This window comes from Vicia villosa, linkage group LG3 (genome assembly GCF_029867415.1).
Source record: "Vicia villosa cultivar HV-30 ecotype Madison, WI linkage group LG3, Vvil1.0, whole genome shotgun sequence".
Classification (NCBI taxonomy): Eukaryota; Viridiplantae; Streptophyta; class Magnoliopsida; order Fabales; family Fabaceae; genus Vicia; species Vicia villosa.
Genome location: NC_081182.1, coordinates 51,435,617 through 51,503,939, shown reverse-complemented (window position 1 = coordinate 51,503,939; position 68,323 = coordinate 51,435,617). Strand labels below are relative to the sequence as shown.

At 37.3% G+C, this 68,323-nt stretch overlaps 2 protein-coding genes across 2 annotated transcripts; both read right to left on the bottom strand.

Moving 5' to 3' along the window:
• Window positions 1-14,080: 14,080 nt before the first annotated feature.
• Window positions 14,081-17,263, bottom strand: LOC131658035 (uncharacterized). The gene is made up of 2 exons (XM_058927370.1): window positions 16,536-17,263; window positions 14,081-16,430 (listed from the first exon to the last, which is right to left on the bottom strand). Exons 1-2 carry the CDS (start codon window positions 17,261-17,263, stop codon window positions 14,081-14,083), a joined length of 3,078 nt encoding a protein of 1,025 aa, XP_058783353.1.
• Window positions 17,264-17,580: 317 nt separating this feature from the next.
• Window positions 17,581-18,816, bottom strand: LOC131658034 (uncharacterized). Its single transcript, XM_058927369.1, has one exon. It carries the CDS (start codon window positions 18,814-18,816, stop codon window positions 17,581-17,583), a length of 1,236 nt encoding a protein of 411 aa, XP_058783352.1.
• Window positions 18,817-68,323: the final 49,507 nt, after the last annotated feature.

The following is a 68,323-nucleotide window of genomic DNA, read 5'->3' as shown; positions in this document are numbered from 1 at the left end:
TTTGTCATAATAATAGGAATTCCTTATATGCCAAACCTCGTATAATGACTCAGCAAAAACACATTTCATGATAGTTGCCCTAGCACCTTTTGTAACACCCTTCTAAACCCCGCGGCAATTTTAAACAATTATACCAGAGTAAAACATAAACACAAGGGTGCCACAATTATTTAAAATAAATAAACCAACCATGGTCAAGTCATGCTTCATTAGGAAACGATTTAACAAAAATACAATTATGTTTATCACAGCGGAATAAGAAACATCATCAACATAATCCAATGGAAATATAATCCAACACCGATTAAAATAGAGAATTCTCATAAATCTCTATAACTATCGTCCCCCAGTGTTACAAGATCAGAGCATGACCGACACGACCCAACATAAACGGATAAACTCTACGAGTCATCCTCACCGAGCACTAATGCCGCTACTTCTCAATCTGAAAATGACAACATGTAAGGGTGAGTCTCATTCTCAATTAGTAAATATTATGCAATTCATAAGCAACAAGCATCATAATATACCGTTCACCCAATTATACATATTCAGATTCACATATATTATTCATCAATTCACACAATAATAGATTACAACACAAAACACAGAAACCCATACAATCATATTATGACAAAATGCATATGACACAACTGACACTATGCATGTGGTACCAAAATTCGTGAATCACATTCACAAGACTTCTCTCTACGATACTGCCCTTCAATGTCGCTCACACCCCACATGGGCACACGACTAACCTCATCGCTCACACCCCCATGGGCACACGATGACTGCTTACTAATCTCCGCACAATGGGAATTAGCCACCAACGATCCACTCATCAACGGGATCCATCATCAACTGCATATGAATGAATGAAACACACATAACATACTTATAAACATCACCGAATCACTATGAACAACTCATCTCAACACCACATCACCAATAAGTATGTACATGTTTTCAACCTCATTCAAATAGTCATGCATTCATCACAATCATAATAACAATCACAACCAATTCATCATCACATCAAACACATTGTCACACCTATCTCATATGCACACAATGTTCAATTCTCATCAAGTAATTAAATCGAGTTTTAAAGAAATAAAGTCGGCCACCGCCCATATTCATCATTCATCATATAAAAACATTCAATTACTTACACAACACCCAAAACGGAACTAAGAAAAGAATCACGGATCAAAAGATACGTCATTTTTAAGTTTTAGAAAAATTCTCGTTCAGCAAGGTTCGCTCAGCGATGCAAGGCAGAAGCGAATTCCTCCAGACCTCCGCTCAGCAGACCTCTAGCGACATCAAACAAAAGCGAACTACGTTGGGACCTCCGCTCAGCGGACCCCCTCCGCTCAGCGAACCTGCGATTTCAGCAAATCCCAAGTCTGCGACAGACCCTGCGATTTCACATCTTTTTCACCCAAAAATGATTCCAGACATCTCATACAGGCATATAATCATCATACATTCAATTATACACCACAAAACATCATTTAAACTCATTATTAACCAAATAGTTCACACAATTATCATCAATTCAATCCAAATTAGAACACCCTAACCTAACAATCCCAATGTCTAATTGAATCAAACCATACATCAATCTACCTATTACCTAAGACCACATAAGAGATACTAAAAGGAAGAGTCCCCCCTTACCTTAGGTTTGATCTTCGGTCTTCCCCTTTCCAAAGCTCTTCAGTTATTTTCACGTTCTTTCTCTTCTCCCAATTGCTGTAACCCTCCTCTTCCACAATTTCCTTCTATTTTATGAGAAATATAATAACTTTGGTTAATGGGCCTAACAAGTTAACACCTCCCTTTCTCACTAACCACAACACAGCCCAATGACTATTTTCCAATATTTCTCAATATTCCTCATAAAATCAATTATTCCAATTAAATAATTTTCCTACTTAAATTAAATAATTAGAATTAATTTTCGGGGTGTTACACCTTTGCCTTTAGTTTGATCCAACATCCAGTTCAACTCATCATTCTAGCCTCCTTGTTTGTGGCTGACTTGAAGCCATTGCAAAACCTGCGGCTAAACAAATTTAACCTCCTAACATTAAAAACACAAGTGTTGTAAAGTTTCTACTTGCCCACAAAAGCTACAAATATTATCAATTAGCCCAACATGTTGTAGCATGTCTTTTGTTGATAGTCTGTCATGGCATGTCATCCAAAGTGTAAAAAGAGCCCTTGGTCTAACCGTGTTGCCATAAAGCATTTTTCTCCAAGGCACCTCCTGTTGCTGCTCAATCATGTCAATATACATCTGTATAGTACTTAATTTGTCCTGTTGAAGCATATTTTTCCTGGTCGTACTTTGGCTGATGTACACTTTTGTTTTAAAATAGACTTTAGTATCCAAGAACAAGAGTTATTCACAGGAATAGTCATTGTATTGGTGCCTATAGTATAGTAACAATGAACCTATCTTACCCAAAGGTTATCAGCCTTACCCGCAAGATTCCAGAGGAGTTTCATAAGGTCAGCATTATTCCACTCTTTGCGAGAGATGATGTTTAAGCCACCTTGCCTTTTGGGAGAACTTATCTTATGCCAAGTTATAGGAGATTTCCTAGAGACATTCTCAAATCCATACTAGAGAAAAGTTCTGCAAACTGCTTGATGCTTCCCCTGCCTTTATCACTTTCTAGGGTATAGGGATGTGTTATACCCCAAAATTTGCCCGCATCTTTTTTCAAGAAAACTCCAATCTGAAAATTAAGAGTCTCATATAATCATGGATTTTTATTTCAACAAATATCCTGACATATGAAATACTTAGTTTTTAGAATTTTTCTTATACAGTAATTTGGCTTGCAGTTGAATTTATTCTTACGCAAACGCCAAATACTGTTTATTACTTCACACATGCTATTTATTTATTTACAGATAAATAGTACTGACACAATTGGTACAGAGTTAAATCTTTTTGCAGGCGCAGAATCAGGAAACTCAGACTGTACTGGTAACAAGTAGATTATTATTATCTTTTGTTTCCCACTAATTTTTGTACTATATTCCATTATTTTCAAAAATCTTTTCAAATATCTTTTTTCAAAAATTAAATCCTAACTTTATTCTCTACATCTCTCTTTTTCCCAACACTATCATACACTTTCTTTCAAATCTTATTTCCACTCAAATTTTCCTTTTGTACGGAATCACATCATTCCCCAACGTCTCTATCCTTCTTTCCACTCTATAAATACCTCTCTTTTTTTCATAAAAATCTCACATCAAATTCTAATTCATCTCTCAAATTTCTACTTCATAATCCATCCTTTCTTCTTCCCCGACAAAATGGCAAAGCGGTGGGAAACGTGTTTTCTTATGGTCATCACCATTGCTACGGTGATCATGTCTTTCTTCTGTCTACATAGCCCGGAACACTGTGGACTTGGGATGCTTATGCTCCCAATCATCTACATGTTACTATTTGTAGCATGGGTTATCAATCGTCATTCTTAAAATTTGCCGTATTTCTTATTTCTTAAGTGTACCGTTTATTCGTACTGTTCAATATAGTATGTAATATTTGTACTGTCAGTATTAAATGTTGTACTATTTGTCATAATATTGCTTAATTACTCAGATAATATTTTGTGTGTTTTCTGCCAGTCAAATATTCATTTTTCTGTGCATTAAATGATTTTCAGGGTTATTATCGGTAATTTTGCCCGCATACAGTAAATATTAGTTATTTATTATGTCTGTGTTTTTTTTAACAAGTCATGTAAATAAACTTTCATTTTTCACATAAAACAAAAACAAAAACAACAAAAAAAAAGAAAATTAACTTTGACTGTTGATTTTTCACTCTAACTGCTACGTCAATACCTGAACAGTCAGTCGACAGTCAAACTGCTGGCAGTACAATTCTCAGTGTTTTGTACCATCAATCAAATCAATCTTTTACAATTCAAAATTCCAAGATTTTTGTTCTAGAAGTCTTCTGAATATCACGCGATTAGCAGAGACTCAACACTGCACAAAAATCAGGTACGCTTAACTGTCTCCTACACAAACAGTCCCTGACTAGGGTTTTCTTGTTTTTACAGGAGAAACAAGTTTTTGAGACCTCAAATGGATTTCATGCACATCCATATATCTCAAAGTACCATCATACAAATTTTCAAACTTCAATTCACTCAGACGCACCGTCAGCAGCTCAAACAGTCAACAGACGACCCGTTTGACCAAAAAGTCAACAGACAGTCAAAAATGAAATTTTTTGTCAAAGTCTATATTTTGTCAAAGGATTCATCATTTGATCATTGGATGATCATAATTCATCAAGGAAAGATCAAAAATCAACAAAACCCTAAGATTCAAAATTAGGGTTTTTGCCTGAAAAGTCAACTCAACTTTGACTGGTCATAACTCTCTCATCCTTCATCCAAAAAATTCAAACCAAAGCTCATTTTGAAGGAAATTCAATTATCTTTCAAATGCAATTGATCCCATGGTCATTGCATTCACCATTTGAAAAATATGACCAAAGACATTACAGGTCATTTTCAAAGTCAACAAAAAGACACTTTTTTCAAAAGGACACACAAGGAGCATCAAAAATCATTTTGACATGAGACAAAAGACATTGGTTAGAGGACTCTTTGAGGTTTCCAAAAAGTGCAAGAACTCCTTCATATGACAAAAATTGAGGGATTTACACCTTGTTGAAGTTGGCTAAATTTTGGGAAAATGCATATTGCTCAAAAATGTATTTTTTCCAAATGGGGCCAAGTTTTCATGGTTCAAACATCATTTCCATAATATTATGGGCCTCCCACGACCAATACTAAGCCCATACCATTTTTATCCATTTTTGGCTTAATTTTATCTTATTTTAAGATTAAATTAAAAGGAAAAATGAATGGATAATGGATAGCTTACAATCTAAGCATGAGTCATCCAAAAATCTTCAATTTTCTGCAGAGGATTGAGGTACAAGGCAAGAGCATTGAAGGGAAGCAAGACTTGGTCAACAATTCAAAGGTTTTAATATAAAAAATCAAGAATTCAACAAAGGCAACAAGATGCTTCTTAGCTTCAATTCTAAGCACAACATAGTCTATATAAAGGCTATAACACTTCACAATCAAAGGAGGACGAATTCAGAAGCATTCATAAGCATATATCACTCTTGTAACAACTTGTAATATTTGTAATCTCGGTGAACTGACTTTTATTTTTTAATGCAACAATGTTGCGGTGAGCACGAGTCGCCACCGACTTTTATTTTGTCCAATGTTAGGAAAGGTAAAAAGTACAGAAAAAGACCTTTTTTGAAAGAAAACGGGCTCGGGGGGTAAGTTATGAAAAGGGAAGGTGCAAGCACCCTTTTCATCCGTAGTTATCTACGGGCTCTTAACTTGCTTAGCTCATGTTTGTTTGTTTGTTTTGAAAGGAGCATAAGGACTTTAGCGTAAATGCGTAGCCTTAGTTTTTTTTGAAATAGTATTGAAAAAATATTTTTATTGAGCTAGGCAGTTTAAGAGCACTACCCTAATTGATTGGTCTTTTTCTGTAATTTTTAAAGTTCCTAGGACTATCCATACTATATAGGAGCAGGTAGTCCTTGTTTATATTGGACGTGCGGGTCATCGAAGGGTCATCGAGGTCATTGAAGGCAACAGGTAAAGGTACCCTTAGCAATATTCGAAGGGACAATCATTGTTTCGTAGGCAACCATTCGAGGGACTAGATCATATTATCGAGGTAACATCGTGGGTCATCGAGGGACTTATGATCTTTGCAATGATTTTTAGTCGAGGGACTTTGCTAATGGATACCTCTACATTTCGAGGGACACGACCTTTTAATCGAAGGCAACCAAGAGGGGCGTACCCTAAGGGTGAGTGCGTGCAAGTGTGTCGTATTCGATTATATTTTATCTTGTTTTAATGTGATCTAACGTTTAATTCGTTCTTACCATACATGCCCTAATTTAAACATACATCTAACACAATATATAAAATACAGGAATTTAAAAGTGCAGAAACATAAAGATATTCACTATGATATTTACATTTTTTCACCTATGTACATTCTAATATCTTAAATAAAATAAATCAATCATGCGCCATACACGGGATTTTGAGATGAGAGAAGAAATCGGGAGAAAGTAAAAAAAAACTGGTGCTAAACTAAATTAAATTAAAAAAAACTACTTGATCAATTCCTAAATTTAAAAATTAATTAGTAAGTTATTTAATTAATTAACTAACCTAGATCTATTAAAATAAATTATAAAGAAAATAAAAATCTATGTTTTAAAATTATCAAATCCTAATTTACTAATTTGTTTTAAATTCTAGATATTAATTAAATTCTTTTTTTTGATTTTGGTTAGTGAATTAAAAATCAAACAGCAAAGGAAAAAAACAAAAAAAAATAACAAACAAAGATGAAACAGGGCGCCTGATCCCACGCATTGTCAATGGCCATTGCCTCATTACCAACCCTGTCATGAGGTTATCTTGTTTAATAACTGAATACAAAGTAATAAATAAATAAAAGGTGAATCAATGGGATCCCACGCGCGGCCAATCAGATTTCAGATTCGTGGATGACTTTTTGACCGACCAACTGCACAGTGACACGCGTGTCTTCTTCAACCTCTTCACCTTTAAAACCTGCACATAATTTAGCAACAAAAGAAACTCGAATTTGCTACGGTTTCTGCATATATATTCCGTAGCAAACATCAATAATTTTCCAGCCTGCGAAATTCAATTAATAAAATCAAAAGGGCAACCCAGGACTAATAAACAAGGGCCGATAAACGCAATGGTGGGGTTATTTTGGCATAGCATGGACTCTATCACGAAGAACGAACGTGAATGGTGGTCATGCCCTAACCATGGCACTTTCGTGTTCTTGCGGCCATGCTTGGTTTTAAGGGTTCCACTTCCTCTTAAACATCACAGCAAACTCATATAAAACATTATAATTGATTAATATTCATAAAAACATGATAAACGAAAGTAACATGCATGGAAGTAAAATGAATATGAAACCAACACTCTACACATCATGGGGCTGTATTAATCATCCATTAGCAACCTATGTTACCTGCTGAAGAGATTGTGATGGTTATTTGGACCTGAGAGAGGCTGCCACGAAGAACACGATTTGCACTTTTTCTTTTTTTTTCGTGAGGTTTTGGTAGTCACTTGGAGGCCAGGGTTCGTGAGTGATGAGGCTGCAATGTTGTGTTTATATAGTAGATAAAATTAGGGTTGAAAAGGAATGGAAAGAATCAAGTTTTAAATGAAAGAAATATTTGATTTTTAAGAAAAATATGAAACTTTCCAATTCAATCTCCCATCTATTTTCCACACTTTTTCTCACGTTCAAATTGGCTTTGTTGAGTGAACTTGGACATATTTTCATAAATGGAAAGTTTGGTATGATTTTATTTTATTTTATTTTGATTTTATTTGATTTATTTTGATTTAATGTGAATAAAACCAAAAATAAATGAAATAATATCATAAAATAAATAAAACTTAGATCTTGGGCCCTTTATGAGTTTAAAATTTCGTGGATGATTCAAGAATTATGGCCCATTACCCAAAAATATAAATTTCATCACTTAGGTTTTTGCGCCTTTCTTAAAAATCGCCCACCTTGTACCAATCATATCTCCCTCATTTTTTTATCACATGAAGGTGTTTTTGTACATTTTGGAAAGCTCAAAGAGTCTTCTAAAAGATGCTTTTGGTTTCACCTTTATTGAACTTACCATGCTCATTTACCATCCTTTGAGAAAAAACGTCTTTTTGTTGACTTTCAAAGGGACCTATAATGTATTAGCCTGTATCTTTCAACTGGTGCATTTCTTAACCTTGGGCCTAACATAAAAGTTGTAGAGAATTGAATTTCCTTGAGAATAGGCTTTGGTTGGGCAATTTTTGATGAACTATGCGAGAGTTATGATCGGTCAAAGTTTGGTTGACTTTCCCTTTAAAACCCTAATTTAGTAACTTCTTCCTTTGATGGTTTTGGACCTTTTTCTTGATGAATCATGATCAAATTTTGATCAAATGATGAATATAACATAGAATTGTTGATGTTGCCCAAAAATCGGGAGTTTTGACTGTATTTTGACCATAATTGACTTCTAGTTCAAAGATAGTCGACTGTTGATCGTTTGAGCGTTTAGATGAACAATCCTGTGGATCAAGGCTTGAAATTTGTCATGAGGGTCCTTTGAGGTACATGAGAGGCCATGGTGCCCATTTGGGGTCTCAGCCTTTGATTATCTCTAAGAAAGAATCAAACCCTAGTTGGAGGATAGTTGATTAGGAGAGGGTGTCTTTGAACATTGTACCTTGATTTGACTTATGAATAGGAGAAATAGTATGGGCAAATTTTGGGGTATAACAGCTGCCCCTGTTCAATTTTCTTAAACCTGAAGATGTAGAGTAGTTTGTATGCCAGTCGGAATCTGAAGGTAGAAGAGGATTGAACACTAGAATACCCAGGAATTTGCCCTAGCTGAAGTAGGGACTTTTGTCGGAGATGGGCTTGAAGATGCCATCCAGGTGTATGATGGGGATGAGCTTAAAGACGCCATCCAGTAAGTTATGGGGATGGGCTTAAAGACGCCATCCAGTAAGTTATGCACAGTAGTTGTTTGAGTGTTGATCGTGTCATTATTGTTCGTAGTAAATGAATTAGATCTTTGAGAATTTGATCGTGTCAGTACCGTTCGTAGTAACTGAATTAGACTTAGGAAATAGTTGATCGTATCCACATTGTTCGTGATGATGGAATTAGATCTCTTTAAAGGTCGATCGTGTCAGCACCGTTCGTAGTAATCGGATTAGATCTTAGAGAGATAATCGTGTCTACATCGTTCGTGATGATAGAATTAGATTCTCTTGTCGTGTCAGTACCGTTCGTAGTAACTGAATTAGACTGGGAAGGTCAGTGATCGTGTCTACACCGTTCGTGATGATAGAATTAGATCTCTGGGAGTTGACCGTGTCAGTACCGTTTGTAGTAACTGAATTAGATCTTTGAAAATGATCGTGTCATTATCGTTCGTGGTAAATGAATTAGATCTTTGAGCGTGGACCGTGTCAGTACCGTTCGTAGTAACTGAATTAGATCTTGGAAAGTTGGAGATTTTGTTCATTTGTCTGTACCTGTATTCTGAAAAAGGGTAAGGTTAATCTTTATGCAATGTCATGATGCAAGGGTTATATAATGAGTCCCTCAAAATAAATGAGAAACTTTGCATGTTATGTATGAGTTCATTATGAGGTAATGCATGCAGTGAATGAATATGTTTATGACATATGATATGTGAATATGATTTATGTTGTCTTGATTTGAGAAAATAAATCTCTATGTCCTTGTAATTTTGATGTCTGATCTTGTTTTGAAGATGCTCAGCTGGGGGTTTATCATTTCTGCTTGGGGATGATCAGTAACTTGATGTTCCCCGATTGGGGATTAGAGATATTAATAAACCATGTTGGAGAAGAGCAAAGTGTTGGAGAACCGGTAGTGTTGAAGATGCAAACTCTGTTGGGGAGCCACGTCCTTGTCGGGACGAGAGTATTTGAAGGTACCTTCTTAGTGATTACTCTGTGGGGATACTTCCATACTATTGACTATGGGAGGACACCTGGATGATTTAGATGTTATTCTATTGTTTTTCTTGTTTCCTGTGAATGTAGGAATACTTTGGCAAGCACTAGTCATATTCAAAATGCATATGTTCATTCATAATTATCATTGGACGCTCGCACACTCAAAACAGAGAAAGTAAAAAAGTAAACTTGAAGTAATTTTGTATTGATTTGGAAAAGGGCCATAACAGGCGAATTAGTACAAGGAGACGGAATTCCTAGTAAGAGGAAATCGTTGTGCAATTTTTTGAAAGGAAGTACAAAGAAAATAAAGAAAAACAACTATGTGGAAGTGATCTCATTGGGTTTCGACTCAGCTATTGCCATTATGCCTTCGAATATCTCATCCCTTGCTTGTTTGGAAAAGACGATTGCATTGATTAGTGCCTTTTGAACTCGATCTTGGTAACAGAGTTAATTGGAGATTGATGAGTGATGATCCAATGGGACATAGTCGTACGCTTTAATCCCTAACTTTTGCCTAGACCGCCTTTTCAGGTTTTCAGCCTACCGGGATACCCTTTTTTGCCCAAGCCGCCTTTTCAGGTTTTCGACTTGCCGGGTGTATATTTTTTATATTTATATCCCTAATTTTTGCCCGAACCCTTTTGGTTCGTCAGGATGCCCTTATTTTTGCCTAGGTATGTCAACCTAGCGGGTCTATTTTATGCGTAGTATTTTTTGACTATGTCTGCATTTACGGGGTGCGGGAAGTCCTCGCTATCCATTGTGGTGAGCATCATGGCTCCGCCGAAGAATATTTTCTTAATCACAAATGGTCCTTCATACGTAGGAGTCCACTTGCCCCTGGGATCACCTTGTGGAAGGATGATACGCTTTATTACCAAGTCACCAGTCTGGTATGCCTGGTGCCTGACCTTTTTGTTAAATGCTTTGATCATACGTTTCTGATATAATTGTCCATGACATACAGCCGCGAGCCTCTTCTCATCAATCAAGTTTATCTGATCTAGTCGAGTCTGGATCCACTCGTCTTCGCCCAAGTCTGCATCTTTCATAATTCTCAGGGAAGGAATCTGAACTTCGATAGGCAAGACTGCCTCCATACCATAAACCAATGAGAAAGGAGTTTTCCCAGTTGAGGTACGTGCAGAAGTGCGATAACCATGAAGAGCAAATGGTAACATCTCATGCCAATCTTTGTATGTCACCGTCATCTTCTGTACAATCTTCTTTATATTTTTGTTGGCGGCTTCCACTGCGCCACTCATCTTTGGTCTGTATGGAGAAGAATTGTGGTGTTTGATCTTGAACTGCATGCAGAGCTCAGTGATCATCTTATTGTTCAGATTAGTACCATTATCTGTAATAATCCTTTCAGGGATACCATACCGACATATGAGATTATGCTTGATGAATCGAGCCACAACATTCTTGGTTACTGAAGCAAATGAGACCACTTCCACCCACTTTGTAAAATAATCAATAGCCACGAGGATAAAGCGATGCCCATTGGAAGCGGTAGGCTTGATTTCTCCGATCATATCAATGCCCCACATTGCAAAAGGCCAAGGAGCAGTCAAGACATTTAGTGGAACTGGAGGTACGTGCACTTTATCAGCATAGATCTGACACTTATGGCAAGTCCTGGAATGATGGTGGCAATCCGTCTCCATGGTGGACCAGTAATAGCCTGCTCTCAAAATCTTTTTAGCCATAGTATGCCCGCTGGAATGAGTTCCAAAAATTCCGTCGTGCATGTCTTCCATTATTTCTTCTGCTTCCTTCTTGCTCACACAACGAAGCAAGGTCGAGTCATGATTACGCTTGTACAAGATTCCATTACTCAGGAAGAACTTGGCAGAGAACCTTCTTAAAAATTTCCTATCATTGATGGACGCCCCTTCAGGATATTCCTGAGCTTCAAGATATCTTTTTACTTCATAGAACCAAGGTTTCTCATCTGCTTCTTCTGTAACAATCTCGCAACAATGTGCCGGTTCATCCAATCTTTCAATAATGATCAGGGGTGCCTCATTGTCCCACCTGACTTTGAACATAGATGACATGGTAGCCAGCGCGTCTGCCAATTGATTCTCTTCCCGTGGAATATGCTCAAAAGTAATCTCTTCAAAATAAGGGATCAAAGTTAACACATGTTCCTTGTAAGGGATGAGATTAGGATGCTTCGTGTCCCATTCTCCTTTGACCTGACTGATTACCAAGGCTGAGTCTCCATACACTTCTAGAAATTTGATTCTCAAGTCGATTGCGGCTTTGAGACCCATGATGCATGCTTCATATTCGGCCATATTGTTGGTGCAGTCGAAGCATAGTCTAGCAGTGAATGGTGTATGTCCGCCTTCAGGAGAAATAATTACAGCACCGATACCATTGCCAAGTGCATTTGAAGCTCCGTCAAAAACCATAGTCCATCGGGATCCTGGTTCAGGTCCTACATCCGGACCAGGCTCTTCATAGTCAGTAACAAGCATGATATCTTCATCTGGAAATTCAAAGTTCATGGACTGATAGTCATCTACCGCTTGATGAGCCAAATGATCAGCTAGTACACTTCCTTTAATTGCCTTCTGTGTGGTATACTGGATGTCGTACTCTATCAATATCATTTGCCATCTTGCTATTCGTCCGGAGAGAGCAGGCTTCTCGAAGACATACTTGATAGGATCCATTTTAGAGATCAATAAAGTAGTATGGTTCAACATATACTGTCTTAGTCGGCGAGCAGCCCATGCCAAAGCACAGCAAGTTTTCTCGAGCAGTGAGTATCTTGTTTCACAGTCGGTAAACTTTTTGCTAAGGTAGTATATTGCATGCTCTTTTCGACCAGACTCTTCATGTTGCCCCAGTACACACCCCATTGAGTTCTCTAACACTGTCAGGTACATTATCAAAGGTCTTCCATCAACTGGTGGCATCAGAACTGGAGGTTCTTGAAGGTACTCCTTGATTTTGTCAAAAGCTAACTGACACTCGTCATTCCATCTTACCACTTGATCTTTCCTCAACAGTTTGAAGATTGGTACACAAGTAGTTGTCAGGTGGGAAATAAACCTTGCAATATAATTCAAACGTCCCAGGAAACCCCGGACTTCCTTCTCAGTACGTGGTGCAGGCATCTCTTGAATAGCTTTAACTTTGGCCGGGTCGACTTCAATACCTTTACTGCTGACGATGAACCCTAGGAGCTTATCGGATCTTGCCCCAAAAGTGCACTTGTTCGGATTCAATCTCAATTTGTACTTCTTTAACCTGTCAAAAAGCTTTTGTAAATGGATGAGGTGTTCCTCTTCAGTGTCAGATTTTGCGATCATATCATCCACATACACTTCTATTTCTTAATGAATCATATCATGGAACAAGGCTACCATTGCACGCTGATATGTTGCCCCTGCATTCTTCAAACCGAAAGGCATTACCTTGTAACAAAAAGTCCCCCAAGGTGTTGTGAATGTTGTCTTCTCCATGTCTTCTGGTGCCATCTTGATCTGATTGTAACCAGAGAAGCCGTCCATGAAAGAAAACACTTTGCATTGTGCAGTACTGTCCACCAGTGTATCAATGTGAGGCAGCGGAAAATCATCTTTTGGACTTGCTCGATTCAGATCTCTATAGTCAACACACATTCTGACTTTCCCATCCTTCTTAGGCACTGGTACAATATTGGCAATCCAGGGTGGATAACTCACTACCTTTAGAAACCCAGCATTGAACTGTTTCTCAACTTCGTCTTTGATCTTTTTGGCCATATCAGGTCTACTTCTTCGTAGTTTCTGCTTCACCGGAGGGTTGTCTTCCTTGATTGGTAAGCGGTGCACCACAATATCAGTATCAAGACCGGGCATATCTTCGTAGGACCAAGCGAAAATCTCAACATATTCTCGTAGCATATGGATTAGTCTCTGCTTGACACTGTCTTCTAACCCAGCGCCTACCTTGACTTCTTTCTTTTCTTCGTTAGTACCAAGATTCACAACTTCAATCGGCTCTTCGTGCGGCTGTATAGTTCTTTCTTCTTGCTCTAACAGTCTGGCAATTTCTCTAGGCACTTCACAATCTTCCTCGCCCTCATCCTCAGCTTGGTAGATCGGATTATCAAAGTCATAATTGGCAGTAGCAGAGTCGTTATCAATGGGATCCAAAGTGGATGTGAATCTGCAGTGTATTATGTGGGTGTGTGTAAGAACACATAGCTTTTTAATAATATGACAAAAAACAAAAACATAGAGCGCAATATTTGAATATGAAACGTCCAATGATTTATTTGAATGAAAATATGATTATGACATGACAAGCCCTCACAAATGGACCAACTATGCCCCGGGCAAGGCATATGGCTTTGAAGTTTATTGTTTGAATTACATAACCAAAACTTGGAACAGAAAACAATAAAAAAACAGGAAAAATTGCAATTACTCCTGGTTGAAGGAGATAGAGATAACATCTTCGGTCTTCCAGTTGTTTAGCCCATGATCAGGTGTCGGGAAGATCCACTTGTCTAGATTGCAGTTGCTCTCCCCATCTTCCAAGGCATTGACTCCTTTGCTGACGAAATGAGACATTAATCCTCCAAGACGGGTGTGATGATTATTCTTCTGAGTTCCAGCAGTACAACCTAAACCAAGCTTGTCAGATTTATACGGGACATCAATGAGTTGGCCCCAAACAGTACAACCACCTTCTTCAACTACAGCCTTAGCATCTTTCAGAGAAGCCATGGTTGGAGGGATCCGGGTAACTTTAGGAACAGTAGGAGTGTGCTTGGCAGAAGAGACAACCTGAGGAACCAATTCAAAAGTCTGGCAAGGAGTCTCGATGAATTCGCCATTCACTTCGATATACTTGTACTCATTCACATGGCTAACCACATACTCCTCTTCTCCATGCACAGTGACGATCTTGCCATTTGCAAGGTACTTCAGCTTCTGATGCAAAGTAGATGTCACAGCACCTGCCCCATGTATCCACGGACGCCCGAGCAAGCAAGAATAGGCGGGGTGGATATCCATCACATAGAACAAGGAGTTGAAAGCTTGAGAACCCACTCTGATTGGGAGCTCAACCTCTCCATAGACTGTACTCTTCGTACCATCGAAAGCCTTCACCACCACATTACTGGGTTTTAGTACCATCCCCTCAGAATCAAGTCTATCCAGCACCATTTTAGGCAATACATTCAGCGAGGAGCCATTATCCACCAGCACATGGGACAAAGTAGTACCCTTACACTCAATGGAGATGTGCAAGGCTTTGTTATGACTCTTTCCAGCAGGAGTCAGATCAGCATCAGAAAACCCCAGGTAGTTGTTCGTTGTCAAACTTGCAACACAGTTCTCAAATTGATTAACAGAAATCTCTTGTGGTACGTGCGCCGCTTTTAGAAACTTCATCAGAGCCTTAGCATGGGCCTCAGAACAAGTTAACAATGATAGCATGGATATCTTGGAGGAAGTGTGCCCCAACTGTTCGATCACATCATAATCGCTCTTCCGGATGATCTTCAGAATTTCATCCATTTCCTTCTGGGAGACTTCTTCAGCAGTAGCTTCCACTGGTGTCTGCACTGGGTCCGGCATTGGTCCTTTCCCTCGCACATCAGCAGTTGAATCGGAAACAGAGACCTGGGTTGAGGTATTGGCACCAGGAGAGATTCCCGGAGAGAAAATTCTTCCACTTCTTGTAACCTTGCTGGTCCCTACAATATTGTCGACGTCGAGACTGGGAACTTTGACAGGCTCGTCATTCAAAGCTTCTTGTTTCACACCATGGATGTACACATCATTACCATAGCTCCAGGGGACAGCCTTGTCAGAGGAGTACGGGATCGGACCAGGCTTGGTAATGATCAAGGGAGCTACCTTGGGCTCAGTAGTGATCTTTATGGGGCCCTTGGTAGGAATTCTCACAGGAGTCCTGGAAATTACGGACACGTCTTCAAATTTCAAGTTCTGAGCTAGATCTTCACATAAGTTTTCTACAGAAGGCACTTTTTCAAACATGATCGTTCGACTATCCATCAGGCATTGAATACCAGTCTTCAACATTGTACAACCATTTGACTGCGACGAGCAGTAATAACAGTCTTCAATGCAACCCGGAAATAAATCGGCTTGCAACAGCTTCTTCTTGATAAGAGGGAGTGGAGTAGTCAAATTCATCACATTAGTAACATAAGATTCTTGGTCAACAGCATTGACAGCTTTGTCATGCTTCGGCATAGGAGCAGTAATAACATTGGGAGTTTCTGGAGGGTCAAACTCAATTTCCCCAGCATCTATCATATCTTGAATCTTATTTTTCAGAGCCCAGCAACTGTTCGCGTCATGTCCTGGGCTATAAGAATGGTATGCACACTTCGCATTGGGGTTATAACCAGGAGAAGTAGTATTAGTGGTCTTCGGAGGGTCCCTCACAGTGATCAAGCTCGCCTTTAATAGATATTGTAATGCTTGGGATAGTGGCATGTTTATTTTTGTAAACTTTCTTCTGGGCGCATCTTGCCTATGTTGATATCCTTGTTGTTGATTTTGTCGAGGTGTTGGTGTAGAGATTAAGACAGCTCCAACAGATTGGCTACTATCATTTCTGTTGCGACCCCTCTGGCTGTGCACAGCATTAGCTTCAGTCTTTCCACTATAAGGCTTCTTCGTAACACCAGAAGAGGTAGCCACCTGAATTTTCCCACTTCGGATGCCACTTTCAACCCGCTCCCCAGTCAATATCAAGTCAGTAAAACCAGCTGATGAGCTTCCCAGCAAATAACTATAAAATGGACCAGTCAAAGTACCCATGAACATATCTACCAGCTCCCTGTCCGTTAGAGAAGGTTGGACTCTACCAGCCAAGTCTCTCCATTTTTGAGCATACTCCTTGAAACTTTCTTTCGGACCCATGGACATGCTCTGCAGTTGTTTACGAGTCGGTGCGAGATCAGAATTATATTGGTATTGCGTATAGAAAGCAACAGCCAAGTCCTCCCAAGTACGAATATTGGTACCCTCTAGTTGATAGTACCATTCGAGTTGAGTTCCTGACAAACTCTCTTGGAACAAGTGGATCCACAGCATCTTGTCAGTGGTGTGAGGTTGGATCTTCCTCACATATGATTTTAGGTGCAGTTTGGGACAAGAGACCCCATCATACTTTGCAAAGGTCGGTGTCTTGAACTTTGGAGGGATCACGACTCCTGAGATGAGTCCTAGTTCCTCAAAGTCTAACCCTGGTATCTTCTGGATTTCCACAGCCTTCATTCGTTCCTCCAACTGTCTGTACTTATCCTCCGGATATTCTTCGTCATCATAGTACTCCTCTTCTTCCTCGTCTTGCTTTCCAGAACCATTGTTGCTCGTTTGATCAGTTTTGCCACTAGCACCTTCCTCTTGTTCAACCTCCTCTTCGATTTCTTTGACCTTTCTGAGAGGGCCTCGGAATCTTCTTCCCAGATTAAGAACACTTACAGGCTTCTTGGCCTTCTTCTCCTTCTTAGTAAGGAGTGCCTTCAGCTCCTCCTGCCCCTTTGCCAAATTCAGGATCATGGCTTGGAATTCAGCATTTTTTGCTTGCAGATCCTTAACTGATTGCTCGAGTGGATTCATTTTCTTAGCTGAAATAAACAGCGAGAATATGAGTAACCTGTCGTAGAAACCTGTTATGATGCAGTGATATGAATGATATGTATGTTTATGCAATGTTTTCAAGGACCTTGAAATTTAAACTTGTTTAAACCAACAAAAAAGAAACTTTCATTAAAAAAACATAAAACTGTTTGCCATTTTAGGCTTTACAAATAAGGAAACTGAAATAGCAAAAACAAAAGCATAAAAAGAAAGTCTTCAAGTCTCCCATGGACGCTTTCGCTTTGCACCAAGGAACGTGTTGATGCTTTGCTCGTCCTGAAGTTGCTTTGTGAGCTCTAATACTTTCTTCTCTTTGGCGCGAAATTGAGTTTCAAAGGTGTCCCTTTCAGCTCCTCAAGATCGGTAGGCATGTCTGGATGAAGAATAACCTGAGGGACATCTCCCTCAAATTCAGGCTCAATAATCACAGGTCTGACAGCAGGGTATGGCATAATAAACTTTTGAGCACGAGTGCGCACCCATTTGAGGTAAGGCTCAAGAGGAATAGAGTTTTTCTGGCCCAACTCCTTGCTATCATACTTATATACTTTGTCCCACGCACGTATGAAACTTCGTCGGTAATTCTGAGGATCGTCTTCATAATCAAACGCATAACCCTTGATGATCATGTCATGAGGACCATTTCTTCGAGCATAACCAAACTGACGCAAAGCTAATGAAGGATTGTAAGTGATACCTCCCCTAATGCCAAGGAGTGGCACGTTAGGGAATTCCCCACAGCGATCAATAATAGTGAAATCCTTGTCAGATCGAGTGCACCAATGAATATCCGAATGAGAGAGTGACATCATCCTTTGTGACCATTGCATCCTTTGTTCATTCCTCAATACCGATCGGGGAAGGTGCGAAATAAACCACCTGGAAAGTAAAGGTATGCAGCACATGAGAGTTCCTCGTTTCTTGTTGGTACGAGTGTAAAGCGAATGTAAAATGTCTCCGACTAAGGTAGGTACCGGGTTGCGAGCTAGAAATATTGTGATAGCATGCACATCAACGAACTGGTCAGGATTAGGGAATAGTACTAACCCGTAGATTAATAAAGCTAACACATCTTCAAAAGCTTGATAACTCATGGCCTTTAGGAATGATCGAGCCTTCTTCAATAGGAACTTGGCGAGAAAGCCTTCGACTCCACTCTTTGTTTCCCAATTAGAGTCAACTTCTGATTTTTCTATATGTAGCGCGCTTGCCATGACTTCAGGTTTTGGAACGTCCTCCAAACCTGTGAAGGGCAACTGATCTCGGATGGGTAAGCAAAGCAACTCAGAAAATTCTTCCAGGGTAGGCACCAACTGATAGTCGGGAAAAGTGAAGCAATGATGCACAGGATCGAAGAACTGGAATAAGACCCTCATCATATCTTCTTCAAAATCTGAGGAGACCAATCTGAGTAGGCAACCATGTCTTTCAGCGAATCGGGAATTTTTGGGGATTTCTGAGACTAATTCTTTAAGCTCGGGAGGTATGCTCACAAAGTTGATCTTGATGAACTTTCTAGTAATGGGAGCCATAACCTACAAAATAGAACAAAGATAAATTCCTTGGTCCTTGAAACAGTTAGTAAAGATGCTATGTTATGATGTCATGATGTTATGATGTCAGATAGATAACAAACACAAACAAGTCACACAAGAGCCTTAGATTTGAAGGCGAGCATGTAGTCCATGGGTGAGTACCCTCCCCACTGAATTTTAGTTGGTTCAACCTGTCCTAGATAAAGATCGGGTTCTATGGTGCTCATCTCGACGATCGTTCTCGAAAGCATTATCTCAGTCAGCACTCGGGTGGCTGACCGAAAACATCTTGAAAGATTGATCTCAATGAGTGTAGCTTCGAGTATCAACCAGCTTCAGTCAAGGTCCAAAGCCGGCCATCTCGCTACTTCTTAATAGGCCAAAGTCAAGTTCAACTAGGGTTCTAAGGGCAAATTAGTGCTTCACGACACTACATGGTAGCCTAATGTCTCCTCGATCATGTTCAAGGGCCATCAGAACCAACCAAAGTGTCACACTAACGGTGGCCACCATATCAACCATATCGGGACGAGCCGTACAGTCTCCTTGGTCTATTGCCACATACCTAAGGTACACTAGATCCGGGTGTAGGATCTTTCACACAAGTAAACCCAAACAATACCCTTAAAAATAAAGCACACAAAACAAACAATTGAGAACATTTATAATGAACTAAAGCCCTAAGGTAAACCCCTCTTAAAAATATGTCCCCAGCAGAGTCGCCAGTTCTGTAATCTCGGTGAACTGACTTTTATTTTTTAATGCAACAATGTTGCGGTGAGCACGAGTCGCCACCGACTTTTATTTTGTCCAATGTTAGGAAAGGTAAAAAGTACAGAAAAAGACCTTTTTTGAAAGAAAACGGGCTCGGGGGGTAAGTTATGAAAAGGGAAGGTGCAAGCACCCTTTTCATCCATAGTTATCTACGGGCTCTTAACTTGCTTAGCTCATGTTTGTTTGTTTGTTTTGAAAGGAGCATAAGGACTTTAGCGTAAATGCGTAGCCTTAGTTTTCTTTGAAATAGTATTGAAAAAATATTTTTATTGAGCTAGGCAGTTTAAGAGCACTACCCTAATTGATTGGTCTTTTTCTGTAATTTTTAAAGTTCCTAGGACTATCCATACTATATAGGAGCAGGTAGTCCTTGTTTATATTGGACGTGCGGGTCATCGAAGGGTCATTGAGGTCATTGAAGGCAACAGGTAAAGGTACCCTTAGCAATATTCGAAGGGACAATCATTGTTTCGTAGGCAACCATTCGAGGGACTAGATCATATTATCGAGGTAACATCGTGGGTCATCGAGGGACTTATGATCTTTGCAATGATTTTTAATCGAGGGACTTTGCTAATGGATACCTCTACATTTCGAGGGACACGACCTTTTAATCGAAGGCAACCAAGAGGGGTGTACCCTAAGGGTGAGTGCGTGCAAGTGTGTCGTATTCGATTATATTTTATCTTGTTTTAATGTGATCTAACGTTTAATTCGTTCTTACCATACATGCCCTAATTTAAACATACATCTAACACAATATATAAAATACAGGAATTTAAAAGTGCAGAAACATAAAGATATTCACTATGATATTTACATTTTTTCACCTATGTACATTCTAATATCTTAAATAAAATAAATCAATCATGCGCCATACACGGGATTTTGAGATGAGAGAAGAAATCAGGAGAAAGTAAAAAAAACTGGTGCTAAACTAAATTAAATTAAAAAAAACTACTTGATCAATTCCTAAATTTAAAAATTAATTAGTAAGTTATTTAATTAATTAACTAACCTAGATCTATTAAAATAAATTATAAAGAAAATAAAAATCTATGTTTTAAAATTATCAAATCCTAATTTACTAATTTGTTTTAAATTCTAGATATTAATTAAATTCTTTTTTTTGATTTTGGTTAGTGAATTAAAAATCAAACAGCAAAGGAAAAAAACAAAAAAAAATAACAAACAAAGATGAAACAGGGCGCCTGATCCCCTGTGTCTCTTTTTTGTGTGCCTACGGTGAGCCTTCATCTCAATCTGTTAGATCCACGTCCGTTGAAATCCAAGGGTTGGATTTGAAGGTACATCAAAAGCTGCGCATGGGCTCAAGCACATCTGATCTGGGAGTTGCTATTCATTAAGAAAATAAAAGAAGAAAATTGGTCAGCGTGAGGATCGAACCCACGCACGCATTGTCAATGGCCCTTGCCTCATTACCAACCCTGTCATGAGGTTATCTTGTTTAATAACTGAATACAAAGTAATAAATAAAAAAAGGTGAATCAATGGGATCCCACGCGCGGCCAATCAGATTTCAGATTCGTGGATGACTTTTTGACCGACCAAAGAAACTCAGTGACACGCGTGTCTTCTTCAACCTCTTCACCTTTAAAACCTGCACATAATTTAGCAACAAAAGAAACTCGAATTTGCTACGGTTTCTGCATATATATTCCGTAGCAATCATCAATAATTTTCCAGCCTGCGAAATTCAATTAATAAAATCAAAAGGGCAACCCAGGACTAATAAACAAGGGCCGATAAACGCAATGGTGGGGTTATTTTGGCATGGCATGGACTCTATCACGAAGAACGAACGTGAATGGTGGTCATGCCCTAACCATGGCACTTTCGTGTTCTTGCGGCCATGCTTGGTTTTAAGGGTTCCACTTCCTCTTAAACATCACAGCAAACATATAAAACATTATAATTGATTAATATTCATAAAAACATGATAAACGAAAGTAACATGCATGGAAGTAAAATGAATATGAAACCAACACTCTACACATCATGGGGCTGTATTAATCATCCATTAGCAACCTATGTTACCTGTTGAAGAGATTGTGATGGTTATTTGGACCTGAGAGAGGCTGCCACGAAGAACACGATTTGCATTTTTTCTTTTTTTTCGTGAGGTTTTGGTAGTCACTTGGAGGCCAGGGTTCGTGAGTGATGAGGCTACAATGTTGTGTTTATATAGTAGATAAAATTAGGGTTGAAAAGGAATGGAAAGAATCAAGTTTTAAATGAAAGAAATATTTGATTTTTAAGAAAAATATGAAACTTTCCAATTCAATCTCCCATCTATTTTCCACACTTTTTCTCACGTTCAAATTGGCTTTGTTGAGTGAACTTGGACATATTTTCATAAATGGAAAGTTTGGTATGATTTTATTTTATTTTATTTTGATTTTATTTGATTTATTTTGATTTAATGTGAATAAAACCAAAAATAAATGAAATAATATCATAAAATAAATAAAACTTAGATCTTGGGCCCTTTATGAGTTTAAAATTTCGTGGATGATTCAAGAATTATGGCCCATTACCCAAAAATATAAATTTCATCACTTAGGTTTTTGCGCCTTTCTTGAAAATCGCCCACCTTGTACCAATCATATCTCCCTCATTTTTTTATCACATGAAGGTGTTTTTGTACATTTTGGAAAGCTCAAAGAGTCTTCTAAAAGATGCTTTTGGTTTCACCTTTATTGAACTTACCATGCTCATTTACCATCCTTTGAGAAAAAACGTCTTTTTGTTGACTTTCAAAGGGACCTATAATGTATTAGCCTGTATCTTTCAACTGGTGCATTTCTTAACCTTGGGCCTAACATAAAAGTTGTAGAGAATTGAATTTCCTTGAGAATAGGCTTTGGTTGGGCAATTTTTGATGAACTATGCGAGAGTTATGATCGGTCAAAGTTCGGTTGACTTTCCCTTTAAAACCCTAATTTAGTAACTTCTTCCTTTGATGGTTTTGGACCTTTTTCTTGATGAATCATGATCAAATTTTGATCAAATGATGAATATAACATAGAAATGTTGATGTTGCCCAAAAATCGGGAGTTTTGACTGTATTTTGACCATAATTGACTTCTAGTTCAAAGATAGTCGACTGTTGATCGTTTGAGCGTTTAGATGAACAATCCTGTGGATCAAGGCTTGAAATTTGTCATGAGGGTCCTTTGAGGTACATGAGAGGCCATGGTGCCCATTTGGGGTCTCAGCCTTTGATTATCTCTGAGAAAGAATCAAACCCTAGTTGGAGGATAGTTGATTAGGAGAGGGTGTCTTTGAACATTGTACCTTGATTTGACTTATGAATAGGAGAAATAGTATGGGCAAATTTTGGGGTATAACAATATTCAAAGAAACTTGAAATTCGAATTTTAAGTTTCAGTCAATTTCAATACAAACTAAACATTCAAACATCATCTCTGAGCTTCACTGAAACTATTCCAATCAATTGCAAGTCTTAAACCTCATTGAATCGAGCTACACAGGTCACGATTTGCTCAAACAAAAACCAACTCATATCTGATCATACACGCACATTTAACAAGATGTAGACATATATTTGTGTTTAGATTGGTGCTCTGGTCGTTTCTGGAGCTTTAATTAAGTTTTAATGACCGTTTGCACAAAACCACCATTTTAGGGTTTCTAAGCTCAAATTTAGGGTTCTTCATTAGAGCCAAAATTAAACCAAATTAAGGGCATGGTTACATTCAGTGGAACAAGACGAATTTAATGGTCCTATCACGCCTGATTTCTATGCTTGTTTACACCTATTCGCTATTTTGCAGGGATGAGTTTAATCTATTACAGCGCTTCTAGCCAGAAAGCGCTGTTAAAAGTGGTGTCTGGAGGTTGAAGATGATGCGTGTCCTCACCCCATTGGCCAGCCAGCGCGCGCGTTCTTTTAAATTTTCCTCTAATCAAGTGTTTTGCAGGTATACTGATTGCCATGCGCCTCAAAATCTGAGCCTTCTAATCCACTTTCCATCCAATCCAACGCGCCAGATCATGCATGAACATCATACTCCCTCATAATCAACCACATCTGATTAGTATCCTTTTATTTTTTATTTCTATTTTAATTTCTTTGCAAAATTAATTAAAAATAGTTTAAAAAAATCCAAAAAATACACAAAAAATATTTTTAAGCTTCTAAAATAATATATTATTTTCTGAAATAAAAATATTTTATTTTTCTTCATAATTCCAATATTTTGCATAATTAATTAGTATATATTTATATATTTGCTTTTTAATTATTTTCAACCAATCAAAAAAAATCATAAAAAAAATTGTTCTTTATATGAAATATTGTTTATATATTATAAACTAATTTTGTACATATTTAGGATAATTTTCTCTTTAAGTTTTAATTATTTGTATAATTATTTGCATAATTATGTCTTAAATAACTTAATAAACTTCAAATCAATTTCAAAAATTCCAAAAAAAATTAGTTTTGTTTTAAAATTAATTAACAAGCACATTTGAACATATTTTTAAGCTTAATTTCTAGGTTTAAATTTATTTTCTTTTTCTCATTTTAATTTAATTAATTATGGATTAATTTTAAATTAAAATCAATCATCAAAAAAAACCAAAAACATGCATTTCTCTATTTATCTTATTGCAATTTAAATTCCTAGATAAATGTATAGGTTGTCCAAATCATGTAAATAGGCTTAGTTTACATTTCCTGCACAATCGATGTAATAGCGTAGATTTACTTTTCGCACTTTACATTTCCGCATTTTAATTTCCAGCAAATATAAACTGCGTGCATGTCAAAGATAAAATTGAACCGTTAGATCACTAACTTCAAAGATAAAATATCTGAATCCAATCACAATCACACTTGCACCTTTTAAGGTAATCCCTTCTCATTCTTTTCAAAATCAAAGTCAAAATTCTACTGTTTCGAGTACAAAATCGAACCTTTTGTTTGTATCCGGTGAAAGGATAGATTTTTAAAGGAAATAGGATAAAGACCTTACAACTCGGGGTAGACCTCCTAGTTTGCTTGCTCAAATCAAAACAAACAAAATTCTCATACACTGTTGTTTTTCAAAACAAAACTTTCCAAAAAGACAATATTTTGTATACATCCAAACACGGATCATTACAAAGTTAACGTTCTTTTCAAAACATCTTTCGAAAGATAAACAAACATTTTGTATACATCTGCACAAGGATCATTACAAATTCAATTTACAAAGGTATTTGAAACCACATATGAGCATTCTAAAGCAATTGAAAAGTGATCGAAAAACAAGTGAGCTAAGTAAACTTAAGAGCCCATGGATAACCATGGATACAAAGGGTGCTAACACCTTCCCTTTGTATAACCTACCCCCTTACCCAGAATTTTTTAAAGGTCTTTTTTCTGTTTCTTTTATAAACCTTTCCTTAATTGGATAAAATAAAAGGTCGGTGGCGACTCTGTGAATTTTCAAAAATGCGAAAGCATAAGCGATAAAAAAGAGTCAGTTCATGTATCTCTCCCGCTCGGAGGTATGGCCCGAAAAACGGAGGTCCACAGAACTGGCGACTCTGCTGGGGAGTCACTTTCAAAAAACAAAATGTTTTCTAAAGGGGTTACCTTAAGAGAATAGGTCACTGCGATGTTTTCAATTGTTTGACTTGATTGCTCTATTTTTCAAAGGTTTGTTTGGGTATTTTGCTTGTGTGAAAGATTCTAACCCGAATCTCGAGATACCTTAAGTATATGACAATATACCAAGGAAACTGTACGTCATGTACCGACACGGTTGATCTGGTAGTCATCGTTAGTGCGATACTTTGGTTTATACTGATGTCCCTTGAAAACGATCAAGGAGTATATTAGGCTTCCGAAATGTCATTAAACACTAATTTGTCTTAGAACCTTTTTAGTTGAACTTGACTTATGGCCTATTAAGTGGCTAGCTTTGAAATTGATCGAAGTTAGTTATCCTCGAGGAATATTTTGATCGGCCGCTCGAGCGCCGTGTTGAGATGTTACTTCCAAGGATCATAGAACCCGAATACTATTCTAGGACAGGTTTTAACCAACTCAACTTCAGTGGGGAGGGTATCACCTATCAGCTCCATGCAAGCCTTTAAACCTAAGGCTATTGTTTGATTTGTTTTTGTGTGCCACATGTTTGCATCATAAGCATATCATTTTCTCACAAAACACTTCAAGGATCAAAGAGTTTACCTTTGTTTTTGCAGGTAATGGATTCCGCCACTCGAGATTACATCCGAATCAACATCTCAACGGTACCATCTGAACTAAAAGACATAGTGTCAGAATTCCCCAGGAAATCTCAATTCACCGAAAGGCATGGTCACCTACTCCATTTGGTTACCTCAAAATTTGAAGAAGACATGATATGGGTCCTGTTCCAGTTCTTTGACCCTGAACATCATTGCCTTACCTTTCCTGATTACCAGTTGGTACCCACTTTGGAAGAATTCTCTGAACTAATCGGATTACCTGTTCGAAATCAATTACCTTTCACTGGTTTAGAAAGGATTCCAAAACCTGAAGTCATTGCTGCTGCTTTACATCTGCGAAAATCAGAAATCGAGTCCAATTGGGAAACAAAGAGTGGAGTTAAGGTTTTGCTTGCTAAGTTCTTAATGGAAAAGGCTCGACTACTGCTAGAAAACAAAAGTTATCCAGCTTTTGAGGAGGTTATGGCCCTTTTGATCTATGGGTTGGTTTTATTCCCAAATCCCGACCAGTTCATAAGTGTACACATCATCAACCTTTTCCTAATCCGTAACCCGGTACCAACATTGCTGGGAGACATTCTACATTCTCTACACACTCGTACCATGAAGAAACGAGGAACTCTCATGTGCTGTATACCACTACTGGCTAGGTGGTTTACATTTCATCTTCCCCGATCGGTGTTGAGAAATGAACAAAGAATGCAATGGTCTCGCAGGATTATGTCTTTGTCTCATTCAGATATCCGGTGGAACAACTTCTTTCAAAGAGACATTACTATCATTGATCATTGTGGAGAGTACCCTAATGTGCCACTCTTTGGCATCAAAGGAGGCATCACTTACAATCCCTCTTTAGCTATACGCCAATTCGGATATGCAAGGAGCAACGGTCCTCATGACATGATTATCCGTGGTATTGTGTTTGATTACGAGAATGATTCTCATAGACACCGACGAAGGTTCATACATGCATGGGACAGTGTCTATAGAATAGAAAGCAAAACTTTGGGGCAATGGAACTCTATCCCTATGGAACCTTACCTCAGATGGGTCCGCACTCATGCTCAGAAACTCATTATGCCATATCCCGCCATTCTACCTGTGACTATTGAGCCAGAGGTCGAAGGAGACGAACCCCGCGTTATTCTACACCCGGATATACCAACTGACCTAGAAGAGTTGCAAAAATCTTGGGTTCAACTAAAAGAGGAAAGAGACACCTTCAAAGCACACTGTCAGGACTATGAGAGAAGGATATTGGAGCTCACCGGACAGCTTCAAGAAGAACAGCAGATCAACACATTCCTGGGGGCAAAGAGAAAGCGTCCATGGGAGACCTGAAGGATCATTTATTTTATTTCTGTCTTGTAAGCCCAAATGAGGCAAAGAAAAAAAGAGAATAAATTGATTAAGTAATGTTTGTTTCTTCTTTGTTTTAACAAATCTAAACTCTAAGATCCTTGAAAACATTGCACACACATTTCATTCATATACATTGCACACACATCGCATTCATATACATTGCATCCATTCATACACATTGCATAACAGGTTCACATGACGGATTTCTCATCTCCTCGCTGTTTATTTCAGTCAGAAGAGATGGAATCTGAGACAAGCATCAAGAACCTCGAAGCACGGAATGCCCAAGTTCAAGTGGCAATTCTGGAACTGGCAAAGGGGCAACAAGAATTGAAAGCCCTGATAATCAAGAAGAAAAGGAAGCCCAAAGGATCTGTAGGCTTGAGTCACCTGAAAAGGAAGATCAAAATCCCAGTCAAAAAGTTCAAAAAGCCACCGATCCCTGAAACAGTCGGTGATGATGAACAAGGAGACAATCACAGCAACCAGGGTTCTGCTAAACCCTCTCTCTCTTCCAATGAAGAAGATGATCATTCTGGGGACGAACCGGATGATGACAAGTACCAACAGCTGGAAGAACGTATGAAAGCTATGGAGATACAAAAAATACCTGGCTTAGATTTCAATGATCTGGGACTCATCTCGGATGTTGTTATCCCTCCAAAATTCAAAGTTCCTGTCTTTGCAAAATACGATGGAGTTTCTTGCCCAAAACTACATCTGAGATCCTATGTGAGGAAGATACAACCTCATACAACAGATAACAAATTGTGGATTCACTTCTTCCAAGAAAGTCTGTCGGGTACACAACTCGAGTGGTACTACCAGCTGGAAAATACCAAGGTTCATACTTGGGAAGAATTAGCTGCTGCTTTTTACAAACAGCACCAATACAATGTTGATCTTGCGCCAACCCGTACTCAACTAAGGGGCATGTCTATGGGACCAAAAGAAAGTTTCAAAGGATATGCACAAAAGTGGAGAGATATGGCTGGAAGGGTTCAACCACCCTTATCTGATCGCGAACTAGTCGACATGTTCATGGGCACTTTAACTGACCCTTTCTATAGCCATTTGCTGGGAAGCTCATCATCGGGTTTCACTGACCTGATACTGACCGGAGAACGTGTCGAAAGTGGCATTCAAAATGGAAAAATTCAAATAGGTTCCTCCTCTGGTACTACAAAAAGGCCCATCAGCGGGAGAAATGAGGTCAATGCAACACAAATTCAGAAAAGTCGCAAAAGTGAGCAGCATCAATCTGTAGGGGCAGTTCTGATCTCCGCATCTGCACCTCAAAAAGATCAGCAGCCAAAATATACGCATCGACCAGATGCACCAAGAAGAAATTTCACCAGAATCAACATGCCAATCTCTCAGGCATTGCAGCACTTGCTAAAAGCAGATCTGATCACATTAAAAGGTCCTCCAAAGAATGTCAACACTTCCTCTCCGAATTATCGCCCTGATGCGACATGTGCCTATCACTCAAACTGTCCAGGACATGACGCAGATCACTGCTGGGCCTTGAAAAATAAAATACAAGATATGATAGATGCTGGGGAAATTGAGTTCGATCCTCCAGAAACTCCAAATGTCATCACTGCACCTATGCCAAAGCATGACAAAACTGTTAACGCTATCCTGGACACTGTTTACATCTATGATGTGAACGAATTATCAACTCCACTCTGCGAAGTCAAAGGAAAGCTAATCCAAGCCGGTTACTTTCCAGGGTGTGACCCTGACTGCTTTTATTGCTCATACCTGCCCAATGGTTGTGAAAATCTAAGAATGGGAATTCAAAAGTGGATGGATCGCCGTATCATTATGTTTGAGAGGCTCCCTTCTATGGACGTGCTGTGCGAAGTCTTTGCAAACGGGATGAGAATAGAGGATGCCTCAGTGATATCCAGCTTACCATTCAAAATCTCTGCCAAGGCTCCATTCAAAATTTCTGCTACACTCAAAGTGGCATCAGTAGTCATTGCTAGTCCAACTCCATTTCCATACTCCTCAGACAAAGCTGTCCCATGGGGATACGACACTAATGTTTATGTTCATAGAGTTAAGCAGGGTACCTCGACTGAAGAGGCCGCAAAGTTAACTACTCCAACTGTGGGTAATATTGTGGGTACCAGCAAGATCACGAGAAGTGGAAGAATCTTTTCACCAGAAATTTCTCCAAATGTTGCTGCTGGTCCAGTCCGAGTCCCAGTTCCTAATCAAGATAACAGCGCTCGAGGCAAAGAGCCACAAGTTGAACAAGTTCAAACCCCGGTGGAGATCACTGCTGAGGATCCATCAAAGCAAGAAATGGAGGAAATATTGAAAATCATCTGCAAGAGTGATTACAATATTGTTGAGCAACTAGGGCACACCGCTTCAAAAATCTCAATGCTATCTCTGCTAAAATATTCAGAAGCTCATGCCAAAGCTCTGATGAAGTTCCTTAAAGCTGCGCATGTGCCTCAAGAGATCTCAGTCGACCAATTTGAGAATTGTGTTGCCAATCTAACCGTGAACAATGGTCTCGGTTTCTCTGATGTGGATCTAACCCCTGCTGGAAAAAATCACAACAAAGCCCTACATATCTCCATTGAATGTAATGGCACCACTCTATCTCATGTGCTAGTAGATAACGGTTCTTCTTTGAACGTGTTACCGAAAACAGTACTAGAAAAGCTTGACTTCGAAGGAATTGTGTTACAACCAAGTGATGTTGTGGTAAGAGCCTTTGACGGGTCAACAAGAACGGTATACGGAAAAGTGAATCTCCCAATCAGGGTGGGTTCTCAAATCTTCGATTCTATCTTTTACGTAATGGAAATTCACCCAGCCTACTCCTGTTTACTTGGACGCCCTTGGATACATGGGGCAAACGCTGTAACTTCTACCCTGCATCAGAAGTTAAAATATCCAGTAAAAGGAAAGATTGTCACAGTTTATGGCGAAGAGGAATATGTGGTTAGTCACCTAAGCAATTCCAAATATGTTGAGTTGGAGGACGAATTCATCGAAACTCCATGCCAATCATTTGAGGTGGTCTCCCCAGATGTCTCTACCACCAAGCATATTCTTGCTACTCCAACTACAACTATGGCTTCTCTCAAAGATGCCAAAGCCATGATTGAACAGGGTGATTGCACAGTATGGGGACAGCTTCCCGATATACCCTACAAGTCTGACAAGCTAGGCCTGGGCTATGATAGTGAAGATCAAAAGAATGATCAAGGTCCTCGTTCTGGAGGATTAATGTCACACTTCGTCAGCCAAGAAGTAAACGCTATTGAAGATGAAGGAGTGTTCTTGAACCATATCATTCAGCCATATCCAGATGAGATTCCACCTATTTCCATGGGAATGTGGGATGCTGTGGGAGAACCAAGTGACGGGTATAATTATCAGTATACCGCGCCTCAGAATTCTTATGTTGCTATGGAAGACATTACCCCGACTGGATGGGGTGATCAAATTGAAAATGACGAAAGTTTCACAAGTCCCGTCACTGAGCAATATCAAAATCCACCCAAAGAAGTATGGGACACGCTAGGAGAACCCAGCGGCAAATATGACTATATGGTGAAATATTCCGCTCCTCCGAGCTCACAAATTGCTATGAAGGACATTGTCCCAACTGGACGGGATGAACATTACGATGACAATTTCACTTTTGAAGAAGCCAGGGAAATACCAAATAACGAGGGTTGCTTTCTGTCAGCATACACTCCTCATCAGGATGCACAATTCTCTATTCAAAACATCATCCCGACTGCATGGGACGGCCTTATTGAGCATCTTGCTCAGCCAGCAGAGATATCTCAGCCTGGGCTCTCGTATCCAGCAGAGTATATCACTTATCCCGAAGGATCACCGGCTCATTTTCCCACTAATGAAATCAATGCTGTGGAAGATGAAGAAGACAACTGCAACTGGAACAGCTGGATACTCCCTGCTCACAACAGTGGATTGAACAACTGGAAAGCTGAGGATGTGATCTCCTTTGACCAGGAGTAAATGCCATTTCCTGTTTTCTTTGTGTATATTGTGCAAAGATAAAAATGGTTCCTGAACAATCGAACCATGAGCCTGAAAGCCGTGTGCCTTGCCCAAAGCACACTGGCCCTTCTATAAGGGCTTATCATATCATGATCATGTGCATTCAATAAAATCATGGGACGCTTGCATATTTAAAATTTTGTGATCCTTTTTCTTTCTTTCTTCGCTTTCAAATAGCTATGTTTTTTCTTCACACACACTCACATAACTAACATGCAGATTCACATACACTCTGGATCCAGTCAACAACGATTCTGCTATTGCCCGTCATGACTTTGAAAGTCCGATCTACCAAACTGAGGACGAAAGTGAGGAAGATTGTGAAGTGCCAAGAGAAATTGCAAGGCTGCTAGAACAAGAAGACAAGGCCATACAGCCTCACGAGGAGCCAATTGAGGTCATCAACTTGGGCAGCAACGAAGAAAAGAAAGAAGTCAAAATAGGGGTTGATTTAGAACACAGCATCAAGCAAAGACTGATTCAAATGCTGCGAGACTACGTCGAGATATTCGCCTGGTCCTATGAAGATATGCCAGGCCTTGACACGGACATTGTAGTTCATCGCCTGCCAATCAAAGAAGGTAGCACTCCAGTCAAACAGAAACTACGAAGGAGTAGGCCTGATATGTCAAAAAAGATCAAAGACGAGGTTGAAAAACAGTTCAATGCCGGATTCCTAAAAGTTGTAAGTTATCCTCCTTGGATAGCTAACATCGTGCCTGTACCTAAAAAAGACGGGAAAGTCAGAATGTGCGTGGACTACATAGATCTGAACCGGGCAAGCCCCAAAGATGATTTCCCTTTACCACACATCGATGTACTGGTTGACAATACCGCACAATGCAAGGTATTCTCCTTTATGGACGGATTCTCAGGGTACAGTCAAATCAAGATGGCACCCGAAGACATGGAAAAAACAACCTTCACAACACCCTGGGGAACCTTTTGTTACAAAGTAATGCCCTTTGGTCTGAAAAACGCAGGAGCAACCTATCAACGTGCAATGGTAGCGCTATTTCATGATATGATTCATCAAGAAATAGAGGTGTATGTCGATGACATGATTGCAAAATCCAACACCGAGGAAGAACATCTGGGTCATTTACACAAGTTGTTTGACAGACTCAAGAAATACAAGTTGCGACTGAACCCAAATAATTGTACCTTTGGAGTAAGATCCGGCAAACTCTTAGGTTTCATCGTCAGCAGCAAAGGTATTGAGGTTGATCCCGCCAAGGTTAAAGCCATTCAAGAAATGCCTATACCTCGTACCGAGAAACAAGTCAGAGGATTCTTGGGACGTCTAAATTACATCGCCCGATTTATTGCCCACATGACTACTACTTGTGTGCCGATCTTCAAACTGTTGAAGAAAGATCAAGTGGAAAGGTGGAATGACAAATGGCAGTTAGCCTTTGACAAAATCAAAGAATATCTCCAAAAATCTCCAATCTTGTTGCCACCTGTGGAAGGCAGACCTCTGATAATGTACCTAACTGTGTTAGAAGACTCAATGGGGTGTGTACTAGGACAATATGACGAATCCGGCCGAAAGGAGCACGCAATCTACTATCTTAGCAAAAAGTTTACCGATTGTGAAACAAGATACTCACTACTCGAAAAAACTTGTTGTGCCTTAGTTGGGCGGCTCGCCGACTAAGACAGTACATGCTAAATCACACCACTTTCCTAATATCCAAGATGGATCCCATCAAATACGTGTTCGAAAAACCTACTCTCTCTGGAAGAATAGCGAGATGGCAAATGATTGTCATACCCCAAATTTGTCCTACCCCTAATCTCTAACTGGCTTAGGCTTTGCATTTCATGTACATATCCCTTCATTTAGGCCATCTAACATTCATACATTCATTAATCAAATAACTTTGCATTGGATCAAGGATCTTGGAAGCTAGGGTTTTATATGGTCCATCATGGTGTGCTTTTTCTCCTAAAGTTACAAGGTGTTCCTCTATGAAGATTCGCCAAGGACAAAGAAGAATATGGGTCTTATATGTGGTGTCTGCAATCGTTAATTCGACTGAGATTCATCGGATTTCATGTAGATATGTTCTTATACGCCTCAATTCTTATCTTCTTCAAGAATTCTTCAAGGAATTACTGATATGGTGGGTTAAAATGCAAGGACAACGGCAGGAGAGGTTGACTTGTTCATTTATCTTGATCAACACAACTTTTGGGCTCGCATCATGTACTTAGTACTTCAATTGCGGATTAATTGAGATCTCGAGAATTAATGATTCAAGACTTGCCGTCGAAATTTGAAAGTGAAGGTTTATTAAGTGGACTTGAGTTTATTCATTAAAAATTGAAGTGGATTTGCGTAAATAAATAAAAAAAGAGAGTAATCGGAAGTGCTCGGTATACTCGTTACAAGACTAAGGTGTGCATGATTATTCACCGAAAAGATTTCAAGCCTAAGTCATGTGGACACCAACCACCATTCAAGGGTCCGAATTATACTATCAAATTCCGATTCATAGTAACCATGGTAAATTTCATTACACAACTCCAATTCATGCTACATAATATTCACACAAAAAAAAGGGTCCACATTCAATTCATATTCAAGAAGCCCTTCATTACAATTCCAAGCCATAAAGAGGTTATACATTCACAATTGCCCATGGAAAAATCTAGTTCCATTCAAGAATAATTTTATTATGCATACAAGAGGCTATTTACAAGGAGATCTCATGTTACAAGTTACAGAATCCAAAAGAGAATATTTCAGTGCAGGTTTCAAGACAACCCACTTTAAAACCCAACCTTAAATTATCATTAGACATGTGAGGAAAACCAGATAGAAAGTTATACAAATCATCCTGCCGCCATGATCGCCGTGCCTCCGTGACTGCCATGTTGCCAAGCCGTGTCTCAGTCTCATCCCAAACCTTCAAAATCAAGTCCATTGATCAGTCAAATTTACCAAGCCATAGATTCCATTTACATCACATGCTACTGTCAAGCCAAACCTTTCCACATCTAACCTGCATCAAAACGAATACCACATATTAGTTCCAAGGCAGTTTCAAATCTATAAGTTTCATGTGCAAATGCAAACACCATACAATTGAGATTTGTGCCAATTCAACCCGCCCTGTACCAAGAGGACCAATATCAGCTTACAACACAGAAGCACAACCACAAAAGTAAGTTCAGCGACTCAACTTACAACCTGCCACCAACACAAACCAGAATTTCAAGCATAACAACATGTCCAAAAAAAGATATAACAGAACTGAGAAATCAGAAGAAAAGGAGGAGGGGATTTATAACAGAGCGAATAGAAAAGTTTCATAAGAGAAGTAACAGAAAACTAACCTGTAACTGAATCGTAACAAACTCATCTTCAAGGGCTCAACACTCACCATAACAGAATATCCAAACATCTCTTAACCTTCTAACTAATTTTGCAACTAACATAACTGACTCATAACTCCCTAACCGATTCAGTTAATGCCTAACCCAACCAACCTATAACTAACCTTCAAAAACAGTTACAAAAGGGGAACCATTCCTCACTCTCTTCATCTTCACCATCTCCAAATCTCAGAACAAAATCATCTCGCGAAACTCACCACAACATCACCTTCTTCATCACCTTCCGAATCACCTTCTTCACCATCAACACACTCACTCCATAATCACCACATTCTTCAATTCTCATCTGCACTCACCAACAGAAAATCCTCACCACTCGGCTCGCTGATTCAATCACCAAAGAAAAATTCAGAAGAAAAGAATTAGAAAACTAACAGAAATCAGAAGAAAATCGTAACACTGAACTCACCTCTAACCGCCTTCAACCCTCACTCTGAACAGAGAACCTTGCTCTTCATACTCATAGCAACCTTCGTCTCCATCAGTGCTTCACGCCATACTCTTCTTGAATCGAATTCTCCATCAAGAATCACCATTACAATAATTCAAACTTCAATCATCTTCAGCTCTTCTCTACAGCAACAATCACGTTCATCATCATCTTCCAACTTCAACAACATCATCATCTCCAATCCATCATCTGAGTCGCCTCTGCATTCATCGTCATCGCTCCGCGTGTAACAACTTCGACGATTTGCGTATCAACGAGAGGTGTGAATCGGAGACGAGCTGAGTGAGATCGATGTGAAGAGAAATGGATCCGGAGAAGTTATCAAGAGAGGTGGGACTTCGAATCGAGGGAGAGAACTGAGATCGGAACAGAACGGAGAAGGAGCTCCGCCGCGCCACCATCGTAATACAATCGGAGGGAAGGAGGTTGCGCCGCCGAGAGCTTGTTTGAGAGAAGAGGGAAAAGAACGTGAATGCCAAAGGTCACAATTTCTTGACCTAATTCCTTTTATTCCAATAATATGCATTAACGTTGAGTTTGATTTAGGGTAATTAGCGTCTAATCTGTTTATTAATGGTGGTTAATTTGGATTAATTGCAACCATACAAAAAATCTGAGTGTCGATTAATTGAGATTTAAAATGTGGATAATTGGATTAGTTTGCTTGGGCTTGCTATACATGGATTCGCAACATACACCTCCTACGAGCCCAGCACCACCATTTTTGAAACAAAGAAATCTGAACAAAAACTAGTCTTGGGCCTAGCGCTGTTCTTGCTAGCCACACCCCTATTCTGGGCCCAAGCAACCATTAGTACAAAACTCAGTTCAAAGCTTTTACTAATACACCCCTGCTTGCTCTAATTTTCTTTTATTTCAATTTTGTTTCACTACTAACTTTTAATTCATAAACTAGTTTTAATTGAAATAAAAAACCAATAAAAATATTTTTTTAGATAGTTTTATGTATGTACATAATTGTGATATTTTTTGTAGATTTTTAGAAACTAGTTTGCTATTTTAAATAAATCATTTACTTTGGTATGTTCATGTTCCTTTCGGTTTTGATAGATTCCGCAAAGTAATTTCGTTTAACACCTTAGGATCAGAATTTAATCACCATTTTTTGTAGGGTTACTATAGACTAATCCATGATAATGTGTATAAAAAATGAATTCCTAATTCTTTGTTTTGATTGGTATTTGGTTAGGGTTGTTTGACTCGATTAACATGCGTTTTTAATAGATGTTTGTGACGTTTGTGCTTTCAAATTAAAATACATTCATGAAATAATGTTGGTTCCTTTTGTACATATAATTAGGGATGTCTAGAGGTCCTAAAACCTGGAATTGAAAATTTTAAATCATGTTTTCCTATTTTACCCGATTTTTCTTTATCACATGTAAATAACTTGTTTTTTGTTGACGATTGCACCGTAACTCGTACAAATGACCCGTAATTTTGTGTGAAACTTCTTGGCATGATTTTGTGGTTGTTTAGGCATCTAGTAAAGGCTATTTGCTACTGACTTGTACCATTTGATTGCATGTTTCTAACTTCATTCGCAATTTGAAACCGTTTAGCTAGTATTAACCTAGTGTTGTCTAGTTTCGGTTAGAGTTTTGTATTGTTTCATGCTAATCGACTAATATAGATTAACATAGGATATTGGAACTAAATGAATGAGTTTGCTACTGACTTCAAGCTTAGACCATGTGTTCACTTGTTTTTGTTTTGATTAATTGAGGTTTGTCCGCTAATTGGTAAGTAACAATGCATGTGATGCTTTGACGACTTCTTGTGGATGTTTTTGTAGGGTACCGTGATACTTTTGTATTTGATTTGGGACATTCAATCCCATGCTTTGCTACTGACTTGGAGCTTCCTTCTCTTGTTTCCATGCTTAGCCTCTCGTTTCTTACTTTGATTTTGATTACATCTTGCTATTACTTGCCTTGCTCCCTTAGACTCTTCCTTCTTTGTTAAGAGGAATTGAGATAGGATAGTTATCCTTGACCTTAGGGCCACTTGTAGATTAGAATAACATAAATTAGAGAATAGGTTAGTTCCCTCTTGCATTCTTTTTTCTTTTTCAACTTTTAAAATGCTTAATAAAAGGAAGATGCGAATCACATTAAGAAAGTGATAGAGAAATGAGTGGGATTCATTCCCTAATCTATTTCTCAATCACTTAGTGGCATAGAAACGAGTGGGATTCATTCCCTAATCTGTTTCTCGATCACTACTTAATGGGAGAGAAACGAGTGGGATTCATTCCCTAATTTGTTTCTCAAACATTAATTAATGGGAGAGAAATGAGTAAGATTCATTCTCTAATCTGTTTCTCAAACATTACATAATGGGATGGAAGTGAGTGGGATTCATTCCCTAATCTGCTCCTCGATCATTATACATTTTATATGATTCGAATCGTGAAGTAAATTCCCTTAAAAAAATACACAACAAAAAACACTTTAAAACATCTAACAATGGTTCAGACTAAAGCAAAGTAGAGAAAGTGGTGAGTGGCCCGGTATTGGGAACTGTTCATCACTCATCTACCCTAAAAGACACAAACCAATCTCTTTCTTCTTCTTAAAGGGCACCGTTATCTCCGTTCCATTGCATCCTAGGTTGTCCCCTTGTGCAAGAACGCGAGCGTTAACTCCGCCCAACTAAAAAACACAAAAACAAACAGAAAATCTTTAGCCGAGCTACGGTAACTCTGATTCCTGAAAAGGATACGTAGGCAGCGGGGTAGGGCCCGTGCGAGTACAATTCTTTATTTTCCCTACATTCTGCATTCATTTCGCATATAGACATAGACATAGTTAGACACCCTTTAGATAGAAACAAACATAGGTGGATACCATCGAGTACGATGGGCGTGAGGGGTGCTAACACCTTCCCCTTGCGTAACCGACTCCCGTACCTTGATTCTCTGGTCGCAAGACCCTGTTCCTTCCTTTGTTAGGTTTTCTGATATTCCTTTCCCTTATGGGATAGATATATTGGTGGCGACTCTGTTCATTTTTCGCGAGCGTGCGACAGCTGGCGACTCTGCTGGGGATGTTGCTAGACCTGTTGCTGGTCCATCCTTAGTGAGTCGATCCTAGCCTGCGTTTGTTTGTTTATTTACTGGGTGTTTATTTGTTTTTATGTCTATACCTTGTATATATGTTTGCATGTTTACTTTTCTGCTTGCATATCATGTTTATTTCTGTTTGCACATCATGCATATGGATTATAGTCTGTGTTCCTTGGGGTCTTCTGTTCTGTTTTGCAGGTTGGGTGGGATGTTTTATGAGGTAAAAGGCCCATTACCCAGGCCAGAGTGACACATAGGATATCTAGGATAGAGTGGATAGTCATGACGCCAACAGAATGTCAGGTTCTGTTGATTGCGATCATGAGACCCACGACCAGTCGAGGTTCAAATGAGATACCGTTGTTGGCATGTATTTGCGACAATGATGGTGTTTCAGGAGAACTGATAACGCTGGAAGCCATTGACCTACCTTGACCTAGATTCACCTGTGAGTGGGTGGGATATACATGACAGGTACCGTTGGTGACTATTCTGTTCTGTTGGTGACTATTGGTTTTCCTGGTATTCAGAAAGGTGTCGGACCTTTGATCCTGTGACATTTGACCTGTATCAGTTATTCAGAGGATTGTACAGTGGTTACCAAGATTATATGGACCGTGGATCCCATGATTTTGCATTACATAACATCATTGCTTTATCCACTCCATTTATGAAAGATCCTAAAGTCTATTTCCAAAAAAAAAGAGAAAAGAAAAGAAAAGATATGTAAAAGAAAAGGAAATAGAAAAGCAAAAAAGGAAAGAAAAGATATTCTATACAAAAAAAGGAAGCTTTAATTCCAAAAAAAAAAAAAAAAAAAAAAAAAAAAAAAATGATAGTGTGTGAAAAGACTTTAGGATCTCTCATAAATGAAACATGCATTCATACTATCATGCATTTCATGGTTCTTTCAAAGACTTATGGGACCATTTCTATTCAGATTCCAAGATCAACAACAGATTTGACTTCTCACCGCCACAACTCCAAGATCAACTATGGAACAACTCCGTGAAGAAATGGATGAGATGAGGGAACAAATGGGTCATCTTATGTTGGAGATGAGAGACTTGGTCCGTAATCAGGATACACTAAAAGAGGAGAATAGTCAGTTGAAGACTCAATTGAGCTTGGTCATGGAAGTTCTGAAGACGGTATTAAGGAAGGAAGGTGATGTTGTTCCTGTTGCTGCAACAGAAGTTGTTGATTCCTTCTCCCCAATAGGATCTTTTTTCACTCATGAAATGCCTCAGGGAGCCCTCCCTCAATTTCAAATGTCGTTACCTCCACGTCAATCTGTTCATGTCCCAAGAATGAATCAAGGAGGCCAAACGTGTGGGAAAAAGCCTAAGATACCTCAGAGGCTTATCAATCCAATCCCGATACCTTATGCTCAGTTACTTCCTCTCCTGTTGGAACTTCAGTTGATTGAGCTACGAGATTTGGCTACGCCTGAAAAGCTTCCCCCCAATTTTGATGCCAATGCTCGGTGCGAGTTCCATTCTGGGGCACCTGGTCATGATGTTGAGAATTGTAGGGCGATGAAACATCAAGTTCAAGATCTCATTGACTCAAAAGTGATTTTGTTCACCCCCGAAGGTATGATTGTTCAAGGCAATAAGGTTCCGTATGTGGTGGAAGGAAATGTTGATCCATACTCCTATGCCGGATCTACTTCAAATCAGAAGCACAATGCACCATCCCGGATTCCAGATCTTCCACTTTATCAATCTCCGATTGTTTCACAACCAAGTCAAAAGGGGAAAACACCTGAGCAGATTGAGTATTTGAATCATCAACAACCCCACGTGATCCAACCACACCTGGTTCAGTATTCGCCCCAAAAGCAATATGTTCCACATCAACAAAGCCATCTGAATCAGTATCCACCTAGAAGTAATTTGGGACGAAGAAATGCTCCTTTGGACCAAATTCCTATGACATACAGTAAACTTCTGCCGTATCTGGTTCATAGCTCATTGGTGGTTCCCAAATCTCTGAAGCCTCCGCCACGTCCATTTCCACCTGGATATGACCCGAATGTGCAATGTGGGTATCACGCTGGATCAATAGGGCACTCCACTGAAGATTGCAACGCTTTCAAAGCCAAAGTACAAAGATTGATTGACGAGAGGTATATAACCCTTCAAGGAGGAAACATGTGTGTGAATGGATTTCTCTTGCCCGAGTAAGCGCCCGAATTTCAGAAAATCTCAAAAAAAAAAAAAAAAAAAAAAAAGGCAATAAGCCCAGAAGGAGTCAAGTCTCCTCAACTATGGCAATCATCATTTCATTTCCGTATTCTCATTTCAGTACTCCCTATTTTGTTGAAGACTACTTCTTTGTTTGAACTCATTGGTATGATAATAATGAAAGCACCACAAATTCTCGAGCAACTTTGTCAGAATCTTTTCAAAGAGAAATCAAGAATGTTTTGTAGAAGCATCTCTCATTCTCAAGGTTCTTATGCTCAGTTGTATCCGTGGAGGTTGGTTTTTCAGTCGGTGCTTGAATTCTCCTTGCAACAAGTAGCTTCTCTAAGTTTGGTGACTACGCAAGTTTCCTCCATGGATATGTTTGGGGCTCCCGCACGAGGGATAAGCAAGACGTACTCTTATCTTGAGCATTGCCTCACTCGCATTGCTCGAATCCCTAAAGTAAAAAGAAAAAAGAAAAAAGCTTACGACTCATGGGTGACTTCGTTGGAGTTCTCTTTTGAAGTAATCCGAAGTGGTTGGAAGGAAATGAAGAAAGTATTCGAGATCAGCAAGTCCAGACGGAGACGAGGCTCCTCAACAACGACACTCATTTAGTTTATTTACTGCATTCTCGTTTGTAATTTTCCCTTTGTTTGTTTAAGCATTGTTAGCATGTAAAAACTTGTTAATTTCTGAATGAAAATCATAATACATTGTTTATGTTTGTCTTGAAGTAATCCATTCGTTATCACTCATAAAATGTTTTTGGCATTACGATACCAACGTTACTAATCACTTGCTTAGGCAAAAAGCTGAGGGAGAATGATGAAAGATAAAAATGCAAAAATCTCCAATTGTGTGCTTTTGAATAAAACCTTACTGAGGATGTACAGGCATTATTTCAAATCCCCAAACACCGGAGATATAAGGGAGATAGACCCTCGTTAACCCCTTTGAGCCTTGAAGTAGGAGTTTCTTTTCTGATCACAAAAACCCTTATTTTAACCTTGGGGCAGGGTAGTGTTCATTTAACTTGATCGAGTGTTCAAAACTCACCAAAGGAGTATGCATCTAAGGATACAACAAGGGTTATCCTTCAAAGGGCTGAGGAATGTCAAAACCGCAATGATTATCCTTATTCCATCAAGAGGTTAAAAGAGGACGATGCCACAATGGTTATCCCTCATCAATCAGAGAATGAGGCAGTCACAATTTTTCAAACAAATCGAGAGCAACGCAAGATCACACGACTTGTTCAAAAAAGTGAATAAAAAAAAAAGAGAAAGCCCGCTAAGTCAAAAACTTGAAATAAGTGACTTAGGCAAAAGTTAGGGCATACCGCTGGACTCCAAATAAAATTCAAGAGAATTTGTCCAGGCAAAAGTTAGGGAAAGCAGAAGCGAAAAACAAGAATTACAAAATAAAAATCCTTATCAAAAGAACAAAGTCGTGTGATCAGACACCAAAAATGCAAGATGAAGTGACTGCCATGTCCAAAAAACCTCATTGATTCCTCAACCATTCCAAATTCCTTGTGAGGAATGAACACTCATGTCGAGTTAATTGAACCTAGGAATGGAGAACATCATGAAGGGGGTGGGTACCAAATAATTTTGAGCCTAAAATCCTTTGTTTTCTAAAAACCGTGAACCCGGCCAAATTACAACCCTCAAAAGTCCTAATTGAAGTAGGGTTTATTTTGAAAACACACTCCGATGAGATAGCGTTCAACTGACTCCCAATGAAGCAAGACTCCTATCCATGTTGGTATCGTATGCTCGCTTTATCTTCCATATGCAAAAATTGAGGTTGTGTCAAGTAGTGATCCATTCACAAGAGGTCGCAACCTCATCTCAATAAAAAGTTTCTTTAAACTTCAAGACTAACATAGGCTTTGCATTAGAATCATCATTCTTAGAATTAACATTCTTTTGCATACAAATATGTGCTTAACATCAAGGAAATTACCATGGTGAGAATCAGTAAGTAACTTGATCATGTCAAAATACAAGAGACTTGAGAACTCTGAGGAGTAAAAGCTAATCATTTCAAATGTCGACTATCGAGGGGCAGGTCCTCTAAAGAAATCCGTTGGGCACGAACAGTTAATGCTTTCTTTGATTACTTTGAGGGAAAGAATTTGAAGACTCCGTTGAGTGTGGTAAAGTTGTCTCCATGCTTGTTTAACTTCAAAACAATGAAAGCTTGAGGATTCTGACAATATGTACCTAATCAGGGGCAATTGAATCGAGGTTTGACCTCTCAAATTCAGCATATATGGGGAAATCATGTCGATAAATCTCTTCAAGCTTTGATCAATCTGGGGCAATCATGTCGAGGAACCTCTCTTGGTTTCAACCAATCTGGGGCAGTTACGTCGAGATTCGACAAATCTCTCCAAGAACCCTTTAGGGAAAATCCCTCCCTGGGTCATGAAGCTTGGGGCAAAATCTTGTCCCCCCAACCATAGGAGTTTATTTCTCCTGGAACCTTGGTCTCTCCCCAAGCATGGAGTTTATTTCTCCCGAGAGTTTGTTCCATTCCTCAAGTATAGGAGTTTATTTCTCCTAGGAGTTGTTCTACTTCCCTAATCAAGGCTCCTTATCTGGACTTCTCATTCCCAACATGGTGAATCGAAGGAATCTCCTCGAGCTGAAAATCCTTCAGGTAGTGGCACATGGTGAGAAGTCAGAAATCATTCTTCAAATCAAAGAAAAGTACATCTTTCAAATCAAAGTCCAATATCTATTGGCACCTCCGCATGGTCCTTAACACCAAGGGGATTCTCCCTGGTGTTTACATCACTAATGCCTTTATTTGGCATTCTGCATATAGTACTCATTGCATATAACATTACATCCTCAAAAGCGTAGCATGTCCATCAAGATGGAGCATTACGCCATAGAAAAATTCAAACATGCATAACAAAGCATAAGCCAGATAATACAAATCATCCCTCAATCAAGACAATATTACATCCCCACATAGATGTTGTCCTTACAGATTCCCATTGATATCTGCTACTACATTTCAAACCTCCTCAAACCATGGTGCCAATACCTGGTATCCTCAATCCCCAAAAGAAGTCTCATATTATCTCCACAGTGTAAATCGGGCACAATGTCTTTCTCCGTCAGAATCGTTGTCTCCGAGGTTATTGCCCGTGTGCTGCGTGCAATTTAGAGTGCGAATGAGGGTGGGCATTCAACCCATCTCATTTTTCAATCGTTTGAATGACCATACTTGGTGTGTGGCAATTCGAACGATTGCCACTCTAGAGGAGTTACACCCCGCCTTTGGCCTGAGGGATTATTGTAATTCTTATGCTTCGCAAGCATCAAAATCTTCGTCTTCTTGTCAAGTCTAGTCGTCACTAGTCTTGTCGTGGTTATTTCCCGTGTGCTACGCGCATATTAGAGTGCGAATGAGGGTGGGCATTCAACCCATCTCATTTTTCAATCGTTTGAGTAACCATACTTGGTGTGTGGCAATTCGAACGATTGCCACTCTTGAGGAGTTACACCCCGCCTTTGGCCTGAGGGATTAATGTAATTCTTATGCCTCGCAAGCATCAACGTCTTCGTGATTATGTCTTTTTGATCGAGTCTAGTCGTCACTAGTCTCCGTGGTCCCTTCCCCCGTATGGGAAAACATTTTAAGCCCAGTTTCCGACCTGGCAAACCCTTTCAAAGCCCAACTCTAACCTGGCAACCCCTTTTAAGAAACCAATCTTCAACCTGGCAAACCATGTCAAACCCAATTCCTCTTTTGCCCCCTGATGTCGGGTCGATGTTGAGTCATAGATCGCCACGAGATCTTATTCCTCCTAAAGTGTGGGAGATCGCACGAGATCTTCTTTCGATGTTGAGTCATAGATCGCCACGAGATCTTATTCCTCCTAAAGTGTGGAAGATCGCACGAGATCTTCTTTCGATGTTGAGTCATAGATCGCCACGAGATCTTATTCCTCCTAAAGTGTGGGAGATCGCCACGAGATCTTCTTTCGATGTTGAGTCATAGATCGCCACGAGATCTTATTCCTCCTAAAGTGTGGGAGATCGCACGAGATCTTCTTTCGATGTTGAGTCATAGGTCGCCACGAGATCTTATTCCCTTTTCTTCTGTTGACGAGTTGATCGCCACGAGATCTTCTCGATGTTGGGCCATAGGTCGCCACGAGATCTTATTCCCTTTTCTTCTGTTGACGAGTTGATCGCCACGAGATCTTCTCGATGTTGGGTCATAGATCGCCACGAGATCTTATTCCTTTTTCTTCTGTTGACGAGTTGATCGCCACGAGATCTTCTCGATGTCGGGTCACAGATCGCCACGAGATCTTATTCCCTTTTCTTCTGTTGACGAGTTGATCGCCACGAGATCTTCTCGACGTTGAGTCGTAGATCGCCACGAGGTCTATCCCTTTCAGTCATTTTCCCACACAACCATTTCCATTGAGAACCTGTATTGGCACCGTTACCATGTTACAAGCTATTACCATTCAACCATTACTCACTGTAAATTCTTCCACCAGGAAAAAAGAAAAAAAACATTTCTCTTTCCCCAGCAGATATCAAAACAAAAACAAAATAAGGACAACACTTGCACCATCTCATCTTTAAGACAAATTTCTGGTACTTTGATATTTAATCTTCTTCCACCTCGAAGGTTCGAAAGACTAGCCTCAATCTCACCTTCAGGTTTAAGACGATTAAATAGGGGCAGCTGTCATACCCCAAATTTGTCCTACCCCTAATCTCTAACTGGCTTAGGCTTTGCATTTCATGTACATATCCCTTCATTTAGGCCATCTAACATTCATACATTCATTAATCAAATAACTTTGCATTGGATCAAGGATCTTGGAAGCTAGGGTTTTATATGGTCCATCATGGTGTGCTTTTTCTCCTAAAGTTACAAGGTGTTCCTCTATGAAGATTCGCCAAGGACAAAGAAGAATATGGGTCTTATATGTGGTGTCTGCAATCGTTAATTCGACTGAGATTCATCGGATTTCATGTAGATATGTTCTTATACGCCTCAATTCTTATCTTCTTCAAGAATTCTTCAAGGAATTACTGATATGGTGGGTTAAAATGCAAGGACAACGGCAGGAGAGGTTGACTTGTTCATTTATCTTGATCAACACAACTTTTGGGCTCGCATCATGTACTTAGTACTTCAATTGCGGATTAATTGAGATCTCGAGAATTAATGATTCAAGACTTGCCGTCGAAATTTGAAAGTGAAGGTTTATTAAGTGGACTTGAGTTTATTCATTAAAAATTGAAGTGGATTTGCGTAAATAAATAAAAAAAAGAGAGTAATCGGAAGTGCTCGGTATACTCGTTACAAGACTAAGGTGTGCATGATTATTCACCGAAAAGATTTCAAGCCTAAGTCATGTGGACACCAACCACCATTCAAGGGTCCGAATTATACTATCAAATTCCGATTCATAGTAACCATGGTAAATTTCATTACACAACTCCAATTCATGCTACATAATATTCACACAAAAAAAAGGGTCCACATTCAATTCATATTCAAGAAGCCCTTCATTACAATTCCAAGCCATAAAGAGGTTATACATTCACAATTGCCCATGGAAAAATCTAGTTCCATTCAAGAATAATTTTATTATGCATACAAGAGGCTATTTACAAGGAGATCTCATGTTACAAGTTACAGAATCCAAAAGAGAATATTTCAGTGCAGGTTTCAAGACAACCCACTTTAAAACCCAACCTTAAATTATCATTAGACATGTGAGGAAAACCAGATAGAAAGTTATACAAATCATCCTGCCGCCATGATCGCCGTGCCTCCGTGACTGCCATGTTGCCAAGCCGTGTCTCAGTCTCATCCCAAACCTTCAAAATCAAGTCCATTGATCAGTCAAATTTACCAAGCCATAGATTCCATTTACATCACATGCTACTGTCAAGCCAAACCTTTCCACATCTAACCTGCATCAAAACGAATACCACATATTAGTTCCAAGGCAGTTTCAAATCTATAAGTTTCATGTGCAAATGCAAACACCATACAATTGAGATTTGTGCCAATTCAACCCGCCCTGTACCAAGAGGACCAATATCAGCTTACAACACAGAAGCACAACCACAAAAGTAAGTTCAGCGACTCAACTTACAACCTGCCACCAACACAAACCAGAATTTCAAGCATAACAACATGTCCAAAAAAAGATATAACAGAACTGAGAAATCAGAAGAAAAGGAGGAGGGGATTTATAACAGAGCGAATAGAAAAGTTTCATAAGAGAAGTAACAGAAAACTAACCTGTAACTGAATCGTAACAAACTCATCTTCAAGGGCTCAACACTCACCATAACAGAATATCCAAACATCTCTTAACCTTCTAACTAATTTTGCAACTAACATAACTGACTCATAACTCCCTAACCGATTCAGTTAATGCCTAACCCAACCAACCTATAACTAACCTTCAAAAACAGTTACAAAAGGGGAACCATTCCTCACTCTCTTCATCTTCACCATCTCCAAATCTCAGAACAAAATCATCTCGCGAAACTCACCACAACATCACCTTCTTCATCACCTTCCGAATCACCTTCTTCACCATCAACACACTCACTCCATAATCACCACATTCTTCAATTCTCATCTGCACTCACCAACAGAAAATCCTCACCACTCGGCTCGCTGATTCAATCACCAAAGAAAAATTCAGAAGAAAAGAATTAGAAAACTAACAGAAATCAGAAGAAAATCGTAACACTGAACTCACCTCTAACCGCCTTCAACCCTCACTCTGAACAGAGAACCTTGCTCTTCATACTCATAGCAACCTTCGTCTCCATCAGTGCTTCACGCCATACTCTTCTTGAATCGAATTCTCCATCAAGAATCACCATTACAATAATTCAAACTTCAATCATCTTCAGCTCTTCTCTACAGCAACAATCACGTTCATCATCATCTTCCAACTTCAACAACATCATCATCTCCAATCCATCATCTGAGTCGCCTCTGCATTCATCGTCATCGCTCCGCGTGTAACAACTTCGACGATTTGCGTATCAACGAGAGGTGTGAATCGGAGACGAGCTGAGTGAGATCGATGTGAAGAGAAATGGATCCGGAGAAGTTATCAAGAGAGGTGGGACTTCGAATCGAGGGAGAGAACTGAGATCGGAACAGAACGGAGAAGGAGCTCCGCCGCGCCACCATCGTAATACAATCGGAGGGAAGGAGGTTGCGCCGCCGAGAGCTTGTTTGAGAGAAGAGGGAAAAGAACGTGAATGCCAAAGGTCACAATTTCTTGACCTAATTCCTTTTATTCCAATAATATGCATTAACGTTGAGTTTGATTTAGGGTAATTAGCGTCTAATCTGTTTATTAATGGTGGTTAATTTGGATTAATTGCAACCATACAAAAAATCTGAGTGTCGATTAATTGAGATTTAAAATGTGGATAATTGGATTAGTTTGCTTGGGCTTGCTATACATGGATTCGCAACATACACCTCCTACGAGCCCAGCACCACCATTTTTGAAACAAAGAAATCTGAACAAAAACTAGTCTTGGGCCTAGCGCTGTTCTTGCTAGCCACACCCCTATTCTGGGCCCAAGCAACCATTAGTACAAAACTCAGTTCAAAGCTTTTACTAATACACCCCTGCTTGCTCTAATTTTCTTTTATTTCAATTTTGTTTCACTACTAACTTTTAATTCATAAACTAGTTTTAATTGAAATAAAAAACCAATAAAAATATTTTTTTAGATAGTTTTATGTATGTACATAATTGTGATATTTTTTGTAGATTTTTAGAAACTAGTTTGCTATTTTAAATAAATCATTTACTTTGGTATGTTCATGTTCCTTTCGGTTTTGATAGATTCCGCAAAGTAATTTCGTTTAACACCTTAGGATCAGAATTTAATCACCATTTTTTGTAGGGTTACTATAGACTAATCCATGATAATGTGTATAAAAAATGAATTCCTAATTCTTTGTTTTGATTGGTATTTGGTTAGGGTTGTTTGACTCGATTAACATGCGTTTTTAATAGATGTTTGTGACGTTTGTGCTTTCAAATTAAAATACATTCATGAAATAATGTTGGTTCCTTTTGTACATATAATTAGGGATGTCTAGAGGTCCTAAAACCTGGAATTGAAAATTTTAAATCATGTTTTCCTATTTTACCCGATTTTTCTTTATCACATGTAAATAACTTGTTTTTTGTTGACGATTGCACCGTAACTCGTACAAATGACCCGTAATTTTGTGTGAAACTTCTTGGCATGATTTTGTGGTTGTTTAGGCATCTAGTAAAGGCTATTTGCTACTGACTTGTACCATTTGATTGCATGTTTCTAACTTCATTCGCAATTTGAAACCGTTTAGCTAGTATTAACCTAGTGTTGTCTAGTTTCGGTTAGAGTTTTGTATTGTTTCATGCTAATCGACTAATATAGATTAACATAGGATATTGGAACTAAATGAATGAGTTTGCTACTGACTTCAAGCTTAGACCATGTGTTCACTTGTTTTTGTTTTGATTAATTGAGGTTTGTCCGCTAATTGGTAAGTAACAATGCATGTGATGCTTTGACGACTTCTTGTGGATGTTTTTGTAGGGTACCGTGATACTTTTGTATTTGATTTGGGACATTCAATCCCATGCTTTGCTACTGACTTGGAGCTTCCTTCTCTTGTTTCCATGCTTAGCCTCTCGTTTCTTACTTTGATTTTGATTACATCTTGCTATTACTTGCCTTGCTCCCTTAGACTCTTCCTTCTTTGTTAAGAGGAATTGAGATAGGATAGTTATCCTTGACCTTAGGGCCACTTGTAGATTAGAATAACATAGATTAGAGAATAGGTTAGTTCCCTCTTGCATTCTTTTTTCTTTTTCAACTTTTAAAATGCTTAATAAAAGGAAGATGCGAATCACATTAAGAAAGTGATAGAGAAATGAGTGGGATTCATTCCCTAATCTATTTCTCAATCACTTAGTGGCATAGAAACGAGTGGGATTCATTCCCTAATCTGTTTCTCGATCACTACTTAATGGGAGAGAAACGAGTGGGATTCATTCCCTAATTTGTTTCTCAAACATTAATTAATGGGAGAGAAATGAGTGAGATTCATTCTCTAATCTGTTTCTCAAACATTACATAATGGGATGGAAGTGAGTGGGATTCATTCCCTAATCTGCTCCTCGATCATTATACATTTTATATGATTCGAATCGTGAAGTAAATTCCCTTAAAAAAATACACAACAAAAAACACTTTAAAACATCTAACAATGGTTCAGACTAAAGCAAAGTAGAGAAAGTGGTGAGTGGCCCGGTATTGGGAACTGTTCATCACTCATCTACCCTAAAAGACACAAACCAATCTCTTTCTTCTTCTTAAAGGGCACCGTTATCTCCGTTCCATTGCATCCTAGGCTGTCCCCTTGTGCAAGAACGCGAGCGTTAACTCCGCCCAACTAAAAAACACAAAAACAAACAGAAAATCTTTAGCCGAGCTACGGTAACTCTGATTCCTGAAAAGGATACGTAGGCAGCGGGGTAGGGCCCGTGCGAGTACAATTCTTTATTTTCCCTACATTCTGCATTCATTTCGCATATAGACATAGACATAGTTAGACACCCTTTAGATAGAAACAAACATAGGTGGATACCATCGAGTACGATGGGCGTGAGGGGTGCTAACACCTTCCCCTTGCGTAACCGACTCCCGTACCTTGATTCTCTGGTCGCAAGACCCTGTTCCTTCCTTTGTTAGGTTTTCTGATATTCCTTTCCCTTATGGGATAGATATATTGGTGGCGACTCTGTTCATTTTTCGCGAGCGTGCGACAATGATCTTAACAGAATATGACATTCAATACACTTCACAAAAAGCAATCAAAGGAAGTGTGGTAGCTGATCATCTGGCTCATCAAGCAGTGGATGATTATCAAGCATTGAACTTTGACTTCCCAGACGAAGACATTATGCTAGTCAATGACTACAAACAACCAGGACCAGAAGAAGGACCCGAGCCAGGATCCCGGTGGACTATGGTTTTTGACGGAGCTTCTAATGCACTTGGCAATGGCATCGGAGCTGTGATCATTTCCCCCGCAGGAGGTCATACACCATTCACTGCCAGGTTATGCTTTAATTGCACTAACAATATAGCCGAATACGAAGCATGTATTCTGGGTCTTAAAGCTGCAATCGATCTAAGAATCAAATTTCTGGAAGTCTACGGAGACTCGGCCTTGGTAATCTACCAAGTCAAAGGGGAATGGGACACGAAGCACCCGAATCTAATTCCTTACAAAGAATATGTGCTGAGTTTGATTCCTTACTTCGAAGAAATCACTTTCGAACACATCCCACGCGAGGAAAATCAACTAGCTGATGCTTTAGCTACCATGTCATCCATGTTCAAAGTCAGGTGGGACAACGAGGCGCCTATGATCACCATTTACAGGCAAGATGAACCATCATATTGCAATGAGATCAATACCGAGGGAACAGAAGAAAAACCATGGTTCCATGAAGTAAAAAGATATCTCGAAGCTCAGGAGTACCCTGAAGGGGCATCCATTAACGACAGAAAGTTTCTAAGGAGATTTGCTGCCAAATTCTTTCTAAGCAATGGAACCTTATACAAACGCAACCATGACTCGACTTTACTTCGCTGTGTAAACAAGAAGGAAGCAGAACAGATCATGAAAGAAATACACAATGGTGCCTTCGGTACTCATTCAAGTGGACATACAATGGCTAAAAAGATCCTTAGAGCAGATTATTACTGGTCTACCATGGAAACAGACTGCCATCATCACTCCCGAACATGTCACAAATGCCAGATATACGCTGACAAAGTACATGTACCTCCAGTTCCATTAAGCGTCCTGACGGCTCCTTGGCCTTTTGCAATGTGGGGTATTGATATGATTGGAGAAATCAAACCTACTGCCTCCAACGGACATCGCTTTATCCTGGTCGCTATTGACTACTTCACAAAGTGGGTAGAAGCAGCTTCATTTGCTTCTGTTACCAAGAATGTGGTGGCCCGGTTCATCAAATACAATCTCATTTGTCGGTACGGCATCCCTGAACGGATTATCACGGACAATGGCACAAATCTAAACAACATAATGATTACTGAACTTTGCACACAGTTCAAGATCAAACATCATAATTCTTCTCCATATCGACCAAAGATGAACGGCGCGGTGGAAGCTGCCAACAAGAACATCAAGAAAATCATACAAAAAATGACAGTAACCTACAAAGACTGGCATGAGATGTTACCTTTTACTCTTCATGGTTATCGCACATCTGCGCGTACTTCAACAGGGGCAACTCCATTCTCCTTAGTCTATGGTATGGAGGCAGTTCTTCCAATTGAAATTCAGATTCCTTCCCTAAGGATTATGAAAGAAGCCAATCTAGACGAAGACGATTGGATTCAAACACGGTTGGACCAGATAAACTTGATTGATGAGAAAAGGCTCGCAGCTATTTGTCATGGTCAGCTATACCAAAAGCGTATGATCAAAGCCTTCAACAAAAAAGTCAAAAGTCAAGCATACCAAACTGGTGGCTTGATTGTCAAACGCATCATCTTACCACAAGGTGATCCCAGAGGCAAATGGACTCCCACCTACGAGGGACCATTCATAATCAAGAAAATATTCTCCGGCGGCGCCATGTTGCTTACCACCATGGATGGTGAGGATTTCCCACACCCTGTGAATGCTGACATAGTCAAAAAATACTTCGCTTAAAAAGAAAAAAAAACAGCTCGCTAAGTTGAAAACCTGAAAGGGCAACTTAGGCAAAAAATGAGCATCTCGGTGGATTGAAAACCCGAAAGGGCGGTCCAGGCAAAAATTAGAGACTAAACAAATACTATCCCGGTAGGCTGAATACCTGAAAGGGCAGCCTAGGCAAAAGTTAGGGAATGAAGCATACAACTATGTTCCGTTCAGCTGCCTACTCACCATCAAGATTCAACACCTCAAAGACACCGATCAGTCCAATCACTTTCTTCCAACAAGTGAGGGATGAGATGCTCGAAGACAGATTGGCAATAGCAGAATTGAAACTTGACTGGATTGTTTTCACATAGCTATTTATCTTTATAAATATTTTCCAAAACTTTATGACAGTTTCCTACTTCTAGGATTGTTGTCTCCATGTGCTAATCAGCCTATCATGGCTCTTTTTCAAAAATCAATGCAGCTTAGGCTCAAAAATCACTATTTTCACTTTTTCTGTTTTAAATACGTAAACGTCCCAATGATAATTCTGAATGAACATGTGCATTTGAATATGATTGATGTTTACCAGGAAAAACAGGAATAGCATTCAGGAAATGTCCCAATTATCTGGACATCATTCCATCAGAAGAAAATCCCCAAGAGAAACGCAATTCTCAGCAAATTCCTCAAAAAGATTTTCTCTTCAAAAGAAGTCTTATCCCCCAGCAGGGTTGTTCCAGATTACTATCTTCAAAAGGTGTGATCCCCGCACCCGGACTTGGTCAGATAGTGCATCGGAGGATTATGCATCTTCCTCATTCCCATTTGAAAGGGCATCAGAACTTCCAGCTACCTTTCATTCCCAAGTGATAGTCAAAGATCCTTCAACAGAGTACCATGGTTCTCAAAGAATTTCCCCAGCCGAGGGTACTCAAACAAGACAAAAGATCATCAACAATCACAATATAGTCATATCCAGATGACTGACGGAAATTTATTTTCCCAAATAGAAGCTTGACATCATATTCATACATCACATATTCATATTCATACATCACACATTCATATTCATACATCACACATTCATATTCATATTCATACATCATACATCATACATCATACATCATGCATCATGCGCATATTCATACGCATATTCATACACAACATAACATGCCTATTTCTCCTTTAGCTCACATTACATGCATCATAAACATTGCATATCGCAAACTTGATTTTTTCAGGTAGACAGATATCTTCAACAAAGATATTCTCAATCACATGCAGTATTCACCTGAGTTCCATGAACGATTCTCTCAGATATAATCAAGCCGAAGATTCATTCTGATCACTTATCAACTCAAAAACAAGCATCACAGATCTAAGTCGATACCTCAGACGGTTCCAGAACGATCTAGCATTGCAGATCTAAAGTCGATACCTCAGACGGTTCCAGAACGATCTAACATCACAGATCTAACATTGTTGATACCTCAGACGGTTCCAGAACGATCTAACATCACAGATCTAACATTGTTGATACCTCAGACGGTTCCAGAACGATCTAACATCGCAGATCTAAAGTTGATACCTCAGACGGTTCCAGAACGATCTAACATTGAAGATCTAAAGTCGATACCTCAAACGGTTCCATAACGATCTAACATTGAAGATCTAAAGTCGATACCTCAGACGGTTCAAGAATGATCTAACATCAAAGATCTAAAGCTGATACCTCAAACGGTTCCACAATGATCAACTTTCAAAATCTAAAGCAGAAAAAACTTTGGACAAGTTCCGTAGCAATCATCCTCCTAGACTTAAAGCGGTAACCTTGGACGGTTCCGAAACAGTCAACACAAAGACTTTCAAATCCTTCATCAAGATATAATCAATGGATTCATTCTAATGAACAAACCCTCAACCCATTTACCAGGTGGCATCTGAAAGCCCATCTCAGGTAATGTTTCAATTTGCCAACAACATTTCGCAGACGACATTCAAATGCAACTTCCAACATCTCTTCTGATCAAGGTAAGTGCAAATTTTCAGGGCATCTAAATATTCAATCATCTTCTACCTTCAGATTTTAGACAATCTCTTCAGGTTTAAGAAGATTGAATAGGGGCAACTGTTATACCCCAAAATTTGCCCGCATCTTTTTTCAAGAAAACTTCAATCTGAAAATTAAGAGTCTCATATAATCATGGATTTTTATTTCAACAAATATCCTGACATATGAAATACTTAGTTTTTAGAATTTTTCTTATACAGTAATTTGGCTTGCAGTTGAATTTATTCTTACGCAAACGCCAAATACTGTTTATTACTTCACACATGCTATTTATTTATTTACAGATAAATAGTACTGACACAATTGGTACAGAGTTAAATCTTTTTGCAGGCGCAGAATCAGGAAACTCAGACTGTACTGGTAACAAGTAGATTATTATTATCTTTTGTTTCCCACTAATTTTTGTACTATATTCCATTATTTTCAAAAATCTTTTCAAATATCTTTTTTCAAAAATTAAATCCTAACTTTATTCTCTACATCTCTCTTTTTCCCAACACTATCATACACTTTCTTTCAAATCTTATTTCCACTCAAATTTTCCTTTTGTACGGAATCACATCATTCCCCAACGTCTCTATCCTTCTTTCCACTCTATAAATACCTCTCATTTTTTCATAAAAATCTCACATCAAATTCTAATTCATCTCTCAAATTTCTACTTCATAATCCATCCTTTCTTCTTCCCCGACAAAATGGCAAAGCGGTGGGAAACGTGTTTTCTTATGGTCATCACCATTGCTACGGTGATCATGTCTTTCTTCTGTCTACATAGCCCGGAACACTGTGGACCTGGGATGCTTATGCTCCCAATCATCTACATGTTACTATTTGTAGCATGGGTTATCAATCGTCATTCTTAAAATTTGCCGTATTTCTTATTTCTTAAGTGTACCGTTTATTCGTACTGTTCAATATAGTATGTAATATTTGTACTGTCAGTATTAAATGTTGTACTATTTGTCATAATATTGCTTAATTACTCAGATAATATTTTGTGTGTTTTCTGCCAGTCAAATATTCATTTTTCTGTGCATTAAATGATTTTCAGGGTTATTATCGGTAATTTTGCCCGCATACAGTAAATATTAGTTATTTATTATGTCTGTGTTTTTTTTTAACAAGTCATGTAAATAAACTTTCATTTTTCACATAAAACAAAAACAAAAACAACAAAAAAAAAGAAAATTAACTTTGACTATTGATTTTTCACTCTAACTGCTACGTCAATACCTGAACAGTCAGTCGACAGTCAAACTGCTGGCAGTACAATTCTCAGTGTTTTGTACCATCAATCAAATCAATCTTTTACAATTCAAAATTCCAAGATTTTTGTTCTAGAAGTCTTCTGAATATCACGCGATTAGCAGAGACTCAACACTGCACAAAAATCAGGTACGCTTAACTGTCTCCCACACAAACAGTCCCTGACTAGGGTTTTCTTGTTTTTACAGGAGAAACAAGTTTTTGAGACCTCAAATGGATTTCATGCACATCCATATATCTCAAAGTACCATCATACAAATTTTCAAACTTCAATTCACTCAGACGCACCGTCAGCAGCTCAAACAGTCAACAGACGACCCGTTTGACCAAAAAGTCAATAGACAGTCAAAAATGAAATTTTTTGTCAAAGTCCATATTTTGTCAAAGGATTCATCATTTGATCATTGGATGATCATAATTCATCAAGGAAAGATCAAAAATCAACAAAACCCTAAGATTCAAAATTAGGGTTTTTGCCTGAAAAGTCAACTCAACTTTGACTGGTCATAACTCTCTCATCCTTCATCCAAAAAATTCAAACCAAAGCTCATTTTGAAGGAAATTCAATTATCTTTCAAATTCAATTAATCCCATGGTCATTGCATTCACCATTTGAAAAATATGACCAAAGACATTACAGGTCATTTTCAAAGTCAACAAAAAGACACTTTTTTCAAAAGGACACACAAGGAGCATCAAAAATCATTTTGACATGAGACCAAAGACATTGGTTAGAGGACTCTTTGAGGTTTCCAAAAAGTGCAAGAACTCCTTCATATGACAAAAATTGAGGGATTTACACCTTGTTGAAGTTGGCTAAATTTTGGGAAAATGCATATTGCTCAAAAATGTATTTTTTCCAAATGGGGCCAAGTTTTCATGGTTCAAACATCATTTCCATAATATTATGGGCCTCCCACGACCAAGACTAAGCCCATACCATTTTTATCCATTTTTGGCTTAATTTTATCTTATTTTAAGATTAAATTAAAAGGAAAAATGAATGGATAATGGATAGCTTACAATCTAAGCATGTGTCATCCAAAAATCTTCAATTTTCTGCAGAGGATTGAGGTACAAGGCAAGAGCATTGAAGGGAAGCAAGACTTGGTCAACAATTCAAAGGTTTTAATATAAAAAATCAAGAATTCAACAAAGGCAACAAGATGCTTCTTAGCTTCAATTCTAAGCACAACATAGTCTATATAAAGGCTATAACACTTCACAATCAAAGGATAGTTGATTAGGAGAGGGTGTCTTTGAACATTGTACCTTGATTTGACTTATGAATAGGAGAAATAGTATGGGCAAATTTTGGGGTATAACAATATTCAAAGAAACTTGAAATTCGAATTTTAAGTTTCAGTCAATTTCAATACAAACTAAACATTCAAACATCATCTCTGAGCTTCACTGAAACTATTCCAATCAATTGCAAGTCTTAAACCTCATTGAATCGAGCTACACAGGTCACGATTTGCTCAAACAAAAACCAACTCATATCTGATCATACACGCACATTTAACAAGATGTAGACATATATTTGTGTTTAGATTGGTGCTCTGGTCGTTTCTGGAGCTTTAATTAAGTTTTAATGACCGTTTGCACAAAACCACCATTTTAGGGTTTCTAAGCTCAAATTTAGGGTTCTTCATTAGAGCCAAAATTAAACCAAATTAAGGGCATGGTTACATTCAGTGGAACAAGACGAATTTAATGGTCCTATCGCGCCTGATTTCTATGCTTGTTTACACCTATTCGCTATTTTGCAGGGATGAGTTTAATCTATTACAGCGCTTCTAGCCAGAAAGCGCTGTTAAAAGTGGTGTCTGGAGGTTGAAGATGATGCGTGTCCTCACCCCATTGGCCAGCCAGCGCGCGCGTTCTTTTAAATTTTCCTCTAATCAAGTGTTTTGCAGGTATACTGATTGCCATGCGCCTCAAAATCTGAGCCTTCTGATCCACTTTCCATCCAGTCCAACGCGCCAGATCATGCATGAACATCATACTCCCTCATAATCAACCACATCTGATTAGTATCCTTTTATTTTTTATTTCTATTTTAATTTCTTTGCAAAATTAATTAAAAATAGTTAAAAAAAATCCAAAAAATACACAAAAAATATTTTTAAGCTTCTAAAATAATATATTATTTTCTGAAATAAAAATATTTTATTTTTCTTCATAATTCCAATATTTTGCATAATTAATTAGTATATATTTATATATTTGCTTTTTAATTATTTTCAACCAATCAAAAAAATCATAAAAAAAATTGTTCTTTATATGAAATATTGTTTATATATTATAAACTAATTTTGTACATATTTAGGATAATTTTCTCTTTAAGTTTTAATTATTTGTATAATTATTTGCATAATTATGTCTTAATTAACTTAATAAACTTCAAATCAATTTCAAAAATTCCAAAAAAAATTAGTTTTGTTTTAAAATTAATTAACAAGCACATTTGAACATATTTTTAAGCTTAATTTCTAGGTTTAAATTTATTTTCTTTTTCTCATTTTAATTTAATTAATTATGGATTAATTTTAAATTAAAATCAATCATCAAAAAAAACCAAAAACATGCATTTCTCTATTTATCTTATTGCAATTTAAATTCCTAGATAAATGTATAGGTTGTCCAAATCATGTAAATAGGCTTAGTTTACATTTCCTGCATAATCGATGTAATAGCGTAGATTTACTTTCCGCACTTTACATTTCCGTATTTTAATTTCCAGCAAATATAAACTGCGTGCATGTCAAAGATAAAATTGAACCGTTAGATCACTAACTTCAAAGATAAAATATCTGAATCCAATCACAATCACACTTGCACCTTTTAAGGTAATCCCTTCTCATTCTTTTCAAAATCAAAGTCAAAATTCTACTGTTTCGAGTACAAAATCGAACCTTTTGTTTGTATCCGGTGAAAGGATAGATTTTTAAAGGAAATAGGATAAAGACCTTACAACTCGGGGTAGACCTCCTAGTTTGCTTGCTCAAATCAAAACAAACAAAATTCTCATACACTGTTGTTTTTCAAAACAAAACTTTCCAAAAAGACAATATTTTGTATACATCCAAACACGGATCATTACAAAGTTAACGTTCTTTTCAAAACATCTTTCGAAAGATAAACAAACATTTTGTATACATCCGCACGAGGATCATTACAAATTCAATTTACAAAGGTATTTGAAACCACATATGAGCATTCTAAAGCAATTGAAAAGTGATCGAAAAACAAGTGAGCTAAGCAAACTTAAGAGCCCATGGATAACCATGGATACAAAGGGTGCTAACACCTTCCCTTTGTATAACCTACCCCCTTACCCAGAATTTCTTAAAGGTCTTTTTTCTGTTTCTTTTATAAACCTTTCCTTAATTGGATAAAATAAAAGGTCGGTGGTGACTCTGTGAATTTTCAAAAATGCGAAAGCATAAGCGATAAAAAAGAGTCAGTTCACGTATCTCTCCCGCTCAGAGGTATGGCCCGAAAAACGGAGGTCCACAGGATGCATTGCATCCAATAATTCACCATCAATATAAATATATAAAATGTAAAGTACCTGGAAATTACAAGTTAAACCCACTGTTTAAATGTTTAATCTAATCTGATTTCAAGGGTATAAATGACTAATTGCACTGTGCTGCAATTACATGCATTTGATCATAAATGCAGCTGATGTGTCATGCCAATAATCATCAACCCTAATTCCATATTCCATTAACGTGACATTGCTTTTGAAGAATGAAAATTCACATTGATTGTAGAAGCCTCACAACTTCCCATTCAAACCACCATTTCCCAAATATTTTTTTTTCCTTCTCTCACGTGAAACTTTTCATCTTCCCGTTCAAAGCTACGTATATCCACCCATTCCATTTTAAATCCTAAACATCTCATCTTCTACAAACCCTAAACCCAACCGATATAAATATGATTCATATGTAGGGATATGAAGCATCTGGAAGTTTTCATTATCAGTTTGTTATTTCTGCCTCTTTTATTCCTTGATTTGGTTTTCTACACATCAAAGTTCGTCAAAATGTTGTCTCTTCCATTCAATTGATGATTTTTTTTTTCAATTTTTCAACTTTACTGTTATTGGTCTTTATCAAAATCCCATTTTTCAACTGTTAAATTAGAGCGATGATTTTGTTGGAATTTAAAGTTTAAAAAGGATAAATTTTGTTTTATTCTTATTAGAATTGATTCGTTTCCAATAGTGAAATTGTTTCCACTTCTCAAATTGTTTATTGTTGCTGTTTTTTATAATTATTTTGATAACTTCATAATTTTTTTAATTTTAAAGTAGAGCACTATGTTTTCTATGTTTTTTTAGAGTTCAACCATGTAGTTCTTTCTGAATTTGGTTTAAAGACAACGGATGTGCTTATAGTTTATGTATTTAATCTCAAAGTTACTCATTTCTTCATGTTTAATGTGTTGCTATTTTGTTTTGTTTTTACCTCTTGATATGTTTTCTTCCTTTTGTCATTGTTGCGTAATTGGATGGGGACCGAGTTTCGAGGAAATTGTGTTGATTCACTCTGAAACTTATTTGAATCTGTAAGAAAAATATCATGTTTTTCTAGATTTACTTCCATGTTATAGTTGGTTGCTCAGTTGTTTTGTTGGCAGGACAAATATTTGGACATATTGTGTTTTAGGTAAATCACTGTTCTATCACTGAAAAAGTATACAAACTAGGTTTTTGGATAACATTTCTCAAGCTTTTCTAATGGCTCCTTTCTTTTGATTCTTGAGGTAGTTTTTTTTTGTTTTCCATAGTACTTTTGTTGGATATGCGTCATATTTATTGAAAATTAAAATGAAGTTGATTATATTAATTTGTTTTGTAGATTCTTCACACCACGATTGGATATGAAGCATATTTTGGATTTGAGAAAAAGGTGAAGGCCAGGGATAGATGTTAATACCAAAGAATGGAAGGATAAACATCAGACGAAACTTACTTACTTAACTTGAAAAAAGTTGTTTAAAAATGTTGTTGGGATAAATTATTGCTATGAAAAAAGAAAAATAATAATTCTTATAGATAATTTAAGATTAACGTTGTTGATGTATTTGAGAATAGTGTTGGGAGTCGTTGATTTGTGTTCGAGAATGAGACTAATAATATATAATAATTTATAATTTTATTTAATTGTGATATTCTTTTTAAAAATATATGTAATATATTAACTATTACAAACACCATTAAAGTATAATAATTTATATTAAAATATTAATTTATAAGAACTTTGAAAATATTTTAATATATTATGTCATAATTTTCTTTCAATATTTTTACCATTAAATTTTTTTTTTAAAGAGGAAATATGACAAGTCTATCATTACCAAATCTCCTATAATATAATATAATATAATATAATATAATATAATATAATATAATATAATATAATATAATATAATATAATATAATATATATTATTTTCAGGGCCGGCCCTGGGCCAGGGTAAGCGGGCCCATAGTCCAGGGCCTCAAAAAATATGGGGCCTCAAATTTTAGGACTTGGCCTTTTTATTAATTAAACAGCCAAACTTCTATGTATAATTTATAACGAAAATAAAATCTGTGTAACTATAATAGCCCAGCGGATGAGTGGTGCAATTGTAACAGTACTGTGAAAATTTTAATTTTGATATCACACATGCACATGGTTAGCCCTATTATAACAATATTTGACGTACTGTTTCTTTTTTAACTTTTTAAAAAAAAAATTGTTTTATAAAACCTTGTCTTTTTATATTTATCATTGCTTTATTGTTATAATAACTATTGTCGTGTATGTTTTACTTTTACTGTTGCTACTTGTTTATTCGACTTTCAAATAAATGTTAATTTTATTTATAAATTATTTCTTAATTTTTTTATTTATTAGTTCAACTTCAACGTTGCGAAATTTATCGATTCAATTTCAATTTTGTGGGATTGATCAACTTTAATTTCTTTAATTTGAGGTTCAATATTTTTTATGATATTTCTTTTTTTTTTTTAAAAATTATATTATTTATTAAGGGCCCATATTTATTATTTTCCATGGGCCTCTAAAATGTCAGGACCGGCCCTGATTATTTTAGGAACTTTATTGGTTCAATTTATTTCACATTTATTCTATTTATTAATAGTTGATTAATTATTATTATTATTATTATTATTATTATTATTATTATTATTTATTATTTGTATAGCATATATTAGTATTTATTGATAATTGATGATTAATGATACTATTTTTTTTATTTTAATGACTTTATTTTGAGATTTTTTTTACTAAGTCTATCTATCTATATTTGACTCTTATTTTTTCTTTTTTTTTTGACAGAAAATAAATGATATTCATTCATTCAAATCGGTAGAGTACATCGTTGCAATACAAATTCAAAATTGCCAAAAACAAAAAGGATGAATCTGCGAACAAATCCACAACATCCATGTTAATAGCATAAAACGGCAAATCGCATATGCCTACAAATATTAATGTATTGACGGTATTGAGATGTCCGAAATATTCATGCTTCCGGATCTGTAGCGTTGACGGCACCAAAGTCATTGATTGAATCTGCACTAGATCGAAACTAATCTTTCAACCTCAAACAAATGAACACCGCACAAAAACAGAAAAACAAAATACCCGCACAAAGACGAGAAATCAAAATACAGAAATATGGGAAATCAAAACAAACGATGACCCACGAAATCACAAAAAAGACAAAAAGAAAAGGTGTGAAAATCACTTATTTAAGTAATAGATAAACAAAAACGATTTGGAGGGGTGATTTTGGATCAAAATTGATCCTAAATCACCCCTTCTTTGAGAGAGAGGAAGGAAAAAGAAGAAAAGTGACGGCTAGGGTAGAAGAGGAGGGAAAGACCGACTCTTATTTTTTCTTTGTTCACTTAAAATTTGAAATAGTTTTATTGACAGAAAATTTAAAATAGTTTTAATAAAATTTTTTTATGTTGATAAGGATTTTTTGGTTTACCGAATTCATATACCATCATTAAGTTTGGGTTGAAATACAAATCATAAACCCTATAAATATATGATCATGTGTAATAAATGTTTTTGTTAGAATTTATGTATGAAAATTTATCAATTATAAATTTTTTTGACGTTTTGAAAAAAATATTATTTATAATACATCTGACAGGTTATAAACTAAATTTCTGGAAAATTACTAAACTATATTTAACTATTTTTAATAAAGTTTTTCAACTTTGCAAGTACAAAGGTCATTTAAACCAAAGTATAAAAGCAAAGAACAAAACCGAAGGGGCAATTTTAAATATCTTTATTAAAATATAATTCTTAAAAAACGTAATTTCAAGTACTGTATTGAAACAAATATACCTTATATTTTTTAATTTATAAAAATTATTAATGAGTTTATATATAACTTTCTTATGAAACAATTATGATAAATGAATACATAATTTTCTTATGAAACATACTAATTTATTATATCTTTTAAATTTAAAACATCATCAAAAGATAGTGAATTTCTGAATAGAGTTACACACGTGTTATATTGTATAAATACATGAAATTGTGATTATAATGTTAAGTAATATATACAAACATAAATCCTAATATTAATAGAAAAAAATTATACCTTACACAATTTAAAAAACAAAAACAAGAGTCTTAAGAGAAGATTTCTAAAAATCATACTTACGAATGTTGGTAAAGTATCTATCATATTAAAAAAATTACCTTACCTATAAAATTTAATAATAATACTAATAATAAACAATTTAATTTTGTTTTATACATCACTCAATCTTATTGAATAGATCTATATTAAAACGGGTTTTAGTTTATAACTAAAATATACTTAATATTTATAATAAATTTTAATTTAGTATTAGAAATACACACGTTGAAATTACACACAGTTATATACCTATGCAAATTATAATTTTTTAATGATAAAATGCTAATATTTATACTAAAAATTGCTGTAAATATTTGTTTTAATAAAAAACATGTGACAATTATGATATATGAAAAACACAATTTTGTAATGAAAAACAAATATTTAAGCATAATTTTAGGAGTGAGAATACGTTGATTTTCAAAAATATCTCTAAGAAGTTATTATAAACAATTAATTTAATTTTTAATTATTATCATTATATATTATTATCAAGCATACTAAATTTTATATAAATTTAAAATTATTATTATTAGTTACATTTTTAAAATAATTTATGATATTTTTATTTAAAATTATTCAATGAAATATCAAATCATTTAAAATTTTATAAATTTTGTAGATTTAAACTTATATTATGAAGTTCTCCTAGACAAAAAAATGGAGAAAATATTCATTTAGAACTAAAATTTTAAGATACCTTAGAGTCTATATATTCATTTAAAACTGAAATTTGAGAGAGGTGTCATATATTGTAGGTTTGTAAAAATAGTAAATATGATACAATAGGAAGGATTTAAAACTGATATTTGACGGGAAGCTGTTATAAATTTTTGGTTTGAAAAAATTGATTAATATTTAAAAAAGTAATGTTATTTGAAGTTAGATAATCGGCTGCACAAAAGTACGAATCAATGCTTAAAAGTTGGTGTATATTATTAGCATATATTTGTAACTATGTCAATGTTAACCAATTGAAGAATGAATTCAAACTTTATAAATAATAATTTCGTAGACATGTAATATAAATCCAGACACGACCCGTGCGATAACACGAGTTTTTTACTAGTTGCAAATAAAACATTTTTTATGAGTTGTGTTCTGCCTGCAAAGCTCAATAACCTAGTAGTCCAATTTTAATCCTAACCACAAATCTATCCACTAAAATCATACAATGGTTACTAGAAAATTTTTCACTAGTAAGTGGGAAGCCAATATATCTAAAAGGCAAGGCCCCAATAGGACAACTAACAAGGTTTTGGATTACTGGCTGATCAACTGTAGGAACATTCCCATAATAAGCTATGCACTTGTTAGGATTCACCACCAAGCCTGTTGACATGGAAAAGTCATTGAAATAATGCAAAGCCAACTACACATAAATAAAATATCCTCTTGTGAAAATAAGTAGATCATCGGCAAAGCTCAAGTTAATCACTTTGAGTTTCTCACACTTTGAATAAAAGTTGAAGTTATGATTCTCCCCATGTTGTTTCATCATCCTATGCAAATATTCCATCACATCTACAAATAGTATGGGGGATAAAGGATCCTCTTTTATGAGGCCTCTCCTAGCCTTGATAATCCTAGTATGCTCACCATTAATTTTGTATTTATAGGAAATAGTGGAAACAATCAACATAATCCATCTAATGAACTTAGAGGGAAAACTCACCTCCTTCAAAATGGTTTTAAGAGCTACCCACTCAACAAAATCATAAGCTTTTTGAAGATCCATTTGAAGCATGCACTTAGGAGGCCCACCCTTGACACTATACCCTATAATAAGCCCGTAGGCCAGAAAAATGTGATCATGGATATGAAGACCAGGAACAAAGGTAGCTTGGCTCTCATCAGTAATATTTCTCAACACTTTGCTCAGCCTATTGGTCATGATTTTGGAGATTATTTTATAAATTGTAGTACAACAAGAGATAGGTCTGAAATCTTTTACCATGGTGGCATTATGGATTTTTGGAATTAGGGTAACAAGAGAACTGTTAATGGCTTTAAGCAATTTCTCCTAGATGAATAGCTCCTGTACATCATTCATCACATCAGTTTTAGTAATTTCCTATGTGGACTTGAAAAATTTGGCTCCAAAACCAACAATCCCAGGAACATTATTGTCATTAATTCTCTTTAAAGCAATCTTAACTTCATCCTCGCTAATAGGGGCTATAAGCATTTGACCTTGAGCAGTAGATATTTGGTTCCCTTTCCTCATGTCAACAATGTTAATGCCCTTACGGTTGAGGGAAGAGGTGCCAACAATCTTGTTGTAGTAGTTCGAAATCTCATCTTCAAATTCTATCTGATTTTAAGTGGTAGAGCCATCATCTTTAACCAAACTCACAGTATTTCTTGGCTTAGTCTTGTTTTTTAGAGTAGCATAAAAATATTTAATGTTGCCATCACCCAATTTGGGCCATTTAATTTGGCTTTCTGCTTCAGCATATGTTCCTCAATATTGTTAAGTCTCAGCATCTCAGCAGAGCAGATTTTGGTTTGCTCAATAAGATCCATGTTCATTCATTCAAGGGTCAAGTTGGTTTGGGCATACTTTAGGTTAGCTATGGCTTCCTTCAATTGAGTATTAATATTCTTATAAGGATAATGCAACTTCTTAATAGTGGTTTTGACTCTATGTAATTTCTCCCACAAGATATACATAATAGTACCATTCATATCCTAATTACAGTCCTTCTTTATAGCTTCCAGGTAGCCCTCTGATTCAGTAATAATGTTATTGAACTTGAAAAATTTGTTCATAGGCTTTTACTAAATATGATCTTAAAGGCAAAGGAAAACATGGTCTAAAATACTAGCATCCATAACTGCCAAGGTATTGTTGATATATTTGGTGAGCCAAGCCATATTTCCCACTATTCTATCAATTATGGAGTAGATTGAGTGATTGTTAAACCAAATATAATGTTCTCTTACTCTCTCTTTCTCAAATAAGTCATTCTTTTCCATCATGACAATGATGTCCTTAAATTCAGACTCAGTAACATTATTCCCTCCAATTCTATCTTGGAATTGACAAACATTATTAAAATCACCCATTATAAACCAAGGCCCATTCACAGTGTGGTTTAGGATATATAAATATTTCCAAAGAATCCTTCTTTGATCCAAACTATTTAGAGCAAAGACAGTAGTGCACCATATGTAATATCCATTAGGGAGAGTCAAACCATAATGAATAAGTTGATCAGAACAGGATATCATATCCACCTTAAGCTTGGATTTATCCCATGTAACGACCGTTTTTCTTTAATTATTTATTTATGTGAATTATGTGTTAAGTATATGTTTAATTGATCTTATGTTGTTTTATTTGGGGATTGTTAGTAACTAATATAAGATAGTAAGTGTTGTTGATTATTGGGCCTAAGTCGGTATTAGTAAGTGAGGGGTGTTAGTTAGAGCCCATTAGTAATTTAAGATAGTAAGGGTTTAACTAAAACAAGGGTTTTAGAGGAAATAGAAATTAGAAGTTCATTTTGGGGTTTTGGTGAAAGAAGAGAAGAGTAGAGTGAAGAGAAAGAGGGGAATCTCAATATTGAAGCTAAAGTTGTCTTCAATCCAAACCTAAGGTAAGGGTGAGATTCTTTCATGCTAAAGGGATGTATGATGATGTTTGGGTGGGATTTAATTGTATGTTGCATCTGTAACACCCCATTTCTACCCGGCAATTATATATTAAAATCAGAGTTTTCAAAATTTCTCAATAAACAAATGAGGCGTCACATAATCAAAACAAAACAAATCACCTCGTCGCATAAAGCGGATACATAGCACCTTTGAAGCAGAATAACTTATTTTATTAAAACACAGCGGAATCACTTAAGAATATATTCGATAAAATATCTTCAGTTAACTTATCATTTTGTCCAACCAAAATGAAACAATTAAATAGCAACATCATAAATAATATAAATCGTTCCCCCCAGAGTGCTACGTATCAGAGCGACAACCGACTCGAGTAACGGCAACTAAATCTTCATACTTGAATACCTGCACGTTGCCAATATAAAGGCAACGGCGAAACAAGAGAAAAGGGTGAGATATCAAATCATATAAGTGGGCGTATGATAAAGTGCATGCTAGGATTCAGATATATAAAATCATCACATTGCAAGTATCAATAGCTACTATACACATCATACTTCTACACTTCATTAGTCTCACATACTTTTTATCACACAACAAGTCACAATCATATAAATAGTATCATCCAATAAATTTCACATATTAAAGTATGCACAAAATTCAATAGTATAATACTTAAAAGATTCAATTACTATTATCCCAAATATATACACAATCCATCATTATCACATATTCACACATTTAGCCAATTATGTATCAAAACATCACCAATTTCAATTATCACATCTCATGTACACATAACAATCACATAAGTGCATATATTCAAATATCACATAACCTCAATGTGACTCAATGCAAGACATGTGACTCTATGCATGTGGTACCCAATGTGGACCCAAAGTTCCACCGCTTCCGATTCATATAGAATCTAGCCACGCTTCAGATCCGGACAAGATCAAAGCCATCAAATGTAAACATATAGTTTACCGCTTCCGATTCACTTTAGAATCTAAGCCTCGCTTATGTTTCAAAGCAAACCACCTTTGTTTCAAAAATATATTATCTACTGTTTCCATTATATTCCTTCTATACATATATTATCTTTAACTAATATATTATCATATTATATTACATATGTAACTAATAACTAATGTAGAAATTGAAAACACTAACATAGAAATAGTAATAGGAGAATTAACTAATGACGTCAATCAAAGAAAATAAAAGGGCCCCACATCATACAAATGCCGCTGCTAGCCATCAATTGCTGGCTGCCATGACACTAAGTGGACGCGCATCTCCCTACACCCAGGGTATGCTACACAGACATGGTCATTTTAATTCCATTCTTTTAGTTTTGGTTTTCATACGATAATTACAGCACAAAATCAAACGATTAATTTAGGATCAGCAGCATAGATTCAATCAATTTTTCCAGCAACAATTAACACAAGCAAGAGCAATAACTTCAATCCCTAATCCCTAACATACAAGGTTTCATAAGCCCCA

Excerpts from the sequence above, each read along its gene's own strand:
- LOC131658035 (XM_058927370.1), bottom strand. The coding sequence starts at position 17,263 with ATGAATCCACTCGAGCAATCAGTTAAGGATCTGCAAGCAAAAAATGCT. Across the intron at positions 16,431-16,535 it reads CCGAAAGAAAGTTTCAAGGA|TTATTTGCTGGGAAGCTCAT; the intron begins GTATGCTCAAAA and ends TCCATTTTATAG.
- LOC131658034 (XM_058927369.1), bottom strand. The coding sequence starts at position 18,816 with ATGGCTCCCATTACTAGAAAGTTCATCAAGATCAACTTTGTGAGCATA.